We start from the raw sequence: 72,089 nt of genomic DNA, 5'->3' as shown, positions 1-72,089 counted from the left end.
TGCAAGGGGCTGGGATTGGATGGCCTGTCTGGGACCATAGGGCTGGGTGGATGCTGGTTAAGGGGTGGTATGTGTGCTCGGGGCTGGTTGGCCCCAAGGGTGGGGATCTGTCTGCTGCACCACTCAACTACCCTACAGGAGAGACAGAGGGAAAGGAGAGAGAAAATATAGTTCATGGTAGTAGAAAAGTATGAATGGAAGGAGTTGCAATCAGCAATGACAATGGTGGAAAAATATGGAAGTAACTTTTGTGATGGACTTATCCTAAAGAATATTATCTGTCTGTGACAGAGCTGCTGGCGTTGGAACACAGACTGAAGCACATTTATTATTATTATTTTCTGGGGGGTGTTGCAGGGCAAATCAGACTGGGTGACCTGCCTGTGGCTGCACAGATGGGTGATTGTTGGGTGTCTGAGGCTGGATTTGGACCTGGTTGCTCCTGGCTCAAGGGCCAGTGATGTGTCTGCCACTCAGCTGCCTCTACTATTATTATTACTATTTTATTTTATTTTGGATCATTTTGGGGTTTTTTTGTTTTTTGTAGGGCAATGGGGTTTGGGTGGCTTGCATGGGGTCACACAACTGGGTGATTGTTGGGAGTCTGGGGCTGGATTTGGGCTTTGGGTGCTCCTGGCTCCAGGGCTGGTGCTCCATCCATTGTGCCACATGGCCATACTTACAATTCTTCTTTTTTTAATTTTAATTTTAATTTTTTCTCTCCCCTTTACTTTATCGCTTATGTGGGTCTATATTTTCTTGGGGGTAGGGGGTATTATGTTTACTCTTGAACAAGAATAGTTTAGTAATGTATAAAAAACATTATTTGTACAAAATAAGAATAAATAAATAAATAGCTAGATATAGATATATGTATATATACATATATGTTTAGGTACATATATACATATGTACATGTATATATGTGTATATATGCATACACACACACACACACACACACACACACATATATATATATATATATATATATATTAAACTCAACATATAATGAAAAAAAAAAAAAGAAACTACCTCTGCTGGTAAAACTTTAGTAGGTGAGGTGTATCAGGGTTTATCACTATAGAAACTGAATTATAAGTTTAATATGCTGAAAATCAGGGTGGAGATAATGGGTATATCTCAGAAATACCTTGAGTCCTCTTCTGTACTTATATGCAAACTAACATGCTCTTTTTTTTCAATTGAAATTTTGTTTTACTTTTTCAATTACATTTTATGATAGTTTTTCAACATTCATCCATTTGCAAATTTATTAGTTTTACATTTTTTGACCACTCTCCCTTCCCTCTTTCATCCCCATGATGGCGACCAATCTGATAAAAGTTGTATATGTACATTTGACTTTAACATATTTCCATATTAGTCATTTTGTGTAAGAGGAATTGCAACAAAGGGGAAGAAAGAAGACCATGAGATAAGAAGGGAAAAAAAGAAGAATTTTTTTTTAAAAAAAATGATCATAGCAAGGCATTCAGATTTCTTGGGTTTTTCACTCTGGCTATGGATGGCATTATCCATTGTAGGTCTCTCAGGGTTGTCTTTGATCTATGTACTGCTGAGAAAATTTGCATCCATCATAGCAAACTATGAATATATGTTCTCAATAAATTGGAGTGTCTCAACATTCAAGAATTTCCTCAATGAGTCATATATATATATATATATTTGTGCATGTGTGAATAAATTAATCATCAGCAAGAATTTATTGCTATCATTATATCAGCTGGGTGACACAATGGATATGGTGCCAGGTCTGGAGTAAGGAAGATTCATTTTTGTGAGTTCAGATCTGACTTACTAGCTGTTTGACCCTGGGCAAGTCAATGTTTTTGATTCAGTATCATCTGTCAAATTAACAAGACAAGGAAATACAATCCACCTTTGTGGGTATTTTTGCAAAGAAAGCCCCAAATGGCGTCATGGATAGTCAGACATGGTAGAAAATTATTGAAATTACATCATAGGAGCTGTGTTAGGCATCAGGATGTTCATCTAGGTTTAGAGACATGTTAGCTCTATGACCCCAGTCAAGTCACTTTACTTCTGTTTGACACTCTTTTCTCAACTTCAAAGGGGGGATAATTATAGCACCTATCTCTCATAATTATTGTGAGGCACATAGTAGGCACTATATAGATATTACTTTTTTGTTGTTAGTATTTTTGCTGCTCTTGTTTGGGACTTGGCAGAATTTACACTTCATTGGCAGCATCTACAAGAACTCAGAATCACATAACTTCACAATGAGTCAAGTTATAGTTTGAAAATCTGAAGGAAGTCCAAATGTGTTCTAATGGAGGAAACAGGAACAAAAAAATCATGATGTATGGTTTGATTTCATTTTTTTTTCAACATAAGTTCAGGGAGATTGAAAGAGGAACTGAAATTTTAGGCACAGTTTCCAATTCTTATTTAACTAGACTAAATGAGATATGTTACATCAGTAGTTCATAGATCATAAGATTTTAAGCATTAGAGAGATGGAAAAAATGGTTTAGGAAGCCTTGTTCTAAGAAGTGACTAATTCTATTCTCCTTTGGACTGATTTACTATCTTGGTAACCAGAAGTGTGCTTCTCCAGTTTTGGGGAAAATAAATTGTTCTTTAGGGGAAAAAGTGGATATTTTAATTTTATGTTTTATCTTCCTTATTAACATTTTGTCCATCACTTCCTTAAGTCTGAACAATCAAACAACCAAATAAGTCCTACTTTCTGGCATCTTTTTTTATTCCCAAGATTTAAGTACTAAGACAAAAAACTTAATAAATTGACTCTTTCGAGTAGAATGGAACAGGTTTTGTGATATCCGTTTTCAAGATCTCTGTTCATTGTTTCACTGTTAGAAGCTCCTTGAGGATAGGTACTCTTTTTATTTTTATACTTGTGTTCCAAGTAACTTTGTTCAGTGCTTAGAACATAGTACTTAATAAATGCTCATACATAGAGACAAATACACATGCACATTAATGTAAAATTAAAATTCTCTTTCTCATTTACATTACATGACTTGTTTTTTCTTGATCTACATTGTCACTGATATATTTTGGACTAATTCTTGTTTCCAAATGATTTTTTTTTTGCAAGGCAGTGGGGTTTAATGGCTTGCCTAAGGCCACACAGCAAGGTAATTATTAAGTGTCTGAGGCTAGATTTGAACTCAGGTACTCCTGACTCCAGGGCTGGTGCTCTATCCACTGAGCCACCTAGCCACCCCACCAAATGATTTTTGATGATAATTTTATCACCTGCTGAAATTTATGATAAATCTTTCCAGCATATGTACCTTGAATTATCTATAATTTAAATTTTTAAAGTTTACAATGTTCTATGGTTCATTGATATGTAATTGAGATGATATAGCATACAAGATTTTGTTTATGGTCAGAAATTCTTTCATAATCAAGAAAAGTGCTCTGTCATTTCCCCAAAGTAGCCCAAAGCAGCTTAACTTGTTCCTCCTCAATTCTGAGCCAAGTTCTATAAAACCTTTAGGAGTATACTTTATTCATCTCATATGAATTCTTGGACTCTCAAAATTGTTAAATTTTCAGTTTGAGCAGTGTCACCTTAGAAACTGTCAAATACTAAAAGTCTAGACTCTATTGCTGATTGTCTAAATTTAAGAACGTAATTGATAAAATATCAATTAAATTTTCAAATGTGTCTTGCATTTTTTTGGAAAGCTTCTTGTTAAATATTTACCAGAGTTCCTTATGTTTAACAATAACTACATAAATATGTTCATATATACATCTTTACATATACATATACATATATTACATATACATACTCACTGCATTGTCTTTCACTAGACAATCTGAAGAGCATTCTTAGTCATCCTTTGTATAAATTCCTTATGTATCTAAATGATATGAAGTTTCTCAATGTGCTGAGTGACAATTCTATAGAAGAGCTGGAAAGACTGACAAATATTCAGCACAACTATTGAGCACAGAAGTATTCTATGACTAGAAGTAATATCCATACTGATGAATATCCATACTTATTCAATGATATCACAAACTGAGAGACTTTAATCACATTAGAATTCCCAGAATTTGAAGGGGTTTCTAAGGTTATAAGGGAAACTTAATGATGAAATCAATAGAGTTTTGAATCAAAAAAGACCCTTTGAATCAAAAAAGACTCATTTCATAATTTGAAATCTGTCCTCAGATTATCCATGTGATCTTATGTAAATCAGTTAATTGTCATTGCCTCAGTTCTTTTATAAAATAAACTAAAGGAAAAAAATAGGAAACCACTCCATTATCTTTATCAAGAAAGGCCCAAATTGTGTCAGGAAGAATAGGATATGAGTGAAAAATGACTGAATGATAACAATAATAAGAAAAAGTTAAATTATATTACCATCATTTGGGCTCATATTGTCATTTCTTTTTAGTTCAACTTTAGCTCTACCTATTAGACCTACAAATGAAGCAGCTAGGTGGTACAGTAGATAAATTATTTGTCCTGGAGTCAAGAAGACCTGAATTCAACTCTAAATTCATACTTCCTAACTTTGTGACTCTGAACAAATCACTCAGTCTCAATCTGAGAAATCAAAAATAAATGGTTTTATGAATCTGAAATTGAAGATAGAAACAGCATTTTTCTTACGTTGTTGTTATGAAGATCAAATGAAATATTATTAAAATGCTTATTTTTTGAATTGCCTGCAATATTTTTTCCATTCTTTCATTTATATATATGTATATTTACATGTATGCGTATAAATCCATATGCTTATATATGTGGAGAAAGAGGTTTGTATATCTATTGATATAAATATTTATAATGCACATGTATTTAATTATTACTTAAAGAACTTATGGGCATCAGATAGCTGTATCACTAAATGCCTAAGTTGTTTAGTTTAGCATTAAGAAAATCGTGGTTGCTCAATAAATGCTCCTAATTCATGGTATGGTTAATGCCATCGATTTCCATTTCTTACTATTACTGATGCAACAGAGAGTCTTTGTCATATTGCATTACACTGAAGTGATTAATTAAATGCTTACTTCATGGTGATGTTGCCTTAGTACTTACATTTAAGAATCTGTCTCATTGGAAAATTAGAACTTTTTTTTCAAAATTTCTGTTGTGGATAATTTCATTTAGATTCTTGTTCATATCATTACTAGGTCAGGGCAAAGAATTAAAGATCTTTGATATTTTTAAACATTTGTCATAATTTAAGTCTGTTTAAACTCTAGAAGCAACAACAGCTACGCACTGAAACAATTACATATCTTAATTCATTATCTAATAAAATTAATCTGTCAATTTAATGAGAAAAGCATTCATTTTGTTTTCAGACTTGTTTAAACACAATATATACTCACACATGTATGTGTATATACTTAATGTTAAGTAATTATCTATCTATCTATCTATATATATATATATATACTCATTTTCAACAATAATATTAAATTTTCTTTGAGTTAGAAATTTTTGTGTCACAATAATATATGTTAAGGAACTATTTATAATTTTGGAAAATTATATAGGCATACCAAATAGTAAGACAAGCAAATATATGAAGACTTTTTTTGGGTCACAATTGGTTCTTGGCATGCAAACCATTCTGTTATACCAGTGAGTTTCATTATAAAGCACAGAATTTGAGATCTTAACTATTAATCTTTTTCACTCAAATCACTGAACTCAGAAAGAAAATGTCAAGAACTCATAGAATCCCATAATTGGAAGAAAACACAATTGTCACTTAGTCTATCCCTTGTCCAAAGCACAAATAACTGGTCCTTCAGCTTCCACTGGAAAACCAAGAGGAACAGGAGAGTCATAATTTCTGAGTTATCCCCTTCAACTTTTGGAACCTTTAAATTTTATGAAGCTTTTTATTTTTACATTTTTACATTTCAGGATTTTCACTTTCACTATCTACTGTCTCTATCAGTGGAAACTGTTGTTTATTGTAATTTATCAAGAATTTCCCTGCAAAAGAATTGGAAATTAAGTGTATGTCCTTCAACTGGGGAATGGCATAACAAACTGTGGTGTGTGTGTGTGTGTGTGTGTATTGCTGAGTAAGATGAGCAGAACCAGAAAAACATTCTACATCCTAAAAGCAACATAGAGATGATGATCAAATTTGGTGGACTAGCTCATTCTATTGGTGCAAAAACCAGGGACTATTTTGGGCTACCGGCGATGGAGAATACCCTCTGTATCCAGAGAAAGAAATGTGGACTTTGAACAAGGACCAAAGACTATTACCTTCAATTTTGGGGAAAAAAAATGTTATCTCAACATGTAATTTTGGTATTTCTTATACTTTATTTTGCTTCCTTAAGGATATGATATCTCTGTCATCACATTCAACTTAAATCAATATATAGCATGGAAACAATGTAAAGACTAAGAGACTGCCTTCTGTCGGAGTGGGGGTGGGGTGGGGGAGGGAAGCAAGAATAGGGGGAAAATTGTAAAACTCAAAATAAATAAAATCTTTCTTAAAAAATAAGAATTGCCCTGGCAAAATTATTTTTTTCTTACCAGCCTGGTAATGAGATTCTTCATATTTTTACTAGAATGGACTTCAGATAATAGGCATATTTCTATCCTCGGACCTCTACTGAAGTCTTTTTTAACTTAGCAGGACCTTGAAAGTAGTATAACATGCCTTATGAAAACCTTGAATCAATTTCACACTGTGATGAGGTATCAGAAAAAAGACTTTAGTGGCAGAGTTAAAATATATCAATGTTTCCTTGATCCTAGTATTTTTCTATTGGGATCAGAAAGAATGTCTTTTCTTATTCCATATCTATATGACAGTACTTCATATAGGTGAGACACACATTCATGTATTCTGCTCCATTTAATTGAGCTTTATATAACAACTTTGAGCTTTTCCTAGCAGTCATAATATTTTGCTTAAAATAAATTATATCATCCCTTTAAGAGCAGTAACACATTTTATCTCTAAGTTACTATTCCAAAAACTTCTGTATTGAAAATGTTATATATCATAAAGAAAAGTACTGGTTCTTTATTTAGGATTTCTGAAAATATCATTGTTTTAATAAATTAATAATTATATATTCATCTTTGCCCCTTTCCATTTCTTATGTATGTAATTTTATATAATTATTTTTGAAATTAAAAGTACTTTTAACTTGATCCTCTCATTAAATGGAAACTATTCCCAAACTTTTCATTTCCTTTCTTATTTTAGTATATGATTTTTAGACATTTAAAAATTGTCAATGAATTTTGAGATATTTATAGATAATCTGATTACCTATATTGAGACTTTAAATATAAAAAAAAAACCTTTCTCATACAAGTGGAATCTTGTTTCTGCACAATTCAAGGAACTCTAGTGACTGCTTGCAAAGACATTCATTTATTCAGTTTGTGTTGCTTAACTATCAGGACGTTATGAAATAAAATTCAATGCAAGTATGTTCAAACTATCACTCCCATGTTTTTAAAGAGATTAATTTGATACCCTTCTGGACATGGTGAAGAAGATGCAGTCCTCTATAATTTCAATGAGAATAATTTTTAAAATTTATTTTGTTATTTTGCAGAATAAATTCATTCTTGTCAAAACCTCTGCTATTTAATATAATGTCTCTTTTGATAAGATACAAGGAAAAATAAAAAATTTAAAGTTTGGTGTGGGACTGTTAACTCACAATCATGATACAGAATTTGAATCCTAAAGAATACAAATATTTTTGTATGCACAGATGATGAACTGTGGAAATATTTAATGTGGTACCTATGATAGATCATTTGAAATTTTCCATTTTTGAATGAAATTGAGGGCTGTCAGGAAAATAGCAAACATTTTTCTGAACATCTTAAGTAATTTTTTTTCATAATGTGATTCAGAACATTCTTGCAAATAATCCACAAAACCTTTTCTTTAAAGTTAAATATTTTATTATTATTTTTCCAACTATGTGCAATGGTGCTTTTTTCCAATCAGTTTTTTTGCAAGGTTTTGAGTTTTACAATTTTTGTCCCTTTCTTTCTTCCCTCCCCTTGACAAAAAACAATCTGATATAAGCCCTATATTTATATGCAAGTTAAACTTAGATAGATATTGAACATGTTGTGAGAGAATAATCAGATACAAATGAAAGAAAGAGGACATTAGAGAAAAAAATGACATAGTATATGACAACTTTTTTTCTTTTTACAATTTTTCAAGGCAAATGGGGTTAAGTGGCTTGCCCAAGACCACACAGCTAGGTAATTATTAAGTGTCTGAGGCCAGATTTGAACTTTGGTACTCCTGACTCCAGGGTCAGTGCAGTGCTCTATCCTCTGTGCAACATAGCCACCCCAGTATATGACAATTATAAAAACAGAAGACAATAAAGCTTTGGACGTCATTTAAACTCCACAGTTCCTTGTCTTGATAAGAATGATATTTTCTATAACAAGACATTTAAAATTGTCTTTGATTATTTTACTGCTGAAATGAACATGTACATCCCTATGTTGTTGCTAATTTGTATAATGTTATTCTAGCAAGTATTTACAGACTTTTCTGAAATCCATCCCTCATGATATCTTAAAGAACAATAGCACACACACACACACACACACACACACACACACAGACACAATACAGTTTGTTTAGTTATCCCCCAATTGATGGTTATCTCTTCAATTTCCAATTCTTTGCCACTACTAAAAGAGCTGTTATGAATATTTTTGTACATGTGTGATTTTTACCCTTTTTCATGAACTCTTCACAATAAAGACCCAGTAGTCATATTGCCAGATCAAAGGGTAGGCACATTTTTATTGCCCTTGGACATAATTTCATATTGCTCTCCAGAAAGACTGGACCAATTCACAGCCCCACCAACAATGCTCTAAAGTCCTAGTTGTTCCACATCCTCTCCAACACTGATCATTTTCCATTTGGGTCATGTTGACAACTCTGAGAGGTATGAGGTGGTACATCAGAGATGTTTGAATTTGCAATACTCTAATCAAAAATGATTTAGAGCAATTTTTTTCATATGACTATACATAGTTTTGATTTTTTTTAGGTTTTTGCAAGGCAAATGGGGTTAAGTGGCTTGCCCAAGGCCACACAGCTAGGTAATTATTAAGTGTCTGAGACTGGATTTGAACCCAGGTACTCCTGACTCCAGCGCCAGTGCTCTATCCACTATACCACCTAGCTGCCCCTAGTTTTGATTTCTTTGACTGAGAATTGTCTTTACATATCCTTTAACCATTTATCAATTAGGGAATTATTTGTTCTTTTAAAATTTTGACTCAGCTTCTCTCTATATATTTTAGAAATGAATTCTTTGTCATAAATACTAGTTGTAAAAATTGTTTCCCAACTTAAAACATTCCTTTTTTAATCTTAATTGCAATGGCTTTGCTTGTGCAAAGGTTTTTTTTTTATTTTAATGTAATTAAAATTATTCCGTTTGAATTTTATATTATCTACCTCTCCTTGTGTCATTAACTGCTCCCTTTTCCTTTATCTGACAAGCATACTATTTCTTGTTCTCCTATTTGACTTATAATATTACCTAGTGGATACAGTATTGGCCTTGAAGTCGGGAGAACAATAGTTAAAATCCAGCCTCAGACACTGGACACTTACTAATTGTATGACTATGATATGTCACATAACCCTGATTGCCTTGCTTCCAGGGTCATCAGCAGTCATCCTGATTCATATCTGACCACTTGACCCAGATTACTGGAGGAGAAAGTAAGAATAGTGACTTAGCACAGTACTCCCTTACTCAAATCCAAATCATGTGCTTGTCATGGCATCACCTCCCTGTTGCAGTAATCTTTGATAATGAAGGACAAACATTATATTATATCTAAATACTAGACCCATTTTGACCTTATCTTGATATAGGGTATGAGATGTTGATCTATGCTCAATTTCTGTCATACTGTCTTCCAGTTTTCCCACAGTTTTTATAGAAGAGTGAATTTTTATCTCAAAAGCTTGAATCTTTGAGTTTATCAATAGTAGATTACTATAGTCATAATCCACAACATCTTTTATTTTGTTGTTTTTTTTTTTGCAAGGCAATTGGCTAAAGAAACTTGATCAAGGTCACATAACTAGATAATTATTAAATGTCTGAGATCAGATTTGAACTCAGGCCCTCCTGACTCACTGCCCACCTAGGCACCCCAGTCCACAAAATCTTAAGAGTCAATCAATGAAACTAATTCATTTTAGTTTCATAGTTTAAAACCACAGGTATCTGGAATATCCACAATCCTATTTCATAGTTAAAAGTAAACAAGAAAAACCAAATTATAACATGTGCTTCCTTTTTCATAGACTGTATAGAGAGGAGTTGTAATTAGATGGAAATCAGCTTATATAACTTTTACAGATCAGGTACACCAAATGTTAGACTGAACAAAAAAATGGGAAGGAAAAAAAAAATTCTCTTAGAGATTCAGTGTCAGCTCCTGAGTAATTCAATAGAACTATAAGAAATGAATATTTTTCTCTTATTCTTAATAACTAATTATTGTATCAGGACCAAGGATTTTCTGCTGTTTTACTTTCTTATTCAGAAACTAAGAAATATGTGAAATTTCTCAGAGATTTAGTCAGATCTTGTCAAAAACTTTACTCATTGTGTTTACTGACACATGCCTGGTCAAAAGATTGATTGTCCCTATTTTTAAGACAGGTGATATGGAAATTGATGTGTCTTTGTTCAAGGTTTGAGTGACCTAAGTCACATGCCCCAAGACTTTCAATTTAATATAGCCCACAACTGTCTTTATGTTAACCAATCCCAGTGTACTGTCACATCTCAAGAGCACCAGTTCTTTGAAGGACATATAAACTGTGACTCTACTACCATTTATAGGTCCTTTGATCTAAGAGAGATGGCCAAATTACTACCTCTTTATTAATAATGTGCTGGTATTATTAATAAAATAAATTAATTACCTCAAATCTGTTTCTTAAATCTCTTTAAATTTCATAGAACATTAAGAAAGGATAGGACAGAATCCCCAAATATCCTGTAAAATTAGAACAACTGTTTCAAATGTTTTTGGCGGTGTGAGTGTACCACCTCTCAGTTAAAAAAATGAATACCTCTCAATATTTAATTATTTATTTCTAGACTTTAATTAATGCATTATTAGCTATATATATATATATATATATATAATATTGAACTAACACCAAAGAAAATGAAAAATAATTACGATAAATATGAAATAACATTTGAATCTAGCAACAGTAAGAAAATTCTGAACTTTATTGAGGAGGAGAATGACTTTTCTTATCCCCCTATTTGACAACTTCCAGTGCCACCCTCTTAATTTCATTTTAAAATACATACTCATTTATTTTACTTTTAAAACTTGTAACACTCTGCCCCCTTTATATCTTTTTTTTGTATTTCACCCTTCTGCATGTATTTTCTACTTCAATAATGCTGACCTTGCTCATAATTGTTATTGACATTGATACTCCATATCTGCAAAGAGCATTTTCATTGATTTTTTCCTACTGCCTAAAATGATTTCCCTCCTTATCTCTACATAATTTCTTTGTCTTCCCTAAAATTAGATAGAACCATATCATTTGCAGGAAGTCTTTAATCAGTTCTCCTTATTCTTAGTTCCTTCCCTCTGAGACAACCTCCAATGTATTCTATTTAAATTATTGTTCCTTGTATTTAAAAGTTGTTTCCCCATTAGCCTATGAGCTTTTTGAGAAATAGATTATTTTGCATTTCTTTGTATTTTTAGTTTTTAGCACAGCACTTGACATATAATGGATGTTTAATAAATGATATGACTAACTACCATATTTTAATAATATTACTTTGTCAACTCAAGGTGAAATGGAATAGGAATAGGAAACAGTTGGTGCAAATAAGAGGAAATTGTGAAAACCAAGGCAAGAGATATAGGCATCCTGAGGTAACATAATAATTATCTGAGTTAAGTAGTAGTTGCCCTTCATTTTGAGACCAAAATGTCATTGATAATCTAGAGTCTTTCAATGTGTCTGACTGTGAGTGATCAGGAACACTACAAGTTCAGAATGTTCTACCACCGACCAGGTTCAAATAGTCTTTGAACACCAAGGTGGATTTCCTACTCTTACCCATTTTAAATTTCCTTTGTGCTATTTCAGTATTGCTTTGCTCATTGAAAATAGCACCCTCTCTGATGAGAGCCATGCTGGGTAGTCCTGTGCCAGTGTCTCCCATGTTGCCTAATCAATTGAGACCTTGATAGTGTCCTTCTATTGCTTTTTCTGCTCACTATCCAAGTATTTACCCTGTGTAAGTCTCCACAAAATAACATTTTTGGCAACCATACATTTTGCAGTGGTATTTGTGGCATTCTCCTGAAGGAGAGTGTGAGAGAGAGGTCAAAAAGGAAAGAAAAGGAAGAACTGCCACCTGACGATGGTTGTTGTCGGACCTGAGTGCTTCTTATTTCACTTGCTTGCTTTCTTTTTTCTTCTTTCAGTTCTGTGAATAGAGAAATGAAAGGTGAGAGAGTTATGGAGATAGAAAAGAATTAACAACTGATTACTGGGGTGAGGAAGAGTGAGAAATCAAAGAGTATTTAAAATGTTGTAAAACTGGGTGACTGGTACTTCTAGCCATGATGGCATAGAGAAACCAGGGTCTTTCTTAAGCTCTCCTGGGATTCCTTTAGAAACAGCATTAATCAAACATTTAAACATATTTTGAAGTGACAGAACCCAAAAAAGAACACAGCAGAACATCTTCTAGTAAGGTCTGTCACAGGGAGCATCTGAGTATACATAAGGTAGAGAACAGAAATCCAGTGGCAGGAAGATGAAGGACAAATCTGGTGTATTTGGCTGTGGGAATGGATGAGCTGTGCATTTAGTTGGCTGAGAGAGCTCCAGTATGGGTCTCTGAACACCCCATCTACCTAGTGTGTCCCTAGATAGCTAGTTTTTGGCATTCTCAGCTCAGAGGGTCTAACACAGTGATTAAACTACTAGTGTGCCATATCAAATGGCCCAGTTGTTTTCACTATTCCTAGTGGCCCAGTAAGTGTGCAACTGGCATCCCCAGTGCAGAGGAACCAGAAGGAAAGTTGTCACTCTTTATCAGTCTATCCACTGATCAGTTCCCTGGAGTTCCTAAGATCAACAACCCTGAGTCAGTAAGTAAGCTTCTGGGGTTTTCAACACTGAAGGTCACCAAGCAGGCCCCTCCCCATAAAAAAAAAAAACCCTTGGGGATAGTGCCAGTAACAAATTTCAAAATGAGTAGGAATGTCAGAGAAAAATAGAATCCATTGAAATTTACCTTGGAGATAAGGATGGACAAAACACTGTTTCAGAAAAGGGGTAACTATATGTGAAGCTATGGAGGAGAATATTTTTGGTGTCTAGCCCAGAAGGATTCCTTGGATGAGCTCAAGAAGAATTTTAAAATTCAAATGGAACAATTGGGAAAAGAAATGCAAGAGAAATTAAACATCTTGTAAAAAAAAAGTGACAGAATAAAATAAATCCTGTAAAATACAATTGGGTAAATGAAAATTGAAATAGATCAAATGGAAAAGGAAATGCAAAAGTTAATTGAAGAAACCAACTCTTGAAGAATAGATTGGGGCCTATGGATGTTAATGACTCCCTGAGATAACAATAATCAGTTAAACAAGCTTAAAAAATATGAAAAATACCTCATTGGTAAAACAACTGACCTGAAAAATAGATCATGAAGAGATAATTTATGAATTATTGGACTACCTGAAAGTCATGAGCAAAAAAAAAAAAACCTGGATAGCATTCTCCAGGAAATCATCAAGGAAAACTACACTGATATTCAGAAACCAGAGGGAAAAATAGTCATTGAAAGAATAAATGGATCATCTCCTGAAAGGCATATCAAAATAAAAATGTCAAGGAATATTGTAATCAAATTTCAGAATTATCAGATGAAGGAGAAAATCCTGCAGATGGCCAGATATAATTCAAATATGGAGTAGGCACAGTCAGGATAATATAGAACCTGTTTGCATTATTAAAGGAATGAAGGGCATTTTCGAAAGAAGAGATGGACATTTGATGAAATGGGGTACCTCCATGAAAAAAAGATTTGAAGAGAATGTTTGATCTTCAAATAGGAGACTGAAGATATACACGAAAAGGTAAACTGGAAAAAAAAAAGACTGCTTGCTATTCAATAAGATTGAACTGGTTACATGCCTAGATGAAATGCGGCTTCAAATAACTTGAGAATTCTCTCTCTGTCTCTCTCTGTCTCTGTCTCTGTCTCTCTCTGTCTCTGTCTCTGTCTCTCTCTGTCTCTCTGTCTCTCTCTCTCTCTCTCTTTCTCTCCCTCACTTTTTCTTTCTCTCATTGAAATATATTTGTTTATATATATATATATGTGTGTGTGTGTGTGTGTGTGTGTGTGTGTGTGTGTGTGTGTACTTATTTTGAAGATATGGACATTAGTTGATTTTGATAGGATGATTTTTAAAAATTGACATTAAAATTGTTTTTGTAAGACAGGAGGAAGGGGAGGCAGAATAGAAAAAAATTACATTACATGAAGAGGTGCAAAGGACCTAATACAGTAGTGGAAAAGAAGAGAGGGGTTAGAACTGCTTGAAATTTACTCTCACTGCATTTGCCTCAATGAGTGAATAACACATACACTCACTTGGGTGTAGAAATTTATCTTACCCTTCAGGTATTAGGAGGGAAAGGGGGGAGAATAGAAGGAAGGAATAATAAAAGGCAGGGAAGGAAGAAGGGAAAAAGGAAAAGAGGGAAGAAAAGGGAGGGTGGTTGATAGAAGGAAGTAGAGATTGAGGGAGGTGATGTTCAAAAATAATACATTGGTAAAAGAGGGATAGGCGAAAGAAGGACAGAATAGTAAAAAGAAAGAGAAGATAGACTAGAGCAATAAAGAATTATCAATTATAACTGTGAATGTGAATGGGATGAAATCCCCATAAAACTGAAGCAGATGGCAGAATGCATTATAAACCAGACTCCTTCAATAAGTTGTTCACAAGAAACACATTTGAAGCAGAGAATTAGACACAGAGTAAAGATAAAAGAGTGGAGCAGAATATGTTCTGCTTCATCTGAAGTGAAAAAAACAAGGATAGCAAGCTTTATCTTATGCAAAGTAATTGCAAAAATAAACCTCATTAAAAGGAATGCAAGATGAAGCTGTATTCTCCTAAAAAGATACCATAGATAATGAAGTAATTTTGCTACTAAACATGTTTGCAATAAGTGGCATAGCATACAAATTCTTAAGAGGAGAAATTGAATGAATTACATGAATATATAGACCATAAAACTATTTTGGTATGGGACCTCAAACTCCCTTTCATAGAATTAAATAAATCTAACTATAAAATAAACAAGAAGGAAGATAAGGTGAATAGAATGTTAGAAAAATTAAATACGAAAGATCTCTGGAGAAAATGGAATGGGTTTAGAAAGGAATATGCCATTTATTTTCCCCTTCTGTACCTAGCATCTACATAAAAATTGATTATATATTAGGACAGAAAGTATTAATTTGATTTTTAAAAAAGAAAGAGAAAACAAAATAAACAATATAAAAATGAAACAGGTGAATTCATCCCAAATGAGGAAGAAATTAAATTAATAAGTTGGAGCTTTTTAATTCAATTGTATGTCAATAAATTTAAAAATCTAAATGAAATTGATGAATATTTACAAAAATATGAATTGCCCATTAAAAGAAGAAATTAATTAAATAAATAACCCCATTTCAGAAAAAGAAATTTAAGTCATCAATAAACTTTCTCAAGAAAAGTTTCCAGAGCCAGATGAATGTTTCAAAATGAATTCTATGAAACATTTAAAGTACTCAATTCCAATTCTACATCAACTATTTGAAAAAAAATAAGTGAAAATAGAGTTTTTCAAAATTTATTCTAGGACACCAATTTCGTGCTGATACTTGAACTAGGAAGAGCCAAAACAGAGAAATAAAATTCTAAATCTATTTCCCCAATGAATATTGAAGCAAAAATTTTAAATAAAATATTAGTAAGTTGATTACAGCAATATTATCACTAACATAGGACACTATGTAGGATTTGTATCAGGATTGCCAAATTGCTTCAATAATCAGAAAATTATCAGCATAATTGACCATGTCAATAACAAACCTGACAGAAAGCATATGATTTTTCAATAGATGCTGAAAAAGCTTTTGAGAAAATACAGCCCATATTACTATTTAAAAACACTAGAGAGCATAGTAATAAATAGAGTGTTCTTTAAATTGATAAGTTGTATATATCTAAAACTATCATCAACAAGTATATGAAATAGGAATGAGCTAGAAGCATTCCCAAATAAGATGAAGGGTGAAATAAGAATGCCCATTATTATCACTATTATTCAATATTGTATTAAATATTAGCTTTAGCAATAAAAGAAGAAAAGACATAAAGATGACATCCTAAATCATTTATTAGAATACGGATTAGTTTACCTGAAAAATATATGAAAAGGGGAAATGTTTATGACCAAAGAATGCAAAATGAAAAATTAATTATTTTGATTGCATTAAATTGAAATATTTTTGCACAAATAAACCAATGTAACTAAGAACAAAAGTAAGGTAGTAAGTTGGTAAATAATTTTTGCAGTTAATGCTTCTGACAAAGGACCCATTTTTATAATATATAGAGATATGATTTAAATTTATATTGATCCAGGCAGGTGGTCCAATGTATAAAAACCTGACCCTGGAGTCAGGAGAACATGAGTTCAAATCTGACTTCAGACACTTAAATAATTATCTAGCTGTGTGTGACCTAGGGCAAATCATTTAACCCCATTGTCTTTCAAAAATAAAACCAAAAAAAAAACATTTCAAATTTATAATGATGCAAATTATTTTCCAATTGATAAATGATCAAAGACAATTGACTCAGATGAAAACAATAATTCTCAGATAAAGAAAATAAAGCTATCTATGGTCATATGGAAAAAAGACTCTAGATCATTATTGTATAGGGAAATGCATATTAAAACAACTCTGAGGTACCATCTCATACGTATCAGATGGATCAATATAACTTATATATAAAATAAAAACAATATTGGAGGATATGTGGGAAAACTGGGGCATTAACATATTGTTGGCCAAGTTGTGAATTGATTCAACATTTCTGGAGAGCAATTTGGAGTTATGTAAATAAGGCAATGAAACTGTTCATACAATTTGATCCATCAAATACCACTACTAAGTCTTTATCTCTAAGAGAGTTCTAAAAAGAGTAAAAAACCCACATGAATAAAATTATTTAAAGCATTCTTCATATAGTGGTGAAGATTTAGAAATTGAGGGAATGCTCATTATTTGGAGACTAGTTGAACAAAATATGGTATAAGAATGTGTTGGAACATTAATGGTCTATAAGAAGTCATGAGGGACACTCCCAGAAAGACTTTGCATGAACTTATGCTGAGTGAAGTGAGCAGAACCAGAATAATATTATATGCATTAATAACAAAAGGATTTGATGATCAGCTATGATGCACTTGTTCATTTTCAGCAGTAAAATGATCAAAGACAATTCTAAAAGACTTGTGATGGAAAATATCAGTCATATCAAGATAAGGGAATATAGGGATAGGTAAGTGGCTGAGAGGTTACCAGTCCTGATGTCAGGAGGACCTGAGTTCAAATCTAGTCTTAGACAGTTAATACTTTTTTTTTAGCTGTTTGACCTTGGGCAAGTCACTTAACTCCATTACCTTGAAAAACAAAAACAAAAAAAAATTTTGGATAAGAAACTACAGAGTTTAAATGCAGACCACAATTTACTATCTTTGATTTAAAAAAAAAAGATTTCTTATGAATTATGGCTTTTTCTCTCCATTTTTCCCCATTTTAATTTGATGTTTCTTTCACAGCATGATTAATATAGATATATGCTTAGCATAGTTATACATGTATAGCCTATACAAGATTTCTTTCTGTTGGTGAGGGGGGAGAGAAGGGATAGAGGGAGAAACATTTGAAACCCCAAACCTTGCAAAAATGATTTTTTGGGGGCAGCTAAATGAATAGAGGTGAAGTGATTAGAGCACCAACCTTGGAGCTGGGAGGATTTGAGTTCAAATGTGGTCTCAAACACTTAATAAGTACCTAGCTGTGTGACCCTGGGCAAGTCACTTGACCCCATTGTCTTGCAAATAAAGTAATAATTTTAAAATGATTTTTAGTTATAGTTAAAACAAAACTTTTCTTGCAAATAATTAAATAAATGAATAAGTAAAAAAACTGTAAGAATATTGGTACCCTTGATGATGATGATGATGATGATAATAATAATAATAATAATAATAATAATAAAAGAAATGTAAGATGGATGAGTTTTCAGGAGAAGATAATTTAATGATTAAGACATGAATTGCCTATCAAAATTCATCCATATCTGTTCATTTTTAACCCATTTTTCATCACCCCAAATGAAAAAAAAATGTATTATTTCTTAATGTTTTAACTTCAAATGCAGAGGTCAAAATCTGAGTGATATCTTATGAAGTTATATTGTGTGAGGAAGCAAGGATAGGTATATTGAGGAGGACTTTATCCATTGATACCTTAAACATTATTGCTATTGGTTTTTGGTAGCACAATCTTAGAATTATCTCTAGAATAAGAAATCAAGCTCCTGAGGAGAGAAGTTAGGAAGTGAACAATGTAATAAGAAGAAAGAGTGAAGAGAGTGGGGCAATAAATGGTAGCTGTGGCTATATGGAGGTGAGTTCCAGGAATGTCTATCTTGGGGGAAAACACTGTCACCTACCATATTACCCTCCATTTTCATTGGTGACATAACCCTTGGTACATAATGATTGTAAAAGAAATAGAATGTGGCATTCAGTTTTGAAAATCTGGACTCTATTATTGAGACTAATATCATAATACTAAATATAATTTAATTCAATTGGGTTGGATTCAGTTTTGGATTGAATTAGTTTGGATTGGATTGGATTCAAAAATTCAACTCTACAAATACAAAATGAAGGACACGAGGTTAAATAAATTTTTCTGAAAGAGATTGAGTTTTTTAGTGGACTACAACGTCTTTAAGAGGTAATAGTATAATTTGGGAGTCAAAACATTATGATATTAGATTGCCTTGAGTGGAATAGTTCATGTGAATAAGAATGTAAATATACCTCCATACATTGTCATGGTTAGACCTTAACTAGCATGTTATGTTCAGTTTGGTGCTTAACCATTTGAAAGGATATTGATAAACTGAGAAATGTCCTAAAGATGGTAAACAGAATAGAGAAAGTCTATGAATTTACATCATATGACTATTACCTGTAGGAATTGTGGCTGGTTAGGAGAGAAAAGAGAAGACTCAGGGAAGACTTGAAGAATCATCCTATGGAAGAAGGATTAAACTTATTTTACTCAGACACAGAGGACAAATTCTAAATAAATGGGCAAAAGCTGAAAAGAGACAAATTTAATCTTCATGTCAAGGGAAATTTTGTAATTTATCATATCATCCTGAAAGTACAATGATCTACCTTGGGTGGTGTCAGATTGCCCATTTGGAAGTTTTCAAGTAGAAATATGTTGGTCACTTGTTGGTTTTTTTTTGATGAGGATAACATTTTAGTATGGAAAACTTGGTCCAAACCACAACTAAGTTTGTGATTCTGTGATACATCATTAGCAAATTGTTTGTTTATTGTTTTTAAATTGTTTGCAAAATAGAGTTTATTTTGATATTTACAGTTTTCTGGAATATAGGATTATATTATATATATATTATATTATATAAAATATTATATATATATAAAATATTGAATTTATATATTTAACTCAAAGATTCCAGGCTTCTATATATTCTTAATAAACTATTTCAGAAACCATAGACATGATATTGTGAAAGCATACATGACCTAATTAAAAAATCCTGTTAAAGAACATGGTAGTGATAGTAGTTGGACTTTTGTAGCCAATGGGAAAAAAAGCACAAACAAACAACCCAGTATAGAATCAGAGATGTTCCATGAATAGAGTGTGGTAGGGACATCCAAACCTTACATTTTAAAAGGAGAGAGTAAGTCAATGAGAACTTAAAGAACTTATTCAATGTCATATAGAACAACTTAGTTTTGATTCCACAAAGAGACATAGCACAATAAAAAAACAACATAAATACAGTGATCACCAAATAGTATCTGCAATATTTGACCACCTTGTAGCATCTGAGGCTTGCCTGTTCAATATGGTGAACGCATTTTAGGTGCAGGGATCATCCTCACAGCTCCAGGGCAGAGGGTTAGGCCTGAAGGCTCTCATAAGACCTGGGAGGAATTAAAATCCCTGTGAATTGTCCCTAAAAATACCCCAAAGCCTTGGTAGTGAGGTAAATCAGTCATAGGTTGAGGAAATGAGTAAACAACAGAAAAAGAAGAATCTGACTGTAGAAAATTTCCTTGGCCCCATGGAGGATCAAAATACACACTCAGATGATGACAAAATTGCAGCTTCTGTTTCCCAAACTTCCAAGAGGAAATAGAAAAATGGGCTCAGGTTATGGATGAGCTCAAAGAAGACTTTGAAAAGCAATTAAGAGAGGTAGAGAGACACTTCTGGCCAAGATGGCAGATTGAAGACAAGCACAGTTCTAAAATCTCCTGATCTCTTCCCCATCTATCACATGAAACAAACCTCTTAAAAGAAATCAGACCCACAAAACCCAGAAAGAAAAGCCAGGAGAAAGAAGATCTATTTCAGGGTTTGTCTCCCACAGCAGCTTTGGCCAAATTCAGCAGTTGAATCTGAGCTCAGAGGGAGGATCAGCCCTGATCAGCCAGATTAACAGCTGAATTGGAACTGGGAATCTGAGGACCGGAGAGCTGGACCTGCTGGATCAGTGGTGGGGCTGGACAAAAAGGGCTTGGATCCGAGGGGAATCAGAGGCGCTGGTGGTGATGCTGTCCCCCTGGAGCTTGGGGACCAGGCTGGGGGAAGAGTTCTGGTGCAGGAGAGCTGTGGATACCATCCCTAGGGTCCTCAGGTCTGAGAAACTCTGAGTGCATGCCTCCATTGCACAGAGGCCTCCTCCCAAACAAACAAATACTAACTACTTCTGCCTCAGGCCCAGGTGTGTGAGCAGAAGAACCAGCCCAGCTGAGAAATGACCTCAGGCCACAGGGTAAAGCTCACCATTGACTGAAGGCAAAAGAATTCAATAGTTCCAACTCCTCCCTTCCAGCGAAGGGAGAAGGCTTCTCAACCAAGGTCACAGACACTCCAGAGAGGGCAACCAGCATCTCCTACTGGCCAGCCAGAGAAACTGCACTAAGCTTTTAGCAATCCCAAGCCCAGGTGTACCAGCCCACCCCACTCAAGGTCTTAGCATAATGAAGAAGGGTCAGTGGAAAGGTGGATCCATAGAAAAATTCTTGGAAGGGAAAGACCCCAACTCAGAGAGACCTGGAACCTCTGAGGAGAATACAATCTGGTCTCCAGTACAGAAATACTTCCTTGAAGAAATAAGGAAGGAGCTTAAAAATTTGGGAGAGACAATTAATACCTCGCAACAAGAAAACAAAATCTTTGAAAGCACAATTGGACAACCACAAAAGGAGAATAAATCTCTCAGATCATCAATTGGACAATTGCAAAATGTGAATAATTCTCTCAGATCCTCAAATGAGCAAATGAAAAATGAAATTAATTCTCTCAAAACCTCAATTGGTCAAATGGAAAGCTCTTTCAAAAGTAGAATTGACGAACTGGAAAAGTTGTTGCAAAAGGTTAATAAAGAAAACTCCTCCCCCCCCCCAAAAAAGAATGGAGTCTACAGAAACTAATGACTCCATGAGCCAGCAAGAGTCAGTTAAACAAAATCAAAAAATAAAAAAAATAGAAGCAAATGTAAAATACCTCATCAACAAAACCACTGACCTAGAGAATAGATCGAATAGGTGCAACCTGAAAATTATAGGACTTCCTGAAAACATTGAAGAGAAAAAAAGCCTGGACTTAATATTATAGGATCTAGTGATGGAAAACTGCCTTGATATCATGGAATTGGAGGGCAAAGTAGTTATTGAAAGAGTACATCGATCCCCATCAGAAAACAATCCTAAAATGAAAATACCAAGGAATGTTGTGGCCAAACTGCAAAACTATCAGATAAAAGAGAAAATCCTGCAAACAGCCAGAAAGAAACAATTTAAATATCAAGGAGTCACAGTAAGGATCACGCAGGACCTGGCTGCATCAACTTTAAGGGATCGAAGGGCCTGGAACGAAATATTTCAAAGAGCACGGGAGCTTGGAATGCAGCCAAGAATCTACTTTCCTGCAAAGCTGAGCCTTCTCTTCCAGGGAAAAAGATGGACATTTAATGAAATGGAAGAATTCCAAAAATTTCTGATGAAAAGACCAGAGCTAAACAGAAAATTTGGACACCAAACAGGAGGTTCAAGAGACACATGAAAAGGTAAAAAAAAAAGGGGGGGCAGTAAAAGAAAAAAATGCAATCCAGTAAATTGAAACTGGCTATATCCCAGCACTGGGGTGGGGGTGGGGGGTGGGAAAGATTCTCATAAACCTTGAGAAATGTAACTCTAACAGAGAGAATACACCTAGCCAGAAGTGATGACATTCATGACCTATCCATGAGACTACTATCTAATGGGATGTAACCGGCTTTAACCCCACTCAGGAGAAAGACTCTAATAACTCTCCAGAATTTTGACTCTATTCGATAGAATATACAGAGCTAGAAGGGACAGACATTCAGAATTTTCTATGACTTAGATAGAATGATCTAAAAAATACACTACCTCCCTAAAAAGGGGGGACAGGAAAGAGATGGGAGGAGGGAGGGGACTGAATGGGGTAAATCTCATTACACTAAGAGGTACAAAAAACCTATGGTAATAGTGGGGAAGAAGGGAGCAGAGGAGACACATCTGAATCTTCTTCTCATCAGATTTGGCTTAAATTCAACCTACACATACTCAGTTAACTTATAAAACATCTAACCTTTCAAGCATTAAAAGGGGAAAAGGGGAGGGGGGACAGAGAAAGGGAAGGGGAGTGGGGGAAATAAGGGGAAATAATAAAAGGAAGGGAAGGGAAAAGGGAAAAGGGAAAGAGGAAAGAAAGGGGAGGGTGTGATATAGGAGGGCAAACACACTGAAGGGGCTAAAGGGGATGGTTTACAGAAACAAAATACTGGGAAATATGGATAAAAGGGGGGGAAGGGGGAAAAATACAAACAGAGGGAAGATAGCATGGAGGGCAACAAAGAATTAGTAACGATAACCTTGAATGTGAATGGGATGAACTCTCCCTTAAAATGTAAGCAAATAGCAGAGTGGATTAAAAACCAGAATCCTACAATATCCTGCTTACAAGAAACTCATTTGAAGCAAAGAGATACATATAGAGTAAAGGTAAAAGGTTGGAGCAAAATATATTTTGCTTCAACTGAAGTAAAAAAAGCAGAGGTAGCAATCCTTATCTCAGACAAAGCAGCAGCAAAAATAGATAGCATTAAAAGTGATAAGGAAGGAAACTTTATCCTCCTAAAAGGTACCATAGACAATAAAATCATTTCAATATTGAATATATATGCACCCAGTGAGACAGCACCCAAATTCTTAGAGGAGAAGCTGAAAGAAATACAGGAAGACATAGACAGCAAAACTCTACTTGTGGGAGACCTCAACCTCCCGCTATCAGATCTAGATAAATAGAATCATAAAACAAACAAGAAAGAAATTAGGGAGTTACATAGATTGTTAGAAAAATTAGATATGGTAGACTTAAGGAGGAAATTGAATGGGGATAGAAAGGCATATACCTTTTTCTCTCCAGTACATGGAACTTATACAAAAATTGACCATGTACTAGGACATAAAAACCCAATGATCAACTGCAGAAAGGCAGAAATAGTGAATACATCTTTCTCAGATCACAATGCAATAAAAGTCATATACAATACTGGGCCAAGGAGATATAGACCCAGAACAAATTGGAAACTGAATAACCTCATTTTAAAAAATGAGTGGAACAAAAAACAAATTATAGAAAGAATTAACCATTTTATCCTAGATAATGATAATAATGAAACAACATACCAAAACCTATGGGATTCATTGAAAGCAATTCTCAGGGGATATATTATAGCTCTAAATGCTTATATGAATAAATTGGAGAAAGAGGAAATCAATGAACTAAACATGCAACTAAAAAAATTAGAGAAAGAACAAATCAAAAATCCCCAATTAAATACCAAATTAGAAATTGTAAAAATTAAAGGAGAAATTAATAAAATTGAAATAAAAAAACTATTGAATTAATAAATAAAACCAAAAGTTGGTATTATGAAAAATCCAATAAAATTGATAAACCTCTGGTCAATTTGATTAAAAAAAAGAAGAGCGGGGTTGGGGTCGGGGGAGGCGGAGCCCAAGGACGGCCCAGCGGGGGCTGCGAGGCGTGTCCGGAGCCCGGGTGCAAGGAGAGGGGAGACCGAGGCCGGGGTGTGTGTGGTGGGGAGGGACTCGGCCAAGGTCACTCGGTGGGGCCGGAGGAAGGTCTCTTAAAGGAACAGGCCCCCTGGCCGAGCATCCCCTGGAGAGGGGGGCGGGAGCCCTAATTGAAGGATTTCCTCCCGACTCGCCAGCAGCGCCCTCCATGGAGCCCGGCCGAGTGCAGGAGCCGCAGCCCGAAGACCAGCCCTGGGACATGGTGTTGCTGCGCCTCTAACCGTGCACCCTGGACTCCGGGAGCCCCAACCCAGACGGGGTCCTCGCGGCCCCTCACACAGGCAGCTCCTTGAAGCACTCCACCACCCTGACCAATAGGCAGAGGGGAAATGAGATTTCAGCTCTGCCTGCCACCCTGGACTCTCTGTCCATCTACCAGCTTGTCGCTCAGGGAGAACTGACCCAGCTGAAAGAATATCTTCTTAAAGGTGACAACTTGGTGAACAAGCCTGATGAGCGTGGCTTCACCCCTCTGATATGGGCATCTGCTTTTGGAGAGATCGAGACTTTGCGCTTGCTGCTAGAATGGGGTGCTGACCCTCACATCCTGGCCAAGGAACGGCAGAGTGCTCTCTCATTGGCCAGCACTGGTGGCTACACAGATACTGTGGTCATGCTTCTGGAGCGGGATGTAGACATCAACAGCTATGACTGCAAAGGTGGGACTCAGCTGCTGTATGCTGTGAGGGGGAACCACATGAAGTGTGTGGAAGCTCTTCTGGCCAGAGGGGCTGACCTGACAACAGAGGTGGACTCAGGCTATACCCCAATGGATCTGGCTGTAGGCTTGGGCCACAAGAAGGTCCAACACGTGATGGAGAACCATATCCTTAAGCTTTTTCAGAACAAGCTGCTGTCAGAGTGAAGGGGCCTACGGACACAGAGGTCCTTTGCCTTTCGTCTGGTGCTCAAGAAGGCCAGCTCACTAAGAGGCCAGTTCTTCTATGCCTATAGCCAGGGAGAACAGGTCCAAGAGGAGGTCTCCCTTTTGCTATGGCTGAAGGCTGCATATCTTTCCCTGGCCACCCACAGAGATTTGGGGGGGAACCACACCAAGAACTCAGTGTCCAGTGATCCTGTCAGCATGGTACACAAGGGGCAAAACCCAAATGGAAGCAAGGCAGCTCCTCCCCTTCCCAGAACCACAGGAGGGACTGTGCTACTGGCTAATGATGTGCCCTGACTGGAACCATAGTTCGCCTTCCCGCTCCATCCAGCCTTGCTGGCTCCTCTACTACCCCAGCACCAGCCATCCTGGTCACCCCTCCCTGCTTCCCCAGCCCATGAAATGGGAACAAAAACCAATAAAAACCAGCTGCTACCCCCCCCAAAAAAGAAGAAGAAAACCAAATTGGTAGTATCATGAATGAAAAAGGTGAACTCACCACCAATGAGGAGGAAATTAAAGTAATAATTCAAAATTATTTTGCCCAACTTTATGCCAATAAATTTGATAATCTAAGTGAAATGGATGAATATTTACAAAAATATAAGTTGCCCAGGTTAAATGAAGAAGAGATTAAATACCTAAACAACCCTATCTCAGAAAAAGAAATTCAACAAGCCATTACTAAACTCCCTAAAAAAATCTCCAGGGCCTGATGGATTCACAACTGAATTCTACCAAACATTTAAGGAACAATTGGTTCCAATCCTCTATAAAGTCTTTGGAAAAATAGGGAAAGATGGAATTCTGCCTAACTCTTTCTATGAAACCAATATGGTACTGTTACCTAAACCAGGAAGAGTTAAAACAGAGAAAGAAATTTATAGACCTATTTCCCTGATGAATATAGATGCAAAAATCCTAAATAAAATCTTAGCAAAACAATTACAACAAGTCATCACTAGGATAATACATTATGATCAAGTAGGATTTATTCCAGGAATGCAGGGTTGGTTCAATATTAGGAAAAATGTTAGTATACTCAATTATATCAGCAACAAACCTATCAGAAATCATATGATCATATCAATAGATGCTGAAAAATCTTTTGACAAAATACAGCATCCATTCCTATTAAAAACTCTAGAGAGTGTAGGAATAAATGGACTGTTCTTTAGAGTAATTAGCAGTATCTATCTCAAACCAGCAACAAGCATTATATTCAATGGGGAGAAGCTAGGGGCATTCCCAGTAAGATCAGGGGTGAAACAAGGGTGTCCATTATCACCACTACTATTCAATATTGTATTAGAAATGTTAACATCAGCAATCAGAGAAAAAGAAATTAAAGGAATTAGAATTGGGAAGGAAGAGACAAAACTCTCACTCTTTGCAGATGACATGATGGTCTACCTAGAGAATCCCAAGAAATCATGTAAAAAACTACTGGAAACAATTAGCAATTTTAGCAAAGTTGCAGGTTATAAAATAAACCCTCATAAATCCTCAACTTTTCTATATATGTCTAGCAAGAAACAGCAGGAAGAGCTAGAAAGAGGAATCCCATTTAAAGTAACCTCAGACAATATAAAATATTTGGTAGTCTATTTGCGAAGACAGACTCAGAATCTTTTTGAAAAACAATTATAAAACACTTCTCACACAAATAAAATCAGATTTAAATAACTGGGCAAATATCAACTACTCATGGATAGGTAGAGCTAATATAATAAAAACGACAATTCTACCAAAACTAAACTATCTGTTTAGTTCCCTACCAATCAAAATTCCAAAAATTACTTTAATGACTTAGAAAAAATTCTAAGTAAATTCATATGGAGAAATAAAAAAGTCAAGAATTGCCAGGAGCTTAATGAAAAAAAGTGCCAACGAATGTGGCTTAGCCCTACCCAATCTAAAATTATATTATAAAGTATCAGTCATCAAAACTCTTTGGAATTGGCTAAGAAATAGAGTGGTGGAACAGTGGAAAAGACTAGGTGTAAAAGCAGGAGATGATTTTAGTAATCTGCTGTTTGATAAACCCAAAGATTCTGGGCATTGGGATAAAAACTCCCTCTTTGATCAAAATTGCTGGGATAATTGGAAGTTAGTATGGAAGAAACTTAGATTAAACCAACACCTCACACCCTTTACCAAGATAAGATCCAAATGTTTACAGGACATAGACATAAAAAACAATACCATAAGCAAATTAGAAGATCAAGGACTAGTCTACCTGTCAGATCTATGGAAAGGGGAACAGTTTATGACTAAGAAAGAGTTGGAGAACATCACCAAAAACCAATTAGATGATTTCAATTACATTAAATTCAAAAGCTTTTGCACAGATAAAACCAATGTAACCAAGATCAAAAGAAATGTAGTAAATTGGGAAACAATCTTTACAACTAATGATTCTGACAAAGGACTCATTTCTAAAATATACAGAGAAATGAGTCATATTTTTAAAATGGCAAGCCATTCCCGAATTGACAAAAATATGCAAAGGCAATTTACAGATGAAGAGATGAAAGCAATCCATAGCCATATGAAAAAATGCTCTAAATCATTAATTATTAGAGAAATGCAAATTAAAGCTTCTCTGAGGCACCACTTCACACCTCTCAGATTGGCCAGTATGACCAGGAAGGGTAATGATCATTGTTGGAAGGGATGTGGGAAATGTGGGACACTATTACACTGTTGGTGGAGCTGTGAACTCATCCAACCCTTCTGGAGAGCTATTTGGAACTTTGCCCAAAGGGCACGAAAAATGTGCATACCCTTTGACCAGCAATACAACTACTGGGTCTATACTCTGAAGAGATGATGACAAAGGCTAAAAACATTACTTGTACAAAAATATTTATAGCATCCCTGTTTGTGGTTGCAAAGAATTGGAAATCCAGTAAATGTCCTTCAATTTGGGAATGGCTTAGCAAACTGTGGTATATATATATATATATATGTCATGGAACACTATTGTTCTATTAGAAACCAGGAGGGATGGGATTTCAGGGGAAACCTGGAGGGATTTGCATGAACTGATGCTGAGTGAGATGAGCAGAACCAGAAGAACACTGTACATCCTAACAGCAACATGGGAGTGATGTTCATCCTTGAAGGACTTGCTCATTCCATCAGTGCAACAATCAGGAACAATTTGGGGCTGTCTGCAAAGGAGAGTACCATCTGTGTCCAGATAAGGAGCTGTGGAGTTTGAGCAAAGTGCAAGGACTATTCCCTTTAATTTAGAAAAAAAAAAACCAAATAGCTTATTGTCTGATCTTGTTACCTCTTAGACTTCTCTTCTCTTTAAGGATGTGATTTCTCTCTCATCACACCCAATTTGAATCAAGGTACAACATGGAAACAAAGTAAAGACTGACAGACTGCTTTTGGTGTGGGGGAGGTGGGAGGGAAGCAAGATTGGGGGAAAATTGTAAAACTCAAATAATATCTTTAATAAAAATAAATAAAAAAAAGAGAGGTAGAGAAAAAACTGGGAGGAAAAATGTGAGTGATGTAGAAAAATCATGAAAAGCAAGTCAGCAACTTGGTGAAAGAAATACAAAGAAATACAAGAAATACAAGAAATACAAGAAATACAAAAAAATACAAGAAATACAAACAAATAATACGTTAAAAACCAACTTAGACCAAATGGAAAAAGCTACCCAAAAGGCAAATGAGGACAATGCCTTAAAAATATTTGGCCTGATAGAATAGGAGATAAAAAAAACTCTCTGAAGAAAACAATTCCTTCAAATGCAAATGGAACTAAAGGAAGTTGATGACTTTTCAATAACTCAGGAAGAAATTGTAACAAAAAATGAGAGGTAAATATGAAATATCTCATTGGCAAAACAACTGATATAAAAATAGATCCAAAAGAGATAATTTAAAAAATTATTGGGCTACCTGAAAGTCATGACCAAGAAAAGTTCCTATATTTCATTTTTTTCAAGATATAATACAGCAAAATTGCCCTGAGATCCTAGAAGCAGAGGGTAAAATAGAAATAGAGGGAATTCACAGATCACATCCTGAAAGAGATCTGAAAAGAAAAACTTCCAGGAATATTATAGTCCAACTCCCAAGCTCCCAAGTCAAAGAGAAAATACTAAAACCTGCCAGCTACCTAGCTCAGTTTTTCCTTTAAATGTTAAAGCTTTTCTTGAGTAAACTGGAATAAAGAAACACAGTAATAGATGAGTACTATTTCCAATTTGTATTTACTAAATATTCATCTCACCATTATTTTATAACCACATTTATCCTTCCTCTATTCTTCATAAATATCTTAAATTCAGACTGATTTGGCCACAGAAAGATTATTATAAACATATAAAGAGTGAAAATGTAGTTTCTATAGCAATAAGAAATTCTTTCAGTCTCTTATTGATTGAGTTCATTTTACAAGCTTGTACATTTTCCCCTTTGAAATGTGGAATTGCATATTATAGTGATGGATATAAGAAATGGCTGACAGACAGAGCAGGAAACCAATTAAGTATGTATTTTCTGAAAATTTGACCTTTTTAGTACTATATTAGCTTGGTTGATTGAATAGTAAAGCTGTAAAATTATACACAACTACTTAAATGAAACAAGATTTTGGAGCTTTTTCTACTAGTTTTTTTATGACAAGTTCAATTAGGTTTATATGAACTAGTTTTGTAATTATTAAACTTGCACATAAATAGATGACTTATTGCTTACACTATACCTACATACATGTGTGTACACACATTTTTCTTTTTATGTGGTACAGTGGGTAAAACACTAACCTTGAAGTCAAAAAGGAATGGATCAAATATTTTCTCAGACACTCACAATCTGTATGAGTCTTAGCAAAACAATTAATCTTTCTCAGAGTTAGTATCTTCATCTATTAAATGGGAATTATATAATAATACAAATACTATAAGGTTGATGTGATCATAAAATAATGGGTAAAGTACTTTAAAACATAAAAACATTATAAATGATGGGTATTTTGCTACTAAACTCAAAAAGTTAATATATCTGCATTAGATCTAGAAAATATCACTTCCACCATCTTTTCACCTTTAGCTGTTATTAACTCATATCAAAAGTTGAGAAGAGGAAGATACCTTAAGAGAACACCTAGTTTACTTTTCTCAAGTTACAGATGAGGAAACTAAGATAAGAAATTAAAATGACTTGTCCCATGTCATTAGAGCATCTAACTAGGTAGGATTCAAACTTCTGAATCCAATTCCAGTATGATTTCTGCTATGCTATATTGCCTTCTTTTGTCTGTTGTTCACTAAGTCCTAGCTAGTCTTGTTTTGACTTCTATCTCATGATCCCTGCTTAGTCAGAGAAGATTTGCAGGATGGCTACGAGCATGAAGACCTTGAAAATGCATTTGTCTACTTTTTTAGGGCAGTTGGCAGCTCACTGGATAGAATACTGGACCTTGAGATAAGACTAATGATCAATTTTTTCCTGAGGCACTTACTAGCTGTGTCACTTAGCCTCTGTTTGCTTTAATTTACTAGAGAAGGAAATATTAAACCACTTCAGTGTCTTTGTCAAGAAAACTAAGTACATGGTTACAAAGAGTCAGACAGAACGGAACAACAGTACTCTCTTTTGGGGAAGTTAGTACTACTTTTACAAGAATTAATCTTTAAAGCATTGTTTAAAATCATCAGATGTAGTGAAATTTTAAAAGGTATGTAAAAGGGACCCATTAAAATGGGCAAAGGAATGAAAAGGAAAGAAAAAAACAGGACATCAAGAGACAATTAGTAGTTTGATGCTCTGGAACAGAGATGACATTTCATTTGTAATCCATTTGAAGTTCTGTTTGAGTTTTAATAATGGACATGGGATTTGTCAATCCAAATTAAATTTCATAATGATTTCCTGTAATCTAAGGATCTACAATCTACTGAAAACTGAAATTGAGAAATTTAATCATGAGGGTTCAAGTTTGCATTTTTATAGTGTTTCTTTGTTTGGGGGGGGAATATATGAGTTCTATCAATCAGTATTTTGTAGAAAATCATAAGAGGAGGGAAGGTTTAGCTGCTTGTCTGCCACAGCTGGTTGAAGAATAAAATAATTGACACTTGGATATTAATAATAATTTGTAGTTCCTCAGTCCTTTATTTTCTCTACTTTTTTCAAAATTCTTTCATTTGAATTATTTTAAGAGATAAAATTCCTATAGATATAATATATAAGAAACATATTAACACAAGAGGAAAATCCCAATACTTTAGTTTTCAAAATGATGAGTTCTTCATCAAATCACTCCTGAGATCAATTTATTTGTTTTTTTTTTGCTATTACCACAGGGACCTTTTAAAAATGTAATTTCTCTTTCATCTTGCGAATATTGTGTCCACCTTTATCACTTATGCGTCAGCAGTAAGAAAATTCCATTTCCAATTACAATCTTTCTGTACACATTATGGATATTTGTGTAATCTATTCTTTTCCTTACTTTTAAATTGATTGATATATTTTGTTTTGCCTTATTTTTTTCTGAACATATCTCTCTCTCTGATTCCCTACCTACTGAGCTATACCACTTTATAACAAAAAAAGGAAGAAAAAAAGTGTGTTCAGTAAAATTAACTGACATCTCAACCCTCCATACTTATATAAGGGTGAAGTGAATTTTCTCATCTATTGTAAGACAATCATGATCATTATAATTATTCAAAGTTCTTCTCCTTTTTTCTATTTCTCCCTCCTCCTCCTCCTTACAACTTTTCTCTCTTTTTCTTTCTCCTTTCTCTCTTCCTCCCTCCCTCCCTTCTTGTCTTCCTCTCTTCCTTTTTCTCTCCTTCCCTTCCTTTCTCCTTCATTCCCTCCTTTCCTTTCTTCTCTCCCTTCCTTTCTCATCTTTTCCTCCCTCCTTTTCTTTCTTTATCTGCTGTTTCCTTCATCTGTCCCTTCTTCCTCTTTTCCTCCCTCTCACCTTTTCTTCCTCCTTTATTTGCCTCCATTTTATTATTTTTTTAAATTATATACTTGCTAATATGCCTAGATTTCTGTTGGATGTTTCTCCTTCATTAGGAGTTTTCTTTGACTACAGACTCAATTAGAAATGTGTTCTGTGCTTTTTTCTGAAGTTGAATAAAACATCTCCATATATGATGTCTCATTTTTCTGTGTTTATGGTGATGAACTAACAAGTTCTTTTTTAGAGAAAAATAGAATTAAATACTAATATTCACAATAAAGATTTGAACCTTACAAATGTTAAAACAATTTTCCCTCCTTACCAAACAAATTGTTCCTGGTCCATCATGCTATTAAATGAATTTGAAATGGAATATGTATTATTGAGAAAAGCAAGAAATACAATTCTAAATTATTTTTCTTCTGGTGGATTTACAAGTACAAAAGTTGAGTAACCTTAGTTCAGTGATGTTTTTTTCTTGAAGGATAATTAAGTTTAGACAACTGGATATAAATAAATGTCAATTAAATTTCATTCTGTAAAAACCAAAAAAAAAAATCTGTGGAAAAACAAACTACAGGGTGGTCAAAGGGAGAAATACATAGATAACCCAAGAAGATATATTGTGTATATAAAATTTAAGACTAAAAATCTCATTAGCTATGACTGTAGATGCATCCAACTTCCATCAAACATGAAAGCAGCATTTTGTCATGAATGAATGAATGATAAAGGTATTTTTAAGTTTTATTAAGTGTTTCCTATGTACCTAACACTGTGCTAAGGTATGAAGGTATAATATAAAGAAAATATAAACAGAATTTGGTCTCAGGGTAGCTAGATGGAACAGTGGATAGAGCACTGGCCCTGGAGTCAGTCATACCTGAGTTCAAATCCGGCCTTGGACATTTAATAATTACCTAGCTGTGTGGCCTTCGGCAAGCCACTTAACCCCATTTGCCTTGCAAATACCTAAAAAAAAGAATTTGGTCTCAAGGATGTTACATTTTGTACACGCACAAAGAATGTTATGAAATTTACAATTGTTATGTATTTTCCTCATATTCTCTTCAAGAATATGTTCTGCTTCTGACTGCTGCCTCCCATTATCCAATATTCCCACCTATTCTTTTTTTTTTAGCCCTTTCTCTTTATACTTCATTGTTGGATAAGATAAATTTTGAATATGTTTGTTTATGTGTATGTTCTTCCTCCTTGAACTAGTTCAGATGAGAGTGAAATACAAACCTTACCCATTGTTCTCATTTCTCTCTCTATGTATATATTGTAAAAATTGAAATTAAGACAAACTGAGGCATAACATTTTGAACATTATCAGTTTATTAACAGAATGTGAATCGACCAAAATGGGTCAAAGGCTAATTTAATAATATTGGACACTGGAGCAGCTAGGTGGTGCAGTGGATAGAGCACTAGCTCTGGAGTCAGGAGTACCTGAATTCAAATCTGGCCTCAGACACTTAATAATTACCTAGTTGTGTGACCTTGGGCAAGCCACTTAACCCCATTGCCTTGCAAAAAACTAAAAAAAGATAATATTGGTGACTAAGGGAAGAGGAGTTGCCTCATTTTTTAATAGAATTACTACAGGGACACAATTTGGTGAGCAGGGAAACACTACGTAACCAATGTTCCAATATGCAAGCAATGTAAAATAGTAGACATTCCTGACATCCAGAGAAATGTGTCCAAGTGCCCACATAGAACTAGTAACCACTTCTCCCTATAATTAAGGAATACTGATTGATTTAAGAATCCATCTATATCCTGTAATCCTTCTTAATGGATAAGAGCTAGCAGACTTTCTGATACCTAAAAAGTTCTGTTAGGGAGATAATAACTTCTGTTAATGGTGCAAGGACAACTTATTGATAACAGCAAATGTCTTGGTATTTACTTAAGAGTTAAATGTATAGAAGATGACAATCCTTTCCTTTTAATAGCAATGAATTATATTCAGTCTGACCTTTAAACCAGTATAAAATCAAACTGAATTTCTGAACTTATGAAAGAATATAGAAAGGGGACTTAAGCAGTTATATGGATTCATTTACAGCATAGAATAAATACATTATAGATTCAATTACAAATGTTCCTTGAACATCTCTTTTATGTGAGATAATTTCCTCCTTCTTTCTCTCCTTTCCTCCTTCCTTCTCCTAGTGCATATCTCTCTCCCTTGCATTCTTTTTTTTTGAATCTTTGCAATATAATAGATTCACATTCATGTGCTCTAAGTAGATTTCTTCTAATGCCCTTTAAATTTCTTAGGGGTTGCATGTATCTTCTTCTCATATAGGAATGAATGCCATTTAATCTTATTTAAGCCCTTATGATTTTGTGCTTATGTTTATATTTTTGTGCTTTTCTTGGTTCTTGTGTTTGAATGTCACAGTCTTTATTCAACTTTAATATTTTCATAAGGAATACTTGAAAAATTCTCATTTTAATTAAATAAATATATTACCCTTATGAGTATACCTTTATGTATATATATATATATATATAAATTTTATATACACTCATATATATACTTTTGTAGGTATACATATATATGTGTGTGTGTGTGTGTGTGTGTGTGTGTGTGTATGTGTGTGTACATACATGCACTCATCTTTTAAAGATAGGTTACTCTTAGTTTTAATCCTAGCTCCTTCAAGAGCAAATTATATCTTTAGCCTTCTACTCCTTTAGAGTAATTCTTTTGATAAACTGTTGTGATCCTGACTGGCTCCAGGAGTTCAAAATATTTGAATATTTCTTTCTGGTTCTTTTGATTATTTTTTTCCCTTGATCTGGGAGCTCTGCATTTTGATTATGATATTCCTAGGAATTTTCATTTGGAGATTTCTTTCAAGTTAGTAGTGGATTCTTTTAATTTCTACTTTGCCATCTTCTAAAATGTTTGAACAGTTTTCCTTTATAATTTTTGAAATATGATATAAAAACTCTTTGTATTGTTGTCTGTGACTTTCTGGTGAATCATTCTTAGAGTCTTAAAGTAATGTGTTCTCATTATATTTCCCAGGTTAGTTGTTTTTTCTTATGGCATCATTCAATGTTCAGCTATTTCAGTGTGGCTAACTCTGAGATCTTCATTTGAACTTGTTTTGGTAAATCACTAGAGGAATTTATCATTTTGCCCTTCAACTCATTTTACACTTGAGGAAACAAAAGGCAAATTATATTAAAGATCCTTAATTCTTTCAAATTTATTTTAGTCTTTCTTGCTATTTTATAAAGTTAAAGCTTTTCATCTGTCCAGTTCTAAATTTTAATTCCATATTTTTCTTTAGTGAAGATTAATACATCTTTTAAAATATTGCCATTTTTGAATTTTAATTTTTTTTAATTTTCAACATTCACTTTTAAAAGTTTGAGTTCCAAATCTTCTCTCTTCCTCCCATCCAATCTCCTTCATTGAGCTTGAGATAGGTTAAAATGTGTAGTTATGTGAAACATTACCACTATAGTCATTTGTAAAAATACATACAATACCACCCTTCCCCCCAAAAAACCCCTCAAGAAAAATAAAGTTAAAAGAATAAAGTATGCTTCATTCTGTATTCATATGCAATTATTCTGTCCTTGGTTTGGATGGTATTCTTTCTCATACAGGGTTCAGAATTCTTCCCCCCCCTTTTTTTTGTCTTAATCTTCCCACAACCCTCTTAAATATTGATCATTTACCATTTTATCACCTTAATCAAACTGTGTGAGGTGGTACCTCATAGCTGTTTTCATTTGAATTTTTCTAATCAATAATAATTTGGAGCATTTTTATATGATTATGTATGACTTTAATTTCTTCATTCGAAAACTGCCTATTCATAATCTTTGACCATTTATCAATTAGGGAATGACTTGTAATTTTTTAAATTTGATATAATTCTCTATATATTTTAGAAATGAAACCTTTATCAGAGGCCTTAGCTGTGAAAATGTTTCCTGGTTTCTGTTTTCCTTCTAATCTTTAGTGCTTTAATTTTGTTAGGGCAAAAATTATTTAATTTAATGTAGTCAAAATCATTCATTTTGCATTTTGTAAAATACCTTTTTTGTTCTTTAGTCTTTACGAATTTATTTATTTATTTTTCATCTATATGCACATGTAGATTTTTAAGTTAAAAATTTTTTCCACCCTCCCCTTAGTGGCAAACAGTCAGGATAGCATTGCCGATGCATATTTTAGATAAATATGTTCACAGATTAATCATTTTTGGTATGAGGAAATACGATTAAGGGAAAAAATACCTAAGAGATCATTTTTTATGAAGTGTTCAACATATTCTGAAGGGTTGGTTAATTTTTGTTTGTTTTTCTTCTTCTGGATGTGGATTAACATTGTTCATAGTCAGTCTAATATGTTTATCCCAACTCTCTGAATTGCTGAGAAGAGCTGCTTTCATCAAGGCTAATAATCTCACGATGTTTTTGTTAAAGTGTACATTGTTCTCTTGGATCTGCTCCATTCACTCAGTATCAAATACTGTAAGTCATTCCATACTTCTTTAGAGTTCGATCATTTATGTTTCCTCATAGAACAATAACATTCCATAGTATTCATGTACTTGTTTAGCCATTCCCCAATTAGTGGGCATCCCCTCAATTTCCAATTCCTTGCCACTACAAAAAAAGCAACTATGAATATTATGGAACATGTTGGACTTTTCCCTTTCTTTAATCTTTTCTTCTGAGTATAAACCTAGAATGAGAATTATTGGGTCAAAAGATATGAACAGTTTTATTGTTCTTCAGAAAGATTGAATTCGGCCACAACTCCACAACTGAATGTTCCAATCCTCCCACACCCACTTGAACTATAATCATCTTCTCTTTTTTCTCATCCTGTTCAATTTGATAGGTAATGCTACATTGTTATTTTAATTTAGAATTCCCTAATAAATAATAGTTTGGATCATTTTTTCATATGAGTATATACAGCTTTAATTTCTTCATCTGAAATCTATTCATATCATTTGAACATTTTTCAATTGGGGAATGACTTGTAACCTTGGAAATTTAATTCAATTTTCTGTATATTTTAGAAATGAGACCTTTATCAGAACTTCTATTGTGTAATTTTTCTTCCAGCTTTCTGCTTTCCTTTGAATTTTGGCAGCAATGATTTTATGAGTACAAAACCTTTTAAATTTACTATGGTAAAAATCATTCTTTAACAGTTTAATATGTACTATAATTTTTCTTTGGTCATTAGATTATCTTCTTTCCATAGATCTGATAATTTCTTGGTTCATCAATTTATCTATGATGTTTGAATCCTGTATCCATTTTTACCTTATTTTGGTACATGGTATGATATGTGAGTCTATGCTTGGTTTTTGCCATATTAGTTTCCTGTTTTCCCCAAAATTTTTGTCAAATAGAGAGTTCTGATCCCAGAAGCTGATGTGTTTCTTTTATCAAATAGTAGATCGGTGTAGTCATTTACTGAGGTTTCTTTTGAACCTCTCCTAATCCACTGATCCATTACTTTATTTCATAAACACTACCAGATGGTTTTGTTGACTGCTGCTTTATAGTATAGTTTTAGATCTGATAGACCTAGGTCACCTTCCTTTACATTTTATTTCATCAGTTCCTTTCTGATTCTTGACCATTTATTGCTCCAGATGAATGTTAATATTTTTTCCTAGCTTGGAATATAGTTATTTGGTAGTTTAATTGATGTGGAACTGAATAAGCAATTTAATTTGGGTAGACTTGCCTTTTTTGTTATATTAGTTCAACCTAACTATTAGCAATTGACAGTCTTCCAATGATGTAGATCTGACTTTATTTGGGTGAGAAGTGCTTTTTAATTGTATTCATTCAATTTCTGGGTTTGTCTTGTGAGGTAGATTCCCAAGTATTCAGTGTTGTCTATAGTTACTTTAAATGGTATTTCTCTTTCTATCTCTTGCTCTTGGGCTTTGTTGTTCATATATATAAATATTGATGATTTATGTAGGTTTATTTTATACCCTGGTATTTTGCTAAATTTATTGTTTCAAGGAGTTTTTGAGATGGATTTTCTTGGATTCTCTAAATATACTATTATATTATCTGCAAAGAGTGAAAGTTTTTCTTTCTCCTTGCCAATTCTGCTTCCTTTAATTTCTTATTCTTTTCTTATTGCTACTTCTCGCATTTCTAATGTTTTATTGAGTAATAATGGAGATAATGAACATCCTTGTTTCACCCCTGATTTTATTGGAAATGCTCTGAGTTTATTCCCTTTAGATTTAATATTTGTTGATGGTTTTGGATTTTAAGTAAAACTCCATTTATTCCTAAACTTTCTCGTGGGAATAGTGTTGTATTTTATCAAAGTCTTTTTCAGCATCTATTGAGATAATCAATATGATTTGCTGGTTTTTCTTCTGATATGTTCAATTATGTTGAGTATTTTCCTAATATTGAAGCATCTTTGCATACTTGATATAAATCCTACCTGATCGTGGTATACTATCCATTGCATAACTTGCTGTAGTCTCATTGCTAAAATTCATTTAAGATTTCTACATGAATATTCATTAGGAAGATTGGTCTCTAAGATTCTTTGTCTGTTTTGGTTCTTTATGGCTTACTTATTAGCATCATATTGGTGTCATAAAAGGAGTTTGGCACAACTCCTCCCTCTCCTATTTTATAAAATAGTTTATGTAAATTAGGAATTGTCAAATGTTTGGTGGAATTCACTTGGAAATACATTTGGATCTGGAGACTTTCTTTGGAAGTTTATTGATGGTTTCTTCAATTTCGTTTTCTGAAATAGGGTTATTTAAATAATTTATTTCCTCTTTTGTTAATCTAGGTAGTTTTTTTGGTAAATATTCATCCATTTCACTCAGGTTATCCAGTTAGGTTATGCCTAAATGGCATACAGTTAGGCAAAGTAACTCCAAAGTATATCTTTAATTTCCTCCTCATTGGTGGTTAGTTCACCCTATTCATTTTTGTTCCTGGTAATTTCGTTATCTTCTTCCTTCTATAGATCAGATTAACCAAAGGTTTGTCTATTTTATTGGCTTTTACATAAAACCAACTCTTAGTTTTATTTATGAAATCAATGGTTTTCTTGCTTTCAATTTTATTGATTTTCAAAGTTTATAATCTGGTATTTAATTAGGCATCTTTAATTTGTTCTTTTTCTAGCTTTTTAAATTGCATTCCCAATTCATTGCTCTCCTCTACAACCATTTTATTCATATAACCATTCAGAGATCTAAAGTTTACTCTCAAAACTGCCTTAGCTGTGCCCCATAAATTTTAGTATGATTTCTCATTAGTATCACTTTCTTGGATATAATAATTGATTATTTCTATTATTGCTGTTTGATCTACCCATTATTTAAAACAAACATTTAATTTCCAATCAGTGTTTGGTTTATCTTTTCATAAGCCTTTATTACATGTAATTTTTATTGGACATGGCCTGATAAGTGTGTATTTACTATTTTTGCCTTTCTGCATTTGTTTATAAGGTTTTTGTGCCCCAGTACATGGTCAGTTTTGGTATAGGGTTATGTACTTCTGACAGAAAGGTATATTCTTTTCTATTCCCATTAAATTTTCTCCAGAGGTTTATCATATCTAAGTTTTCTAAGATTTCATTCACTTTCTTAACTTCCTTCTTGTTTGTTCTGTGGTTAGATTTATGTAATTCTGAAAGAGGGAGATTGAAATCTTCCATTATTAAAGTTTGCTGCCTATGTCTATGTCTTCTTGCGATTCATTCAGCTTTCCTCTAGGAACTGGATGCTATACCATTAAGTGCATACATGTTTAATAATGATAGCGCTTCATTACCAATGGTGCTTTTTAGAAGATATAGTTTCTTTCTGTCTCCCTTTTAATGAGATCTATTTGTTTTTGCTTTATCTGAGATCAGGAACACTATCCCTGAATTTTTTATGTCAGCTGAGGCATAATATATTTTGCTCCAACACTTTACCTTTACACTGTGTATATCTCTTCAAGTGCTTCAAATGTGTTTCTTGTAAACAACATTATAGGATTGTGGTTTTTAATCTATTCTACTATTTGCTTTCGTTTCATGGGACAATTCATCTCATTCCCACTTACAATTAAGATTACAAATTCTTTGTTTCTCTTTGTGCTTTCTCCATTTATATTTTTCTTTTTCCTTTCCTCTTATTCTTCCTCACCAAAATTTTACTGCCTTTTCCCTTTGACTTTTCTTTTAAAAATTTAACTTTTGTTTATTTTTACTTATAGATTGCCCTTCCCTTTTATCAGTCTCTTCTTACCTTATCTTTCCCTTCCCCTACCACCCCCCTTTCTTCCCTGTAGATTACAGTAGATTTTTAAACCTAAATGGGAATGTATTTTATTCCCTCTCTGGTCTAAATCTTTTGAATAGAATTTACTCAGAATGAACATTCTCCCTTCTTTCCCTCTAAAATTATAAATATTTGTGCCTCTTCCCTTGGTGTTATTTATTGCTCTAGTATTATTTATCAGGCATCATCAATTAGAGTTTGTTTATTTGATTGCCTGATAAGCTCATATTGATTTCAAGTTATCATCATTGCTTGCCTGATTGTTTGAAAAGCAATATTGTCTGAAACTATATCAAATTATTATAGTCATTTTTTACCTTATCCCCTTTTAAAGTACCCTTCATGTACACACAATCCTCCTCATGAGCCAAAGAATCATCCACAGTAATTTCATTTCTTGATCTATTTATGGCCCTCTCCAAGGTCTATTTTGTCTCATATTTTATCCCTCCCTCTTGTTTGGTCTTAAATTTCTCTCCTTTCCATAGATTTGCAAGAGTATTCTTCTTCTAGTAACTGATCTATGGTATTGCCCTTTATGTATAAACTGTATCCATTTTGTCTTTATTTTGATATAGGGTATGGCAGATGCATCTATGCCTAAAAGTTTTGGTCAAATAATGAGTGCTAATCCCTGAAGCTAATGGTTTTGCATTTATCTAACAAGAGATTACTATAGTCATTTATTCTTCTATCTTTTGTATGTATTCTTATAGACATTACTCTAGTTCTTAACCAGTACTAGACATTTGTGATGATTGTCACTTTATATTATGGTTTAAGATTATCAAGGGATTTGAAAAGAAGTGCAAAGAAAAGTGGCCTAGCCATAACATATTAGGGAAAACTCCATTTATTGCTATATTCTCTAGTGTTTTTAATAGGAATGGACATTGTATTTTGTCAATGTCTTATTCAGCATCCATTGAGAAAATCATATGATTTCTAATGGTTTTCTAATTTTGAATCATCCCTGTCTATATTATATAAATCCTATCTGATTGTAGTGCATTATCCTAGGAACAACTTGTAATCTTTTTGCTAAAACTTTATTAAAATTTTTGCATTGATGTTCATTAGGGAGATTGATCTATAATCTTCTTTGTTTCACTCTTGTTGTTTTAAGTATCAACACAATATTGGTGTCATAAATGGAATTTGGCAAAAATTCTTCATATTTTTAAATTAGTTTATGTAGAATTAGAATTAATTGTTCCTTAAATATTTGGTAGAATTCACTTGCAAACTCATCTGGGGCTGGAAAATTTTTCTTGGGGAGTTTATTGATGATTTCAATATCTATTTCTGAAATGGTGTTGTTTAAGTATTTTATTTCCTCTTCTGTTAATCTGAGCAGTTTGTATTTTTGTCAATATTCTACCATTTCAGTCAGGTTTCCAAATTTATTGACATAAAATTGGACAAAATAGCTCTGAATAATCTCTTTAATTTCCTTTACATCGATGAAGAGTTCTACCTTTCCATTTTTTATACTAGTAATTTGGTTTTGTTCCTTTTTAAATCAGGTTAACCAAAGTTTTATCTGTTTTATTTTATTTCCATGAAAACCAGTTTTTAGATTTATTTATTAATTCAGTGGTTTTCTAACTTTCCATTTTATTTATCTGCACTTTGATTTTCAGAATTTCTAATTTGGTATTTAATTGGGGATCTTTAATTTGTATTTTTTTAGCTTTTTTTAGTTGCATTCTTAATTCATTGATCTCTTCTTTCTCCACTTTATTAATGAAAGCATTTAGAGATATGAAATTTCCTCTAAATGCTCTTTTGAATTCATCTCATGAATTTTGGCATGATTTTTCATTGCTGTAATTTTCTTACATGAAATGATTGATTTATATCTATGATTGATTCACTCATTCTTTAAAATTACATTATTTAATTTCCAATTAATCTTTGGTTTCTCTTTCCATGGTCCTTTATTATGTATAATTTTATTGTATCATGATCTGAGAAACATGCATTTATTATTTCTGCCTTTCTGCATTTGATTGTAAGGGTTTTATGCACTGGAACAAGGTCAATTGACCTATGCACAAGGCAAAATTAAAGTAGCTCAAAGAAAATGTGAGACACATAAATTTAGAGCAAACATTCCAGGTATTCACCTAGAAATCTATTTGTATGAAATCTGTGATAGAGCATTCTGAGTTCATATTATTCTGATCAGTCACAATTAGACACATTATAGTTTGTCTCAAACATAGTGATATAACTTTAATCTTCATCCATAACAAAGGAGAAATGCCAACCATACCCATATCCTCTAAGTACAATCCCTTCTACTACTTTAAAATTTTTATTTATTTATTTATTTATTTATTTAAGGCAATGGGATTAAGTAATCTGTCCAAAGTCACACAGCTATGCAATTATTAAGTGTCTGAGTCCAGATTTGAACTCATGTCCTCCTGACTGCAGGGTTGATGCTCTATCCACTGTGCCACCTAGATGTCCCTCCCTTCAACTATTTTAAATCTTTTAACTATCCTGAGACATATAGTTGTGAAGAGTTTTAATTGTTAGCTTCCCTTGTAGGGATGCATGCAATTTAAAGTTCTTAACTAGAATTTGTTTTCTTTTTTCCCATTTCTGTTTACCTTTTTATGCATCTTGTGAGTCTTCTATTTGAACACAGAATTTTCTGCTTGATTCTGGTCTTTTTATCTGAAAATCTTGGACATGTTTTATTTAATTGAAGGTCCATCTTTTCTCCTGAGAGAATAAGGTAAATTTTGCAGGGTAGTTAATTTGTGTTTGCAATTCCTGGTCCTTTGCCCTCTGGAATAGCACATTCTAAGCCCTCTGATTCTCAGTGTTGAAACTGATGAGTCCTGGGTAATTCTAATTCCTCTTCCTTTGTATTTAATTGCTTCTTTCTGGCTATTTGCAGTATTTTCTCCTTTATAGTGAACTTGACTGTGACACACCTTGGAGTTTTGATTTAGGGGTCTCTTTCTGAAGGTGTCTGTGCATTCTTTCAAGGAATATTTTGTCCCATACATCTAGTATATTGGGATAGTTTTCCTTGATAATTTCCTGAAACACATTTTCCAAACTTTTTTTTTGACCTAGGCATTCTAGGAGATCAATAAATTATAAATTATCTCTTCCGGATCTATTTATCCAGCTCCTTTGTTTTTCCTAAAGTGTAGACTTCCTTTTTCTTCAATTTTTTCATCCTTTTGATTTTTTTGAGGGATTCTTTATGTCTTATAAAGTCACTAATTTCTCTTTGTTCAGTTCTCATTTTTAGGGTTCTATTTTCTTCAGTTACCTTTTTTGTTTCCTCTTCCAGTTGGTTAATTTAATTTTTTTCAGTAAGTTTTTTTCCCAGAGGGTTTGTTTGACTTTTACATGAGTTGTACTCATTTTCCAATTGGTCTATATTACATTTTGATTAGTTACATTCTTTTTCCAGTTGGTTCTTTTTCTTTTTCTTTGATAATTTTTTCATAATTTTTCTGCAAGCTCTCATTTCTTTTTTTTAAAGTTCAATGCCAATCTTTTTAAAATTTAATATATTTATTTAATCACATATTAATATAATAGTCTTATAAGATTAAAATAAACTCTGTTTCTGGGATGGACTGCATTCCTCACCATAAGCCCATCAGAGAGTTTGCATCATTTTTTTCACACACTTGCTATTGCTAAATTTATTTCCCTCCATCCATTCCTCCCCAAACCTATTTATTCTATTCTCTCTCTCTCCTTTCACATTGTCCCCCTTTAAAGTTTGTTATGGGGAAATTGAGTGGCATGGAAGACAGTAGACCAGCCCTGGAGCCAGGAGGACCCAGATCCAAATCCTAACCCTGATACCCAACAACCACCCAACCCCATGACCCAAGGCAAACCATCCAACCTCATAGACCTGCAAAAATAAAACAAACCACAGTGTGTTACATCTGACTTCCCTCTCCTGTATCACCTGCACCTCTATCCCCTCCCCTTGACCCTTTTCTCCTATCTCCTTCCTCTATTTTTTACTCAAGGGTGAGATAGATTTTTGTACTCTATTAAGTGTGAATGAATTTTTTTTCTTCTCTTAGTCATTTCCAATGAGAATGGAGATTCACTCATTTCCCCTCACCTTTTTTCCCTTTCCACTCCATTACAAAATCTTTTTCTTGACCCTTTTATGAAAACTATCTTAACTCATTCTCTCTGCTTTCCCTTTCACCTATCACATTCCTTTTTCTTTCATTGACCGGAAGATTGCTTTACTGGATCCTTCCGTGAGTTCAGCCTCTCTAGAATTTAGTTAAAGTCTTGATTTTAAGATTTTTTGGAGTATTTTGGAAGAGAGAGTGTCTGGGAATTCTTGCCTTTATGCTGCTATCTTGGCTCTGCCTCAGTTCTCATTTCTTTTTTTCCTTTTTTCTTCTTCCTTTCTTTGGTTTTAAAAGTAATTTAAGCAATTCAATGAGGTTTGGGACTTGAGTCTAATTGGTAAACTCTTTTGAAATTTTCCATGTAAGTAACCTCTTTTCTTCTGAGATAGCATTTTCATCATTTCTATCTGAATAGTAGTTTTCTATGGTTAGCATTCTTTTTGTTTTTTGCTTATTTTGATAGTTCATCCCTATTCCAGTGGTATAGGGAATATAATCTTGAGCTTATAGTACTGGACCTGGGATTTGGCCTTTGAGTTAACACTTGCCAAGGTGTTGCCTATACAGTCTAGGTATAGCCTATGTAGAGGTTTGTACCCTCCTTTATAAGAGCCCAGTCTCTGCCTTTGCAATGGTTTCATACCAACTCAGTCTATCTGTTGCCCAGGTTTTCCCATGATTCAGCCTTTGCCTATTGTTGAAATTTTCTCTAATGACATTCTACCTAGCTGGGAGAGGACCTGGGTTGCTATCTATATGCCAGAATCTGACCCATGCTGTGGCAACAATCCTCCAGGTAGCTTTCCAGCTTTCCCACTTAACTAGGTTCTATTTCCCCTTTTCCCCCAAAGAGATAGAACTTACTGAAGATCCTACACGATGTCTGCAATTGAGAACTTGGCTCATTTTTAAATAGGATCTATAGCTTTAATGTCTATGAAGAAGTTACATTTAATGTTATGCAAGCAAAAAAGCTATGTTAGTTTTATGCAACCATCTTGGTTCCACCCTAGAAGTTCTTCATTATTTCTTATAACAGAATAGCATTTCACCTTAATCACATTTGTTCAACCATACTCTAACTAATGGGCAATTCCTTGTTATCAGAAAAGAGCTGCTATGTATATGCTTATTTACATAGGGCTTTTCCTGATACACATATACATACATACATACATACAAATGCACACATATATTTATATATATCTATGTATATACATATATATATGTATATATATACATATATATATATTCCTGATTTTCATTTCTTCTGGAATAGATAGTGGCATTGTTAAGTTAAAGGGTAGGCAAAGTTTTATAGCCCTTTGGGCATAGTTGCAAATTTCTGTACTGAATTGTTGAATCCTTCCACAAATCCTCCAAGGCATTAATGTCTCATTTTTCCTATACCATTTCCAAAATTTGTCATTTTCTCTTTCTATCCTATTAGTCAATGCCATAGGTATAAGCTAGTGACTCAGAATTGTTCCAGATTACATTTCTCCTAACAATAGTGAGTTGGGACACTTTTCAATATTCATCCATATGCCTATGTATATTTTTAAGTTACATAATTTCCTTCCATCCTCCCTTCCTACTCATTCCCATCAGCAGCAGTCAGATTAATATTGTCCATACACATTTCTGGCAAATATGTTTACAGATTAGTCATTTTCAGTATGACAAATTAGGGTTAATAGAAAGAAAAACAAAACAAATTATGAAACATGAATGTAGTGTTCATCACATTCTGAAGGATTTTTGTTTTGTTTTGTTTTTCTTCTGGTTGGGGATAGTATTTTCTATGGTTGATCTAATAGACTTCTCTTAGTTCTCTGAATTGCTAAGAGGAGTTGCATCCATCAAGGTTGAGCATCTCACAGTGTTGTTGTTATTGTGTACATTGTTCACGTGATTTTGCTCCCTTCTCTCAACATTTGATACTATAATTCATTCCATGCTTCTTGGAAATATGACCATTTGTAGTTTCTTATAGAAAAATAACATTCCATAATATCCATATACCATAACCAACTCAATAATTCCCCAATTTTGGGGGCAACCCCTCAAGTTCCAATTCTTTGCCAATACAAAAAAAGTTGCTATGAATATTTCTTCAATAATAGCTAACATTTATATGGTGCTTTATAATTTACAATACAATGTATGGGCATATAGTATGACATTTGAAATTTCCAAAAATGCAGGAAGTAGAAAGTAAAGAAATTATTGTTTCCTTTTTAAAGATGAGAATTTTTTAAAAAAACTTATTTATTTATTTTCATCCACATGCACATATTTTTAAGTTACAAAACTTCCCACCACCCTCCCTTCCCACTCCTCTCCTCTCAGTATTGAACAATCAGGTTAGCATTGTATACACATATTTTCATAAATATGTTTAAAAATTAGTAATTTTGGTATGAGAAATTAGAATTAAGTGAAAGAGATAATTTTTATAAAGTATTCATCAGATTCTGAAGGGGATTTTTTTGTGTATGTTTTCTTTTGTTTTGTTTTTTCTTCCTCAGGATGGGGATAATATAGCCCTTAGACAGTCAAATACATTTGTCCTAAGTTCTGCACTGCTGAGAGGAAATGCTTCTATAAAGTTTGTTCATCTCACACTGTTGTTGATGTGTGCATTGTTTTCTTGGTTCTACTTCCTCCACTCAGTATCAGATCCTGTAAGTCATTTCATGCTTCCCTAGAGTTCTATCATTTATGGTTTCTTATAGAATAATAGTATCCCATAGTCTTCATGGACCATAACTTGTTTAGCCATTCTCCAATTTATGGGCATCCCCTCAAATTACAATTCTTTGCCACATCAAAAAGAGTTGCTATGAATATTTTGCAACATGTAGGACTTTTCTTTTTTATAATTTCTTTTGGATATAGACCTATAATTGGAATAGCTGGATCAATGGGTATGAATAGTTTTATTCCTCTTTAGGCATAGTTACTATATTGATCTCCAGAAAGGCTGGATCAGGTCACAACTCCACCAGCAATGCATCAATCTCACAATACTCCCATATCCCCTCCAACATTGATCATCTTCCCTTTTTCTCATCTGGGCTAATATAATAGATGTGAAATGATCCCCCATTGTTGTTTTAATTTGCATTTCTCTAATCAATAGTGATTTGGAGAATTTTTTCATATGATTATATATTGCTTTAATTTCTTCATTTGAAAACTATATTACATATCCTTTGATCATTACCAGTTGGGGAGTGAATTGTAACCTTATAAATTTGATGCATTTCTTTATAAAATTTTAGAAATGCAACATTTATCAGAACTCCTAGTTGTGAAGATTGTTTTACAGTTTTCTGTTTTCCTTCAAATTTCAGCAGTATTGATTTTATTAGTGCTAAAACTTTTTAATGTAGTCAAAATGATTAATTTTTCAGTTAATAAATTTATTCCCTTTTCATAGATCTGATACATAGAGAATCTCTTGGACTACTAATTATTCTATGGTGTTGCCCTTTTTATCTAAATCTTATACCATTTTGAACTTATTTTGATATAGGGTGTGAGATGTGGATCTGTGTCTAGTTTTTGCCAGAGTAGTTTCCAGTTTCCCCACAATTTTTATGCAATAGTGATTCATTATTCCAAAAGCTGATGACTTTGTGTTTATCCAACCATAGATTGCTTAAATCTTTTACTATGTTTTCTTTTGAGCCTGTCCTAATTCACTGATTCATTTCATTTCTTAACTAGTACCAGGAAGTTTTGGTGACTGTTACTTTATACTAAAGTGAGCTAGGCCACAACAGTTCCCTTTCTATTCTTGCTCTTTTCTTTCTCCAGATGAATTTTGTTACTACTTTTTCTAGCTCAGTAAAGTAGTTGTTCTTGGGCTTTGTTAATATATAGAAATGCTGATTATTTATGTTGGTTTATTTTATATCTTGCTTCTTTGCTGAATTTGGTAATTGTTTCAAATAGGTTTTAGATGATTTTATCGGGATCTCTAAGTATAGTATCTTATTACCTGTAAGGAATGAAAGTTCTGCTTCCTCACTGCCAATTCAGATTCCCTCAATTTTTTTTTCTTCTCCTATTGCTAGAGTTAGTAATTCACATGCTATGACCTAGCCGCCACCCACATGCTATGTTGAATAGTAATAGTGATAATTGGTATCCTTGTTTCACCCCTGATTTTATTAGAAATGCTCAGAGTTTTTTCCCATTACATATAATATTTGTTGATGGTTTTACAATTTTCCCCCACCCTCCCTTCCCTCCCACCTCCCTCCCCAAAGATGAAAAACTGGTAATCTTTACATTGTTTCAAGTTTTCCCCAAGTTTCTCTGAAATACTATCTTTCTTGCTTTCTAAATATAATTCCAAATTTAATTTAATTCTAAATGTTTTCCATAATATACATAAATCAAAATTTATTTGTCCATTTCCAAATTGATGGACATCCCCTCAATTTCAATTCTTTGGCACCACAATAATTTTGTACAAATGATGTTTTTACCCTTATTCATGATATCTTTACGGTATAGACACATGTCATCTGCAAAGAGTGAGAGTATTGTCATTGCCGATTGCAACTCCCTCCTTTCTTATTTCTCCACTACCATGTACTATATTTTCTTTCTCCTTTCACTCTGACTCTCCTGTAGGGTCACTGAGTGGCACAGCAGACAGATCCCTGGTCCTGGGGCCAAGAAGCCCTGAGCCCCCATTCCACCCCTTAGGCCCAGAATCCACCTGGCCCTATGGTCCTGGGCAGGCCTTCCAGTCCCAGCCCCTTGCAAGAAGTAAAAAAGAAAATGTGTTATATCTGACCACTCTCCCTCCATGGTCCATCCTTTCCTCCTTTATTCATATCCCCACCCCTTCCCCCTACTCCCCCTCCACTTACTCCAGATGCCTATACCCCATTGAGTATACATGCTGTTTCCTCTCCTAGCCATCTCTGATGAGAGCAAAGGTTCCCTCATTCCCTCCTTGCCTCCCCCCTTCCATATCATCGCAATAGCTCATTGTAATAAAAAAAATCTTATTGTGTGAAATATCTTGGCCGATTCCCCCTCCTTTTTCTTTCTCCCATTCCATTTCCCTTTTTTTCTATTGACTCCATTTTTATACCATATTTTATCTTTGAATTCAGCTTTTTCCTGTGCTTCAACTATAAAAGCTCCCTCTACCTGCTCTGCTCTATTAACTGAGAAGGTTCATATGGGTATTATCAGTGTCATTTTTCTATGCAGGAATACATGCAGTTCATCATCATTAAGTCCCTCATATTTCCCCCCTCTCCTCCAATCTCCATGCTTCACCTGAGTCCTGTTTCTGAAGATCAAACCTTCTGTTCAGCTCTGGCCATTCCAAAAGGAACATTTGAAATTCCCCTGGTTCATTGGAAGTCCATCTTTTTCCCTGGAAGAGGACATTCAGCCTTGCTGGGTAGTTCATTCTTGGCTGCATTCTAAACTCTTTTGCCTTCTGGTATATTATATTCCAAGCCCTATGAGCTTCCAATGTAGTTGCTGCTAAGTCCTGTGTGATCCTGACTGCAGCTCCACAATATTTGAACTGTGTCCTTCTGGCTGCTTGTAATATTTTCTCCTTGACTTGGGAGTTCTGGAACTTGGCTATAATATTCCTAGGGATTGGTTTTTAGGGATCTCTTTCTTGGGGGGATCGGTGGATTCTCTCCATTTCTATTTTGTCCTCTGCTTCTAGAATATCAGGGCAATTTTCCTATAGTAATTCTTTGAAAATGATGTCAAGGCTCTTTTCCTGATCATGACTTTCAGGTATTCCAATAATTTTTAAATTATCTTTCCTAAGTCTGTTTTCCATATCAGTAGTTTTTTCAATGAGATATTTCACATTTTCTTCTAATTTTTCATTTTTTTGGTTTTGAAGTATTGATTCCTGATTTCTGGTAAATTCATCAGTCTCCCTGAATTCTATTCTTTGTTTGAAGCATTTCTTCTCCTCAGAAAGTTTTCTTATCTCTTTTTCCATCTGGCCAATTTTGCTTTTTAAAGCATTCTTCTCCTCAATAACTTTTTTGAACTGTTTTATCCATTTGACCTAAGCTGGTTTTTAGCATGCTATTTTCTTCAGCATTTTTTTGGATTTCCTTGACTAAGCTGCTGACTTCATTTTCATGTTTTTCCTGAATCTCTCTCCTTTCTTTTCCCAGTTTTTCTTCCAACTCCCTCATTTGATTTTCCAAGTCTTTTTTGAGCTCTGTCATAGCCTGAGCCCAATTTCTGTTTTTCTTGGAGTCTTTAGATGCAGGAGTTTGTGCTGCCTCATCTTCAGACTGAGTATTTTGATCCTTCTTGGGCTCATTTGCAAAATATTTCTCAATAGTCTTCCTTTTGTTTCTCTGCTTGCTCATTTTCCCAGCCTGGCTCTGTTTTTGGGGTGCTTCCTGAGCTTTTGGGACACTCCCACAAGGGTCTCAGTGTGTGAGGCTCTGTCCTCCCTGCTGGTCTGTGAATGACCATAAGCGCCCCCTCTGCCATGGGGCTGAGGTGGGGGGGGCCCTGGTGTTTTATTGGGGGGCCTAGACTGTGATCAGGATCTGAATGTGGTCAGAGCCCCAAAGTCCTGTTCCAGAGGCAGAGGACAGAGCTCTGTGGTCTCTCTTCACTCCCCTCCCTCAGATCAATGGGCTCATGCCCTGGGGCCTCATGCTTACCGGCTCTGCCTGCTTCTGTTCCTGGATCTGGGCTGTAGAAAAGACCAAGCTGCTGGCTGTGTGCCCTGAGGGCTGGGCTCCATGTGCTTGCTCTGGCAAAGGTCCCCCACTGTTCCCCCACTTTGTGCTCGGTGCTTCCCGGGGTGCAGCTCAGGAGACTCCCCCGCTGCTGTGAGCCGTGGCTCCCAGTGCCCTGGGGCTGCCTCCTGGAGGCTGAAGTTCTTTGGCTCTGTCGCTCCACCCCTCCAGCGGGCTGCCACTCCAACCCTGGGGAGCAGAGCCTTTCTGCTCTTTTCCAGGTTACCTTGAGTAGGAGAACTGCCTCACTGGGTCCCTTTGTGGGTTCTCTCTTGAAAGTTTAGTTAGAGTCCCTAGCTTATGAGTTTTATCAGAGAGATCCTAAGACTGGATCCCTTCTTGTCTTCATCTTGGCTCCTTCCCCCTCTTCCTTCCTAGTTCTAATGCCTCCAATTTCTTTTTCTTCTCTTATTGCTGAAGTGAATATTTTGAATACAATATTGAATAGTAGTGGTTATAATGGGCATCCTTGTTTCATCCTTGATCTTATTGGGAATACCTCTATTTTAGCCCCATAACATATAATATTTATTGATGGTTTCAGATAGATACTGCTTATAATTCTAAGGAACAATATGTTTACTTCTATGCTCTCTTGTGTTTTACTTGCATTGTGCACTGTATTTTGTCAAAGTTTTTTTTTAACATCTATTGATTTAATCATATGATTTCTGTTGGGTTTTCTATTGATATTTTCAATTATGTTGAGTGTTTTTCTAATATTGAACAATCCCTCTTACCTGGTATAAATCCTACCTGATCATGGTATATTATCCTATCAATAGCTTGCTGTTGTAGCATTACTAAAATTTTATTTAAGATATTTACATAAATATTAATTAGGGGAATTGGTCTATAATTTTCTTCGTCTTTTTGTTCTTCCTTGTTTAGGTATCAGCATCATGTTGGTATCATAAAGGGAATTTTGCAGAACTCCTCCTATTTTTAAATAGTTTATGTAGAATAAAAATTAGTTTTTCATTAAATGTTGGTAGAAGTCACTTATAAATCCATCTGGGTCTGGAGACTTCTTATGGAGTTTATTAATGTTATCTTTAATTTATTTTTCTGAAGTCGGGTGATTTAAGTGTGTTATTCCCTCTTCTGTTAATCTGAGCACTTTTTATTCTTGTAAAAATTCATTCATTTCACTTAAGATATCCAGTTTTGGTATGAAGTTTGGCAAAGTATCTTTAATTTTCTCCTCGTATTTAGTTCACTTTTTGTTTTTGTTACTGGTAATTTGATCATCTTCTTTCTTTTTTTAAAGTCATATTAACAAAAGGTTTTTCTATCTTATTGGCTTTTCCATAAAACCAACTCTTAGGTTTATTTATGAGATCAATGGCTTTCTTGCTTGTAATTTTATTCATCTCTCCCTTAAACAAATATTTAATTTGTTGATTTTCCAGCTTTTTTTTAATTGCACAACCAATTCATTGATCTCTTCTTTCTCCTTTTTTATTCCCATAGACATTTAGAGATATAAAGTTCCCCTCAAAAGTGTCTTGGCTACATTCAATATATTTTGGAATTATGTCTCATTAGTATCATTTTCTTGGATATAATTATTTATTACTTCTATTATTTGCTGTCTGATCCACCAATTGTTTAAGATCTAATTATTTAGTTTGCAAATTGTTACTGTTTAATCTTTCAATGAGCCTTTATTTCATGTAATTTTTACTACATCATGGTCTAAGAAGTGTGTATTTATCATTTCTGCCTTTCTGCATTTGTTTATAAGTTTTTTTGTGCCATAATGAATGGTTAATTTCTGTATAGGTGCCATGTACTGCTGAAAAAAGGTATATTCTTTTCTATCCCCATTTAGTTTCCTCCAGCAGTCTATCATAGCTATGTTTTGTAGGATTTCATTCACCTTCATAACTAACTTCCTGTATATTTTGTGGTTGGATTTATCTAGTTCTGAGAGAAAGAATGAGGTTGAAGTCCCACATGATTAAAATTTTGCTGTCTATGTCTCCTTGTAAATCACTCAGTTTTTCCTCTTGGAATTTGGATTCTCTGTCACTTGGTGCATACATGTTTAATAATGATGTAGCATCATTACCAATGGTGCCTTTTAATGAGATATAGTTACCTTTCATGTCCCTTTAATGAGACCAATTTTGATTTTACTTTATATGAGATTAGGATTGCTAAATCTGATTTTTTTACTTCAAGCTGAAGCATAATATATTTTTTCTCCATCCTTTTGCCTTTATCCTGTCTATACCTCTCTGCTTCAAATGTGTTTCTTTGCAAGCAAAATATCATAAGATTTTGGTTTTTGAGCTATTCTGCTATCTGCTCCTGTTTTATGAAATAGTTCATCCCATTCCCATTTACAGTTATAATTACTGCTTCTTTATTTCCTTCCATGCTTTCACCATTAATATTTTTTCTCTTTCATTTCTTCTTATTCCTCCTGGATCCATTTTGGAGGATGTTTGATTTTCTTTTTTTTTTCTTTTTTTTATTAAAGATATTATTTGAGTCTTACAATTTTCCCCCCAATCTTACTTCCCTACTCCCCCCATGGAAAGCAATCTATCAGTCTTTACTTTGTTTCCATGTTGTTTCTTGATCCAAATTGAGCGTGAGGAGAGAGAAATCATATCCTTAAGGAACAGACAAGAAGTTTAAGAGGTAACAAGTTCAGACAAGATATCTGTTTTTTTCTACATTAAAGAGAATAGTCCTTGAACTTTGCTCAAACTCCACGGCTCTTTATCTGGATACAGATGGCACTCTCCTTTGCAGACAGCCCAAAATTGTCCCTGATTGTTGCACTGATGGAATGAGCAAGTCGTTCAGGGTTGAACATCACCCCCATGTTGCTGTTAGGGTATACAGTGTTTTTCTGGTTCTGCTCATCAAATTCAGCATCAATTCACGCAAATCCTTCCAGGCTTCCCTGAAATCCCATTCCTCCCCCCCCCTTGTTTCTAATAGAACAATAGTGTTCTATGACATACACATACCACAGTTTGCTAAGCCATTCCCCAACTGAAGGACATTTACTTGATTTCCAATTCTTTGCCACCACAAACAGGGCTGCTGTAAATATAAATATTTTGGTACAAGTGATGTTTTTACCCTTTTTCATCATGTCTTCAGGGTATAGACCCAGTAGTGGCATTGCTGGGTCAAAGGGTATGCACATTTTTGTTGCCCTTTGGGCATAGTTCCAAATAGCTCTCCAGAAAGGTTGCATGAGTTCACAGCTTCACCAACAGTGTAATAGTGTCCCAGATTTCCCACAACCCTTCCAACAATGATCGTTATCTTTTCTGGTCATATTGGCCACTCTGAGAGGTGTGAGGTGGTACCTTAGAGAAGCTTTAATTTGCATTTCTCTTATAATTAATGATTTAGAGCAATTTTTCATATGGTTATGGATTGCTTTGATCTAATCTGTAAATTGCCTTTGCATATCATTTGACCATTTGTCAATTGGGGAATGACTTTTTGTTTTAAAAATATGACTCATTTCTCTGTATATTTTAGAAATGAGTCCTTTGTCAGAATCATTAGTAAAAATTGTTTCCCAATTTACTACATTTCTTTTGATCTTGGTTACAGTGGTTTTATCTGTGCAAAAGCTTTTTAATTTAATGTAATTGAAATCATCTAGTTGGTTTTTGATAATGTTCTCCAACTCTTACTTAGTCATAAACAGTTCCCTTTCCACAGATCTGACAGGTAAACTAGTCCTTGATCTTCCAATTTGCTTATAGTATTGTTTTTTATGTCTAAGTCTTGTAACCATTTGGATCTTATCTTGGACATTTGATTTTCTTAAACAATACTTTATATTTTCTTCAATTTTCTTCAGTGTTTTTATTTTATTTGATAGGACCTAGTAGTCCCACAGATCCATTGGTTTCTATTTATCCATTTCTAAATTTTAGGGCATTTTTTCCTTCAATTTCTTTTTGTGTTTCCTTTTTAAAGTTATTGAATGCTCTGGTCAATTTTTCATGATTTTCCTTGCTTGATTCATTTCTTATATCCACTTTGCTTCTTCCTCTCTTCTTTGGTTTTTATATTCTTTTTAAAGCTCTTTGACGAACTTTTGTATTTAAGTCCAATTTACAGATTCTTGGATTTTCTCCTGTGAGTGATTTTTCACTGATTTTTTCTTCTGACATGGCATTGTTATCATCTTTGTCTGTAAATAAATTTTCTATAGTGAGTGTTCTTTTAGCTTTTTTGTTTGTCCTTATTGTTTTAGCTATGCTTCTTGCATATAGGGAGTATATGTACAAGCTTTTAAAGCAGGGTGTGAACCCTGGATTGTTGTTGGCTAAGATATTACCTATGCAGTCCAGGTTGTGACTTAGCAGTCATTTAGTCCTGACTCTTTTGTCCCAGTGTTCCTGGGGGTTCAGATTTTCTTTGGTGATGGAACCCTCCCTGTTGGCTTGATATCTAGCTACCAGGACTCTGCTGTTGTCAGACTGTTGGAACTTGGCTAAAAGCCTTCTGCTGAATTTTGTACTTACTTTCCCTTTTCCCCCAAAGAGAGATCAGCACTGAAGATTCATCATGATGTCTAATGTTGAAAACTTCTTTGAATATTCTCTTTTCCTTTACTGTAACTTGCATGTCAGTGCAGAGACTTCATTTGTCTTTGGTAGGGAAAAGCTCTGGGATCATGTTAGCTTAACACTACCATCTTGGATCTGCCAAGGAAGTTCCAAATTGACTTTTCCTTTTATTGTAATATTAGTACATGTGATGATGCAAGGCAGAATCTTGGAGTAAACCACAATTTGGAGAGCATGAAATTATTTTAATTTAAAATTCTCTAATTTTTAATTTTTATTATATAAATATTTTATTTGTTTTCTAATTATTTACAATACTAGTTTCTACAATCTTAATTTTTGCAAGATTTTGAATTTTACAATTTTCCCCTCCCTCCCTTCTTCCTTCCCCCCCACCAGAAGGCAATCTAATAGTCTTTAACATTTTTTCCATAATATACAATCAAAATTGAATGTTTTGAGAGAAAAAACATACCCATAAGGAAGAAAGGTAACATTACAGATAGAAAAAGTAATTAATACATAAGACAACTTTATAAAAATTGAAGAAATAATCTATGATTTTCATTTAACATTAATAGTTCTTTCTCTGGATAGAGATGGTATTCTGCATCATAGATCCCCTATAATTATCACGGATTATTGTACTGATGAAGTGTGCAATTTAGTCATGGTTGATAAGCACCCCATGTTGTTCTTAAGGTGTACAGTGTTTTTCTGTTTCTGCTCCTCTCATTCAGCATCAGTTTATGTCAGTCTTTCCAGGTTTCTAAGAAATACTACATTGAGCTGCCATGAAAATTTTTGTACATGTGAGATTTTTACCCTTACTCATGCTATCTTCAGGATATAGACCCAGTAGAAGTACTACTGGATCAAAGGGTATGCACATTTTTATTGACCTTTGGGCATAATAAATAAATTGCTCCCAAGAAATGTTGGTTCAGTTCACAGGTCTACCAACATATGTATCAGTGTCCCAGATTTCCCACATCTTTCCAACATTAATATTATCCTTTCTGGTCATATTGCCCAATCTAAGAGGTGTGAGGAGATACCTCAGAGATACTTTAATTTGCCTTTTTATAATCAGTAATGATTTGGACCAATTTTTAAAATAACTTAAGATTGCTTTGATTTCTTTGTCTGAAAATTGCCTTTGCATATCCTTTGATCATTTGTCAATTAGGGAATGGTTTGTTTTTATATATGTGTGTGTGTGTGTGTGTGTGTGTGTGTGTGTGTGTGTGTGTGTTTCCCTGAGTTCTCTTTACATTTAAAAAGGAGTCCTTTGTCAGAAATACTAGTTGTAAAAACCATTTTCCAATTTAATACATTTCTTTTGATATTGGTTACAGTTGTTTTATCTGTGCAAAAGTTTTTTTGTTTAATGTAATCAAAATTATCTAATTTGTTTTTAATGATGTTCTCCATCTCTTCCTTGGTCATTAAACTGCTTCCCTTTCCATATATCTGACAGGTAAACTAATCCTTTATCTCCTAGTTTGCTAATAACATTTTATTTTATGTCTAAATTCTATATCCATTTTGATCTTATCTTGGTATAAGGTATGAAGTGTTGGTATAATCCAAGTTTCTACCACACTCACTTTCCAATTTTCCAAACTGTTTTTATCAGAGTGAGTTTTTATCCCAGAACCTGGACCCTTTAGATTTATTAAACAACAGGTTACTATAATCATTTCTTCCTGTCCATTTCATACCTAGTCTTTTCCACTAATCTACCACCCTGTTTCTTAGCCAGTATTAGACAGTTTTGATGACTGATGATTTATAATATAATTGTGGATGTGGTAAGGTTGTCATTTTCTTTTGCAGTTTTAAAAAATTAAATCCTTTGATATTCTTGAATTTTTGCTTCTCCTTATGAATTCAATTACCATATTTCTAGTTTAAAAGTAATTTTTTAGAAGTTTGATTGATATTGTACTAAATAAATAGTGTAATTTAGAGAGAATTGTTATTTTTCTGATATTAGCTCAGCATATCCATGAGCAGTTGATATTTGCCAAGTAATTTAGATTTTAGATTTTTATTTGAGTGATTTGGATTTTGAGTAATTTAGAATTTATTTTCATAGAGTTTCTGAGTCTGCCTAGGCAAGGTAGACTCCCATGTATTTTATGTTTTCTGAGGCTATTTAAAATCAAATTTCTTTTTCTAACTCTTGCTACTATAACTTCTTGGTAATATATAGAAATGCTGACAATTATGTGCATTTATTTTGTATCCTGCTACTTTACTAAAGTTGTTAATTATTTCTAATAGTTCTATAGATGTCTTTTAGGGGTCTCTGGGCATACCATCTTGTCATCTGCAAATGATTTGCCCTTCCTAATTCTAATGCTGTCAATTTCTTTTTTCTTCTCTTATTGGTGAAGTAATCATGGTTTTCTTTTTTTTAAGGATTTTTTTTTGCAAGGTAAATGAGGTTAAGTGGCTTGTCCAAGGCCAAAAAGCTAGGTAATTATTAAGTGTCTGAGGCCCGATTTGAACTCAGGTCCTCCTGACTCCAAGGATGGTGCTCTATCCACTGCACCACCTAGCTGCCTCAGTAATCATTTCTAATACAGTATTGAATAGTAGTGTTGATAACGGGCATCCTTGTTATTACTCTGATCTTATTGGGAATGCTTCTAACTTATCCCCATTATATATAAGGCTTGTTAATGATTTCAGATAGATACCGTTTCTCATTTTAAAGAAGAATCCATTTTTTCCTATGTTCTCTAGTGTTTTTAGTAGGAATGGGAGCTGTATTTTGTCAATAGTTTTTTCAGCATCTCTTGAGATAACCATATGATTTGTTTGTTTTGTTAATGTTATAGTCAATTGTGCTGACAGTACTCCTAGTATTGAAATCATCCTGCATTCCTTGAATAAATTTTGCTTGGTCCTAGTGTATTATCCTAGTGATAACTTGTAATCACTTTGCTAATATTTTATTTATATAAGTTTTTTGCATCCATATTCATTTGGGAAATTGGTCTGTAATTTTCTTTCTCTGTTTTGATTCTTCCTGGTTAAGGTATGAGAACCATATTGGTGTCACAGAAGAAATTAGAGATCTGGCTTCACCTGCTTTTTTCAAACAGTTTATATAGAGTTGGAACTATTTGTTCCTTGAACATTTGATAGAATTCACTTGTGAATCCAGCTGGCCCTGGTGATGTTTTCTTAAGGATTCATTTATGACTTGAATTTCTTTTTCTGAGATGGCTTATTTAGGAATTTCAATTTGCTCTTCATTTAACCTAGGCAATTTATATTTTTGTAAATATTCATCTGTTTTGCTTAGATCATCAAATTGATTGGCATACATTTGGGCATGATAGCTCTGAATTATTACTTTAATTTCTTCCTCATTTGTGGTGAGTTCTCCTTTTTCATTTTTTGGTACTACTAATTTGGTTTTCTTCTTTATTGTTATTTTTTCATACATTGAAAAGTTTACTTAATTCAAAAGAAAAACTAGACTTGAAACTTCTCATTTTTTGTATTAATTTCACAAGCCATAAATAATTTATAGCATAAGGCTACAGCATTTAACTAGAGTAAAGAAGAACCACAGGGAGGGAAATACTGTACAACAGTTCAGTCCAAAGTACAAAACTTTCAATAAGAGTTCTTTTGTTCCCATGATGGAATAAATACAGAATCTTCATCTCTGGAATATGAAACTGTTTGACAAAGTTATGGATATTATGGATAGTTAATAGAAAATAATTTCTATTAATACCATGCTGCAAGATGAAAAATGTCCCCAAATTAACAGTTAATTAAATTCCCAATGAAACATGTAGTGTCAGAAAGAACAGATTTTTGGTCCCAAGAGGTTTAAGGTCTTCCTTTCACTGGTGCTGGCTTCAGTGAATCCTCTACTCCCTTAGCCAGCACATTTGCTATCAGAAAAGCTTTCCCGATGTAGAATCTCTCTTGTGGGCTGCTAGTCACAACCAGAAATCTCTGGTGGCCTCATCACAGTGAGGTGTGAATGAGCTGGCCTGCCAACATCTGGAGAAATATGAGAGGTCAAATTAAAAGGGCATCACCACCTTTGCTTAAATAAAAGCTAACTCTTCAACATGTTCTGATAATCCACATCTTTTCAGAAACAAACCAACCAAAATGTTCTCTTATTGATTAAACCTCTGTTTCATTCTGAATAACATAAACTTTACACAGTTCAAAAAAATCACAATTAGGAAAATAGACAATTCAAATGTTTTTATGCCAAAACTCTTGTTAATAATCAATCAATCTTATGAAGCTCATTTCATTTGTTTTTGGGTTGTGAAGGCATGTAGAGAGCTATCAAGCAGTAGATGGTCCCTCCGGAAAGTCAAAGCCATGGTGGTCCGATAGAGTGTTGGGTCTGGTAGACTGTTCTTCAGGTATACAGGTAGACCATCAGACATCTGCAGCTCTGGGACTTTGTTCTTCCCAAGCCAAATCAAATGGAATAATTTCTAAGGCAAATTTTGTTGGTGTGGAAAATATAACAGATGATGATTCTGAGGATGCCACAGGTTTTAAACACTGAGAGCTGTAGGCAGACTAAGATCAGGATCCAGCTTCTGGGTGTAGCTGCTGAATTGGTAGTACATATTTCCCCTCAACCCCATTTCCTGAAGCCTTTTCTTTTTTTTTTAAATAAAATTAAGCAGAGGTAAATCTATTTTATTGGAATTTTCATAAAACTAACTCCTGGTTTTATTTATTCATTCAATAATTTTCTTGATTTTGATTTTATTAATTTCTTTAATTTTAGAATTTCTAATTTGGTATTTAATTGGGAGTTTTTAATTTATTCTTGCTCTAACTTTTTTCATTACATGCTCCATTCATTGATTTCTTCTTTCGCAAAAATTTTCATGTATGCACTTAGAGATATCATGTATCCTCTAATGACTGCTCTGTTTCACATATGTTTTGATATATTATCTTGTTATTGCCATTTTGGATGAAATCACTAATTCTTTCTATGATTTGCTGTTTATCAGTTCTTTAAAATAAAGTTATTTACTTTCCAATTAATTTTAAGTATATCTGCCCATGGCCCATTATTGCATGTGATTTTTTACTGTATTATGTTCTGCCTTTTGACATTTGATTTCTGCATTTGATTATGAGGTTTTAATGAGGTTTAGTCAATTTTTGTCAAGGTGTCATGTATTGCAGGAAAAAGAGGCATTTCCTTTCTATCCTCATTTAATTTTCACAAAAGGTCACAAAAGGTCGATCATTCCTAGGTTTTCCAGTATTGTATTTACCTCTTTAACTTCCTTAATTAGTTTATGGCTTGATTTATCATATTCTGAGTGAGGGAAATTGAGGAATCCTACCAGTAGAGTTTTGCTGTCTATGTGTTCCCATAACTCATCCAGCTTTTCCTCTAAGAATTTGAATGCTATGTGCAAAGATATTTAGTATTGAAATTGCTCCAGTGTCTATGATAACTTTTAGTAGAATAAATACTCCTTCCTTATCTCTTTTAATGAGATCCATTTTTGCAGCTACTTTGTCTGATGTAAAGATGGCTACCCCTGCCTTTTCCACTTCAGTGGAACAATAATATATTCTACTCCAACCTTTTACGTTTAATCGGTATGTTTTTTTTCTGATTCAAATATGTTTTTTGTAAGCAGCATATTGTAGGATTCTGGTTGTTAATCTCCTCTGCTATCAGACTCTGTTTTATGGGAAATTTCAACCCATTCACATTCAAAGTTATAATCAGTAACTCTTTATTGCTTTCCATGCTATCTTCCCTCCATTTTTATTTTCCCCTTTTTTCATCTTTTCCCTATTCCCCAGTATATTCTTCTTTATACTACCCCCTTCTATGTGTTTTTCCCTCCTATCCTTTCTTTCCCCCATCCCTTTGCCCCTTCTTCCATGCTTTTTTTTCTGTCAGTTCTTCTTTTCCTCCCCTCTCCCCCTTTCCACTCCTAATACTTGAAAGGCAAGATAATTTTCTAAACTCAAAAGAGTTTGTTATTTCCTCTTTGAGCCAAATGCAATGAAAATAAAATTCAGGTGGTTCTCACCTTCTGCCTTATTCTTCTCTATTGCAATAGGTCCTATGCAACTCTTCATGTTACATAACACTATATCCTGAAGTATGCATCCCCAGGATTTTTTCTCTTCAAGGTTTTCTAGAAGTCCTGTGATTCTCAAATTGTCTCTCTGTGTCTATTTTCCAGTTCTCTTGTTTAGCTGATGGGGTATTTTACATTTTCTACCATTTTTACTTTTTTTTAAAATTTTGTTTAACAGATTCTTGGAGTATCATGAATTTCTTAGTATCCACAGATTCCAATCTATTTTTAGATAAAAAAGATTTCTTTATTTACCTTTTGTATCTCCTTTTCCAATTGGTCAATTGTATTTTTGAAGGATTTTCCCAGTTGTGTTTTACAGAGAATTATTTTCCTTTTGCACTTGTCCAATCCTATTTTCAAAGTATTTGTTTTCTTAGGGGTGGCTAGGTGGTGTAGTGGATAAAGCACTGGCCTTGGAGTCAGGAGTACCTGGGTTCAAATCTGGTCTCAGACACTTAATAATTACCTAGCTGTGTGGCTTGGGCAAGCCACTTAACCTCATTTGCCTTGCAAAAACCTAAAGGGTTATAGTCAATGGACCCCTTTTTCATTGACATTTCTTAATTTTGGGACCTTTCCTTAGGATCTTGTGTTGGGGGAGGGTCTTGCTCACAGACTTTGGGTTTTGAGGTCTCTAGGGGCTTTGCCCACTTTGGGAAGCATCTCAGTGTGTCTGCCTAAAGAGGATGACAGAATCTTTCTATGCATTGTTGGTTATGTTTATTAGTTATTCACTCTGTAGGCCTGGAGGAATGAAGGAAGAAGGTGGCAAGATTTGGCCTGCGTGCAAACAATGTGGGCTGGGCTCTTGGGATAGATAGTTAATCTACTTAATCTGCAATCAGAGCAAGGGGAGATCTGCTGCCCACATCTGAGCCTTGGGGCTACATGAAAATAACAGCGTGAGGAGCTGTTTGTTCTGGAGAAAGTCATCATGTTTGTTATGGGGGGAGGGGACTCAGCTGAAAACACATGAGCTTGTGCCTAGGTCTTCCAGACCACTGAGCTAACTGGATAGATGCCTAGCCCACTAAACTGGAAGTATCCCATTCACTATGTACACAGAATGCTCTCCTGGTCTGACCCTCTGTCCCTGAGTTGGGTCTCTGCTCTCTACCCCAGCTCTCCCACACTCCACTGAGACAGACTTCTTGTTAGATGTTCTTCTCCTCTGTTCTTCTCTGGGTTCTGTGGATACAAAAATCTGTTAAGAGGCTTGGTTCATGTTAGTTTGGTGGGAAAGTCAGGAAACTTTAAAACAGTGCCTGGCTTCTCTCTGTCGTCTTGGCCTGATGTTTGTAATTCTCTGTTTAAAAGAGATTTACAGCTTTTCATCATAAACCTGTAGGTAGGTTTGGTTTCTTCATCTGAAAACTGTGTTTATATACCTTGACCATTAATCAAATGAAGAAGGACTTAGATTCTTATAAATTTGACTCAGTTCTCTCTGTGTTAAAAATGAGGCTGTTATCATTGATATTGTGTCTAAATATTGCTTTCCTTCTATCTTGCTTGCATTTATTTTGTTGGTGCAATAGCTTTTCAATTTAGTGCAATCAAAATGATTTTTCTTATATTTCATAATGCTCTCTACCTCTAGCTTAATTATGGACCTGCAACTTATTTACATTCTCTTTTAAGAATTTGGAAGCTGGGGGTGGAGCTAAGATGGCTACAAGAGCGGATCATGTCTTGGGTGCTCTCTCATAAAACTTCTAAACTAAGGACTCTAAATTTTCTAGAGATAGAACCCACAGAGGGACCCAGTGAGGCAGTTCTCCTACTCAAGGTAACCTGGAAAAGAACAGAAAGACTCTGCTCCTTGGGGTCAGAGGGGCGGCCCACCAGAGGGGTGGTCTGCCAGAGTGAAAGAACCTCAGCCTCCTGGAGGTAGTCCCAGGGCACTGGGAGCCATGGCTCCCAGCAGTGGGGGAATTTCATCACACACGGCCTCCGGGGAGCACCAGGCACAAATTGGGGGAACAGCAGGGGACCTCTGCCAGAGTGAGCACATGAAGCACAGCCCTCAGGGCACACAGTGAGCAGCTAGCAGCAGCTTGGCCAAGGCAGTCCAGATCCAGGAAACAGAAGCAGGTGGAGCTGGTAAGCAGGAGCCCCCAGGGCATGAGCCCATTGAACCTAGGGAGGGGAGTGAAGAGAGACACTGCTGAGCAAGGCCCCTAGAACAGGATGCTGGGGTTCTGACCACATTGAGATCCTGATCACAGTCGAGGCCCCTCCATAGAACAGCAAGTCCCCCCCCCACCTCAGCCCCAAGGCGGGGCGGGGGGCACATATGGTCTTTCACAGACAGGAGGGAGGACAGAGCCTCTCACACTGAGACCCTTGTGGGAGTGTCCCAAAAGCTCAGGAAGCACACCTAAAACAGGCTACGGCTGGGAAAATGAGCAAGCAGAGAAAAAAGAGGAACACCATTGAGAAATATTTTGCCTGTGAGCACAAGAAGGAACAAAACACTCAGTCTGAAGATGAGGAAGGACAAGCTCCTGCATCTAAAGACTCCAAGAAAAACAGAAATTAGGCCCAGGCTATAACAGCTCAAAAGAGACTTTGAAAATCAAATGAGAGAGTTAGAAGAAAAACTGGGAAAAGAAATGAGAGAGATACAGGAAAAACATGAAAATGAAGTCAGCAGCTTAGTCAAGGAAATCCAAAAACATGCTGAGGAAAATACCACATTAAAAACCAGCTTAGGTCAAATGGATAAAACAGTTCAAAAAGTTATTGAGGAGAATAATGCTTTGAAAAAGCATAATTGGCCAGATGTAAAAAGAGATAAGAAAGTTCTCTGAGCAAAACAAATCCTTCAGACAAAGAATAGAACTCAGGGAGATTGATGAATTTATTACAAATCAAGACTCAATCCTTCAAAACCAAAAGAATGAAAAATTAGAAGAAAATGTGAAACATCTCATTGAAAAAACAACTGATATGGAAAACAGATTTAGGAAAGATAATTTAATATTGGAATACCTGAAAGTCATGCATGATCAGGAAAAGAGCCTTGACATCATTTTCAAAGAATTCCTACAGGAAAATTGTCCTGATATCCTAGAAGCAGAGGGCAAAATAGAAATGGAGAAAATCCACAGATCCCCCTGAGAACAAGATCCCCCCAAAACAACCCCCAGGAATATTATAACCAAGTTCCAGAACTGCAAAGTCAAAGAGAAAATATTACAAGCAGCCAGAAGGACACAATTCAAATACCATGGAGCTGCAATCAGGATCTCACAGGACTTGGCAGCAACTACATTAAAAGCTCATAGGGCTTGGAATATAATATACCTGAAGGCAAAAGAGCTTAGAATGCAACCAAGAATCAACTACCCAGCAAAACTGAATGTCCTCTTCCAGGGAAAAACATGGATTTTCAAGGAACCAGGGGAATTTCAAATGTTCCTGTTGGAATGGCCAGAGCTAAACAGAAGATTCGATCTTCAAATACAGGACTCAGGTGATTGGAGAAGGGGAAGATATGAGAGACTTGATGATGAGCTTCATGTATTCCTGTATAGAAAAATGACACTGATAATACTTATATGAACCTTCTCAATTAACAGAGCTGGTAGAAGGAGCTTTTATAGATGAAGCACAGGAGAAAGCTCAATTTGAAGATATAATGTGGTGTAAAAATGGAGTCAATAGAAAAAAGGGAAATGTAATGGGATAAAGAAAAGGAGAGGGGGAACAGGTGAAGACATTTCATATAATAAGATTTTTATTTATTACAATAAGCAACTGTAATATTATGGAAGGGGGGAGGCAAGGGGGGAATGAGGGAATCTTCACTCCCATCAGAGGTGGCTAGGAGAGGAAACAGCATATATACTCAATAGGGTATAGACATCTGGAGTAAGAAGGAGAGGGGGGAACAGGGGGAAGGGGTGGGGATGTGAATGAAGGAGGAGAGGATGGACTATGAGGGGAGAGTGGTCAGATATAAAGCATTTTCTTTCTTACTTCTTGCAAGGGGCTGGCATTTGATGGCCTGTCCGGGACCATAGGGCCAGGTGGATGCTGGGCCTAAGGGATGGTATGGGGGCTCCGGGCTTCTTGGCCCCAGGGCCAGGGATCTGTCTGCTGTGCCACTCAGCTACCCTACAGTAGAGTCAGAGTGAAAGGAGAGAGAAAATATAGTACATAAAAGTGGAGAAATATGAAAGGAGGAAGTTGTGATCAGCAATGGCAAAGGTGGAAAAATATGGAAGCAACTTTGGTGATGGACTTAACATAAATAATGTGATCCAACTACAACAGAGTTGGTGGTGTTGGAACACAGACTGAAGCACATTTTTTATTATTATTATTATTTTGGGGGGGTGCAGGGCAAATGGGGCTGGGTGGCCTGCCTGGGGCTACATAGCAGGGTGATCATTTGGTGTCTGAGGCCAGATTCAGACCCGGGTGCTCCTGGCTCAATGGCCAGTGCTCTGTCTGTCACCCAGCCGCCCCTACTATTATTACTATTTTATTTTATTTTAGGTCTTTTTTTCTTTTTTCTTTTTGGTTTATGCAGGGCAGTAGGGTTGGGGTAGCTTGCATGTCACACAGATGGGTGATTGTTTTGTGTACGGGGCCGGATATGGGCTCAGGTGCTCCTGGCTCCAGGGCTGGTGCTCCATCCACTGCGTCACCTGGCCATACCTACAATTATTACTATTATTTTTTAATTTTAATTTTAATTTTTTTCTCTCCCCTTTATTGCTCAAGTGAGTCTATATTTTCTGGGGGGGAGGGTGTATTTTGTTAACTCTTAAAGAAGAATATTTTATTAATGTAAAAAAAACATTGTACAAAATGAGAGTAAATAAATATTAAATTAAAAAAAGAATTTGAAAGGTATATCATTTAGTTCTATGTTTAGTATTGATTTTACTTCTTTGTTTATTATAACTTTTAGTAATATGTGGTTCCCTTACTGATGATGACTTTTAGGTAGACCAATTTTTTTGCTTTTACTTTGTTTGAGATCAAAATTGCTACCCCTGCTTTATTTTTTACATCAATTGAAGCATGATAAATTCTGCTCCACCTTCTTACTTTTACTCTGTGTGTGTGTGTGTGTGTGTGTGTCTGTCCGTCTACTTCAGTTGTGTTCTTTGTAATCATTAAATTGTAGGATTCTGATTGTGAGAGTTCAACCCATTTACATTCACAATTTTGATTACTGTCTATTTCTCTCCATCCTGTTTTCCTCCCATTTGTCCTCTCTCTCCTTTCACCCTTTCCATCCTCACCACTGTCTTATTTCTGTCTACCACCTACTCTAATCTGCCCTTCCTTCTGTCAGCTCCAAGCCCACTAGCCTTCACTTAATATTCTCTCTTCCCAGTTTCCTGTCAGGTAAGATATATATTACTATTTTCAACTATTTTCGATTTAACCAGTGCTAATGAAATGAAGATACAAGCAGTGCTCATTGTCTCTCCTCTCATATTCCCCTCTGCACAAATATTTTTTGTGTTTTCTCATGTAAAATAATTTAGCCTACTTTACCTCTCCCTTCCTTCTGTAACCAGTGTCATTTTGTTTCCCATCCCTATCTTATTTTTATGTCATTCCTTCAGATTCACCTTTAGGTGGTATTTTCTCTCTCTTTGCCTTCTGGAATACCATGGAATATCTGACCCTTTAATCATGCCATTACTAAGCCCTTTATAATTCTGACCTGACTCCCTGATACTTGAATTATTTCTTTCTGGCCACTTGAAGTAGTCTTTCCCTTTTCCTGATAGTTCTAAAATTTGACTGTAATGTTCCCTGGAAATTTGATTTTGAAATGCCTTTCCTGAGTTCATCGATGGATTCTTTCAATACTTATTTTGTCCTCTTTTCCCAAAATATTAGGGAAATTTTCTTTAATAATAGCTAGAAATGTGTATCCAGAAAAATCCTTTTTATTATGATTTTCAGCTAGTTCAATGTTTCTGACATTTTCTCTCCTGGATCTATTTTTCTTTGAGAGGTTAAGCAATTTATTAATGTTCATACAACAAGAATGTATGTGAGTCCAGACTGGATCCAAGGTTTCCTGACTCAAAACAGCTCTCTGTTCACTGAGCACTCTGCCAATTTCTTATGAGCTTTATTGGGGAGAAGTCCTGGTTTTTTTTTTTAATACTTGTTTATTGAAAGTTAAAGATCCAGGTTTCTGAAGCTCAGTTTTCTGGCATTGGGGTGGACCACTGGATGCATTGCAGAGGCTGGGGGCTTTGGGAGCTCCCCATTATTGCATCTTCTCCACCAACATTAGAATCCATAGCACGTCTTGCCCAGAATCCCCCACAGAGCTCATTAACAGAGGTTTGGAGGCTTCAGCTTTGCCAGAAGGATGCAGCCATCATGTTAATCTTTTGTCCAGTCTACCTGGACCTCAATTGGAGAATGCAGTTTCAGCATCGACCTTGTCTTCCTTCCTCAGAGCTGATTAAGTAAGAGGATGAAGTCATTTTTTAGGAAACCTTCTAAATAGGTACCCCTGAGCTGTGTTTGTAGACCAGGTAAGCAAGGTACAGACCAACTAGTGGCAACCTTTCCCTTTTATTCCACACTTTATTGTCCTTTCTTCCTTTTTTCTTTTTCTGATTTTTTTCCTCTGCTCTTCCTATTTCTTCCCCACTACTTATTCCTCTGCTTCTCTCCTTGCCTCTCCTCCTCCCTTCTCTCTTCTCCTTTTCTCCCTTTCCCTCCTGCCCTCTCCCCCTCTTTTTGGCCCTTCTCCTCCATTCTTCCCCCCTCCTCTCATCCTCTTTTCTTTTATTTTTCATAAGTTTATATTTATTTATTTCTTTATTCTTGTTTTGTACAAATAATGTTTTTAATACATTACTAAAATATTCTTGTTTGAGTAAACAAAATACCCACTCCCCCCAAAAATATAGATCTGCATGAGTGATAAAGTAAAGAGGAGAGAGAAAAAATTAATAATTAATATTAAAATTAAAAATGACAATAATTATAATTGCAGGTAGGGCCAGGTGCAGCAGTGGATGGAGCTCCAGCCCTGGAGCCAGGAGCACCTGAACCCAAATCTGACCCCATACACCCCAAAATCACCCCATGCAAGCCACCCCAACCACATTGCCCTGCAAAAACCCAAACCAAAAAAAGACCCCAAAATAAAATAAAATAGAAATAATAGAAATAATGATAGGCGGGCCTGGGTGACAGACAGAGCACTGGCCCTTGAGCCAGGAGTACCTAGGTCTAAATCTGGCCTCAGACACCCAACAATAACACAGCTGTGGGACCCAGGCAAGCCACCCAGCCCCCATTTGCCCTGCAGCCCCCTGTCTCCCTTCTCTCCTTCTTATTCCAAATATCTATACCCCATTCATTATATATGCTGTTTCCTCTCCTAGCCACTTCTGATGAGAGCGAAGTTTCCCTCATTCCTCCTTGCCTTCCTCCCTTCCATATCATTGCAATAGCTCATTGTAATTAAATAAAATCTTATTATATGAAATATCTTAGCCTATTCTTCCCCTCCTTTTGCTTTCTCCCATTACATTTCCCTTTTATCTATTGACTCCATTTTTACACCACATTATATCTTCAAATTGAGCTTTCTCCTGTGCTTCATCTATAAAAGCTCCTTCTACTTGCTCTATTAAATGAGAAGGTTCATATTAGTATTGTCAGTATTATTTTTCTACATAGGAATACATGTAGTTCATCATCACTAAGTCCCTCATATTTTCCCCTTCTCATTTACTCTCTATGCTTCACCTGAGTCCTGTATTTGAAGATCAAACCTTCTGTTCAGTTCTGTCCATTCCAACAGGAACATTTGAAATTCCTCCGATTCATTGAAAGTCCATCTTTTTCCTTGGAAGAAGACATTCAGTTTTGCTGGGTAGTTGATTCTTGGTTGTATTCTAAGCTCTTTTGCCTCCCAGAATATTATATTCCAAACCCTACGAGCTTCCAATGTAGTTGCTGCTAAGTCCTGTGTGATCCTGACTGCAGCTCCACAATATTTGAATTGTGTATTTCTGGCTTCTTGTAATGTTTTCTCTTTGACTTGGGAGTTCTAGAACTTGGCTATAATATTCCTGGGGGTTGTTTTTTTTGGATCTCTTTCTCAGGGAGATCTGTGGATTCTCTCAATTTCTATTTTGCCCTCTGTTTCTAGGATATCAGGGCAATTTTCCTGTAGGAATTCTTTTAAAATGATATCAAGGATCTTTTCCTGATCTCGACTTTCAAGTATTCCAATAATTTTTAAATTATCTTTCCTAAATCTGTTTTCCATATCAGTTGTTTTTTTCAATGAGATGTTTCACATTTACTTCTAATTTTTCATTCCTTTAGTTTCAAAGTATTGTGTCATTTCTCATAAAATCAGCAACCTCCCTCATTTCCATTCTTTGTCTGAAGGATTTGTTTTCCTCAGAGAGCTTTCTTATCTCTTTTTTCCCATATGGCCAGTTATGCTTTTTAAAGCATTCTTCTCCTTAATAATTTTTGAACTGTTTTATCCATTTGACTTATGCTAGTTTTTAACATGTTATTGTCTTTAGCATTTTTTTAGATCTCCTTGATTAAGCTGCTGACTTCATTTTCATGATTTTCCTGCAACTCTCATTTCTTTTACCAATTTATCTTCTACCTCCCTCACTTGATTTTCAAAATCTTTTTTGAGCTCTGTCATAGCCTGAACCCAATTTCTGTTTTTCTTGGAGGCTTTAGATTCAGGAGCTTGTGCTTCCTCATCTTCAGATTGAGTGTTTTGATCCTTCTTGGCATCACAGGCAAAATATTTCTCAATGGTGTTCCTCTTTTTTCTCTGCTTACTCATTTCCCCAGCCTATGCCTGGTTTTGGGGTGCTTCCTGAGCTTTTGAGTATTATTGGGACCCCCCCCCCATACACACAAGGATCTCCATGTGTGATGATCTTTCTTCCCTCCTGCTCTGTGAATGACCATAAGCACACTGGACAGAGCTTAGCAGTCTCTTTTCACTCTCTTCTCTAGGCTCAGCACTGATGCCCTGGGCCTTCCCTCTTACCAGCTTCTGCTTTGGGTTCCTGGATATGGGCCAACCCTGGCCACTCTGCTCGCTGTGTGCCCTGAGGGCTGGGCTTCACATGCTCACTCCGGCAGAGGTACCCCTGCTGATCCCCCAAGTTGTGCCCGGTGCTCCCCAGGGTGTAGATCAGGAAACTGTACTTGCTGCTGTACACCAAGGCTCCCTGTACCCTTGGGCTGCCTCCAGGAGGCTGAAATTCCTTAGTTCTGGTGGGCTACCCCTTCAACCCCACTCTTTTCCAGGTTACCTTGGGTTGGAGAGCTGCCTCACTGTTTCCCTCTGTGGGTTCGGTCTCTCGAAAATTTAGAGTCCTTAGTTTATAAGTTTAAATAGAGAGCACGTAAGAGATGATCCTCTCTTGTCTTGTTGCCAAATTGGCTCTGCCTCCTGGATCTATTTTTCCAAGGCAGTTGTTTTTCCAGTGAGGTGTTATGCATTTTCTTTTATTTTCTTTTTCATCTTTTTTTTAATTTGATGGATTGATTGTGGACATCTCATATAGTCATTATCATTCATTTTTCCAATTGTAACTTCTAAGGAGTTTTTCACCCTTAGTTGGTTTTTGTATCACCTTTTCAATTTGGTCAATTCTACTCCTTTAAGTAGCTGTTTTCCAAACTGTTGGCTATTCATAATTCTCTTTCATCACTTTCATTTCTTTCCCCATTTTTCTCTATTACTTTTTTTGATAGTTG

The 72,089-nt window shown here is 35.0% G+C and overlaps 2 pseudogenes; one reads left to right on the top strand and one right to left on the bottom strand.

The window, feature by feature from the left end:
- The first annotated feature begins 24,738 nt into the window (after positions 1-24,738).
- Positions 24,739-25,502, top strand: LOC141499107 (DNA-binding protein RFXANK pseudogene; annotated as a pseudogene).
- Positions 25,503-60,511: 35,009 nt separating this feature from the next.
- Positions 60,512-60,842, bottom strand: LOC141503232 (cytochrome c oxidase subunit 7A2-like, mitochondrial pseudogene; annotated as a pseudogene).
- Between the last annotated feature and the right edge of the window lie 11,247 nt (positions 60,843-72,089).

The sequence above is a fragment of the Macrotis lagotis genome, chromosome X (assembly GCF_037893015.1).
Source record: "Macrotis lagotis isolate mMagLag1 chromosome X, bilby.v1.9.chrom.fasta, whole genome shotgun sequence".
Taxonomy (NCBI): domain Eukaryota; kingdom Metazoa; phylum Chordata; class Mammalia; order Peramelemorphia; family Peramelidae; genus Macrotis; species Macrotis lagotis.
This window is presented reverse-complemented; position numbering and strand designations above follow the sequence as displayed.